The sequence below is a fragment of the Lithobates pipiens genome, unplaced genomic scaffold (genome assembly GCF_037356315.1).
Source record: "Lithobates pipiens isolate NorthernLeopardFrog02 unplaced genomic scaffold, aLitPip1_a1.2 Scaffold_11, whole genome shotgun sequence".
Lineage (NCBI taxonomy): Eukaryota > Metazoa > Chordata > Amphibia > Anura > Ranidae > Lithobates > Lithobates pipiens.
This window is the reverse complement of record NW_027507696.1, coordinates 17,305,936-17,378,024: the sequence shown is the minus strand read 5'-3', so window position 1 is coordinate 17,378,024 and position 72,089 is coordinate 17,305,936. Positions and strand designations below refer to the sequence as shown.

Genomic DNA, 72,089 nt, shown 5'->3' with positions numbered 1-72,089 from the left:
GGACCGAATCGGACCGCCGTAACCAGCGGGAGGGGGTCCGATGGGACCCCCCACCCGCTGGAAGGCAATCACGTAGATGTACGTGATTATGCCTGCCTGTGCCATTGTGCTGACGTACAATGGCAATACGGCGGTCCTCAAGTGGTTAAGGAATAGCAAAACACAGGCTGCTGCAACAATAACTTGAATAGCACTCAAAACTATATCCTGTACTACTTTACCATACTAGTCCTGGACTTTTGTGGACCTAATAGTAACAGCTAATGATTAAACTGACTGTCCCTGCTGCACACAGCGTCCTGTCCCTCTCTCTACACTGACAAAAGACAGGCTGCTGCAACAATGACTTGAATAGCAGTGCCTCAAACCTATATCCTGAGCTACACCTATACCATACCAGTCCCTAAAAGAACTTTTGTGGACCTAATAGCTAGTGATTTGGGTCACTGCAGTCTCTCCCTGCTCCACACAGCAACCTCTCCCTATAGTGACATACGAAAGAATGTAAAATGGCCACCGGATCGGGTCTATTTATAAGTTAGGGGGAATGTCCAAGTGTCCATGTGCCGTAATGTCTCAATTGGCTGTCCTGTACCACATGATGGATGTGTCATCATAGGTCAAAGTTCTTTTACACAGTAAACACGGAAGTCCGCCGGGCGAACAGCGGCAATAGGCCGCCGATCGGGCGGACCGCGAACAGCCGAAATTCGCTGCGAAACGACCGCCGGGCGAAACGTTCGGCCATCCCTAACCAGTATTACTTATATGCAATAAATTAGATTTTTTGTTTCTACACCAATCTGTCAACTGCCTCATTTAAATTCCCAATGCCCCTCTTTCTTTTTTTAATATAACAAAAAAGAAGAATATAACAAAGAAAGAAAACAACCGCAACCTACTCAGAGAGAAAATAAAAATGAAAATGAATGGAATTAAAGGAGGCGGGACACTATGCTCGATTGATAAAGGCATTGATGTCCCAATCGACATTCAATGCCATTCAATGCCAAAAGGCAAATAAGATTTCAGTTCATAGATCCAGAACGTTTCTAGACAAGATCCTCTAAGGCTAGAATCACCTCTCCAATGAGGAATACATTTATCAATGATCTGGAACTGGGTACCTGACAGGTCTTTATTGTGATAATGAAGCTAGTGTCTAGGGACAGCATCCTCTGGGACTGTGACATCATAATAGGCGGGGACATCATCCGGTGATGTCCCTATATAAGTCGCCACGCAACGCGTCGGAGCCATTGTGAGCGAAGCATGCGACGAGTCAACATCTGAAGAGAAGACTAGAAGAACAGAAGGCCTGTAAAAGAGCTAGAAGAAGGCTCGGTGGCCCGGCAGAAGAACCGAAGAGGGGGACAAGACCCCAGAAGAGGGGGACAAGACCCCCGAAGTCGGAAGAAGAGGCCGGCGGCGAGGAAGAAAGTCGGGCTCCTCCGCTAGCAAAAGAGCTAGCAGAAGATAGCGGAGGAGTCCGGCGAGAAGACCCCCGAAGACGGAAGACGGAGCTGTGCAATAAACTATTTTTACCCTGTGTTGTTTTTTTTTGTACTTTTTTTTCACAGGTGAATGGGTAGGGTTACATTGTACCCCGTACACTTTCACATAGGGTGGGGGGCCGGTATCCGGGGGCCCCCTTATTAAAGGGGGCTCCCAGATTCCGTTAAGCCCCCCGCCCACAGACCCTGACAACCAACGGCCAGGGTTGTCGGGAAGAGGCCCTTGTCCTCATCAACATGGGGACAAGGTGCTTTGGGGTGGGTGGGCACGCGGCCTGGTACGGCTCAAGAGGGGGGGCGCTCGCTCGTCACCCCCTTTCCTGGTCGGCCGGGTAGCGTGCTCGGACAAGGGTCTGATGTGGACCTGGGGGGAACCCCCACGCTGATTTTTTTCAGCATTGGGGTTCCCCTTTAAGTCTATACCAGGTGGCAGGGCCAGCGACGTCTCCTTCGCAGGCCCCGCCTACCTGGAGACCCGCTCGAAATGAGCGGACTTTCCTCCGCGTGTGTGGGTGAGTCCGTTCATTTCAAAAGTAGGGTGGATAGTACGGCGGACTTAGTACGCCGTATTAGTCCGCTGAAAAAGTGCCGTGTGTGGGCAAGTAGCCCGTTCGGAAAGTCGGAAGTCCGCCAGACTAAGTCCGTCGGATAATCGGCTACGTGTGTACGCGGCATAAGAAGTCAGGCTCAGCACAGGACAGTCAGCCAACAGCCTTCTGTAGGACGACTCACAGCGGCTGTGGCTTTTCTTGCAGCAGGCATGGGTACCTGTTCCGTGCTACCGGGTGTCTCTCCCTGCTCACCATCCCACCGCCATTATCGCCAATTTTGTTTTTTTATCTGTCTCTTCAAATGTTTAAACTTTTTTTTTTTTACATAACTTTATTGCTATCACATAGCCAATAGCTCCCTATGTTATAGCATAAAGGTGACAGGTTCTCTTTATGGAGACATCTGGGGTCCGGATGTCTCCCTTGTAATCCACTGCAACTAGATCATTCTCCATCAGCTGCTTTCCTGGGGAAATTATCCTGGGGAATGACAGCGTTGGAACAGGAAGTGATGTAAAAAAATGTTGCTTCCTGATCCATTTACAGGAAGGAGGATCTACAAATGACTGTTCATAGAGCTCCTGCCACCCCTTCCAGTGACATCTGCCATGACCACACTGGGCCCGAAGGTGGGATAGCGGAGCCCAGTATATATGGTGGGGGGGGAATGCAGCATGTTACCAGAGTTGTGGAAGTGATCGGGTGGCTTCATAGCTGCCCATATCACTTCCACCTGAAAGCCAACAGTCAGCTTTACAAATGTACACACACACACTCAGCTGGTTTAGCAGCCTGGAATGTGTTTAAAGCGGAGCTTCACCCATTTTATATATAATAGCTCTTAGTGATCACATAGATGTTCTAATTCTAAAATGGAACATGCACTTTTTTTTTTCTTTGTAATCTCTCTTCTTCCTGAATGTGTGTCTTGCAGATATGGGCGGGGTTTGTGCGGCTATTTAGTCATTTCCGCAACTCGCACTGTCTCCTGGGATCTTTTCTCATTGGTCCCAGGAGTCTGTGCGCTCCGAATTTAAGTCACTGCGCATGCGCAAGATCGGAGCTACAGCGCACAGTGCATGCTGGGACATCAGTGACACTATATCCTGGAAGAGGATGCCTGTGGGCTTCACATGCCCACAGGCAAAATGAGAACCACTGAAAAGACGCAATATAACTTAATTTCTATTGATAAAATAGATATCTTAACCACTTGCTTACTGGGCACTTAACCACTTTCAGACCGGACCATTTTGCTGGTCAAAGACCAGACCACTTTTTGCGATTCGGCACTGTGTCTCTTTAACTGACAATTGTGCGGCCGTGCGACGTGGCTCACAAACAAAATTGACGTCCTTTTTTTCCCACAAATAGAGCTTTCTTTTGGTGGTATTTGATCACCCCTGCGGTTTTTATTTTTTGCGCTATAAACAAAAATAGAGCGAAAATTTTGAAAAAAAACGAATAATTTTTTACTTTTTTTTATAATAAATATCCCACAAAAATATATAAAAAAACACTTTTTTCCCTCAGTTTAGGCCGATACGTATTCTTCTACATATTTTTGGTAAAAAAAATTGCAATAAGCGATTATTGATTGGTTTGCGCAAAAGTTATAGCGTTTACAAAATAGGGATAGTTTTATAGCATTTTTATTAAGAATTTTTTATTATTATTTTTTTACTAGTAATGGCGGCGATCAGCGATTTTTATTGTGACTGCGACATTGTGGGGGACACATCGGACATTTTTGACACATTTTTGGGGCCATTGTCATTTATACAGTAATCACTGCTATATAAATGCAGTGATTCCTGTGTAAATGACACTGGCAGTGAAAGGGTTAACCAGTGGGTGGCAGTGTAGGGGTTAGGTGTTCCTAGGGGTGTGTTACTAACTGTGGGGGGGTTGGGCTTTCATTTAGTGAACACTGATCTCTGCTCCAATCACATGGAGCAGAGATCAGTGTCACTAGTTGCTAGGCAGAATGGAGAAATTCTGTTTACACGGCATTTCCTCCATTCAGCCGTCCCGTGAGACGATCGCGGGTATGCCCGCGGCGATCGAGTCCGCGGGTCCCGCGACCGCACTCAGGGGGTCCCGACCGGCGCGGGAGCGCGCCGCCAGTGGCGCACTCCCGATGGCAGGGCGGCATTGAAGATTGGACGTACATGTACGCCAATATGCCTGCCCGTGCCATTCTGTCAACGTACATCCTGGTGCGCTGGTCGGGAAGTGGTTAAACACCCTTCCTGCCCAGACCAATTTTCAGCTTTCGGTACTCTCACACTTTGAATGACAATTACTCAGTCATGCAAAACTGTACCCAAATGAATTTTTTGTCCTTTTTTTCCCACAAATAGAGCTTTCTTTTGGTGGTATTTGATCACCTCTGGGGTTTTTATTTTTTGCGCTATAAATGAAAAAAAGACCGAAAAATTTGAAAAAAAAACGCATATTTCTTTGTTTCTGTGACAGAATTATGCAAATTATAAATTTTTCTTCATAAATTTTGGCCACAATTTATACTGCTACATATCTTTGGTAAAAATAACCCAAATTAGTGGATATTATTTGGTCTTTGTGAAAGTTAGAGAGTCTACAAGCTGTGGTGCGAATCATACAAAATTGATCACATCTGATGTACTGGTGGCCTCTCTCGCTTCTTGTGACCCGAACAAGTCAGGAAAGTACAAATACCCCCCAAATGACCCCTTTTTGGAAAGTAGACATTCCAAGGTATTTAGTAAGAGGCATGGTGAGCTTTTTGATGTTGTCATTTTTTTCCCACAATTCTTTGCAAAATTAAGATTTTTCATTTTTTTCCACAAAATTGTCATTGTAATAGGTTATTTCTCTCACATGGCATGTGTATACCACAAATGACACCCCCAAAAAAATTCTGCTACTCCTTCTGAGTATTACAATACCACATGTGTGGGACTTTTTCACAGCCTGGCCACTTAGAGAGACCCAACATGCAGGGAGCGCCATCAGGTGTTCTAAGAGCATAAATCACACATCTAACTTGTTGACAACCTATTACACTTTTGAAGGCCCTGGAGCACCAGGACAATGACACGTGACACTGATGACAGATGGCACTGATACGTGGCAATGGTGACACTTATACGTGGCACTGATGACAGATGGCACTAATATGTGGCACTGATGACACTTATACGTGGCACTGATGACACGTGGCACTAATATGTGGCACTGAAGACAGATGGCACTAATACGTGCCACCGATGACAGATGGCACTAATACATGGCACCGATGACGCATGACACTGATGACAGATGACACTGATAAGTGGCATTGATGACACGTGACACTGACAGGTGGCACTGATGACAAATGGCACTTATACGTGGCACTGATGACAAATGGCACTGACAACAGATGGCACTAAAAGGTGGCACTGGGGTGGATGGCACTGGGGCAGGATGGCATTTTTTTTTTTTTTTTTTACACTCACGGCCGCTGCAGCCGTTCATCTCTCCCTCCTCACACGCTGTCTGTGTGAGGAGGGAGAGCGGCGCTGAGAGATGATTTCATATGTTTACATATGAGATCATCTCCCATTGGACACGCCGATCGCGCTGTAAACGGCCGCTGTGATTGACCGTTTACATCGCTCTGTGTTTGCCTGTCTCCGGGAGACACGGCAAACACAGAACTTCCCCGATGCGCGCCCGGGGCAGTGTGCATTGCGGAAGTAAATAACAGGACGTCCAGGGACAACCTCCCGGACGAAAGCGCCTGCTCTACGGCCGTCATTCGGCTATAGGGCGGGCGCGAGGAGGTTAAAGACTTCACAAATGGAACAAGTGAGTACTAATTCTAAATAAGATAATCAATGTCATTGTATTTAAAAAACAAAACAAAAAAAAAGATTTAGGCAGTGGAACCCCGCTTTAACCACTTGGCGCCCAAGCTACGTCATATGACGTTGTGGGCTTTGTGGTGCAATATCTGAATGATGCCTGAGGTTACAGACATCATTCAGATATCGGCATTTTCAGCCGGCGATTCCCTGCACCATAAGAATGATCATAGCGGCTGTTCCACCGCTTTATCATTCTTACGGGCACCGGGGGGGGACGCTCCCGCCGCCCTCCGGTGCTTGTACCGACTCACCGCTTCCATCGGTGAGTCGGTCACAGGATCCGCCAGCCCCCGGATGATACCATAGAGATTTCCGGCGGACCAGACGGTCCCCGGAGTCTCTATGATCGTTCGGAGGCCGGGCGCAATGTTATGACGTCACGCCCAGCCTCTGCATTCAAATTAACAGCATCGCTTTGGCTGGGAAGCCAGGATCGTTTTTTATTTTTTTTATTTTAGGGTTCCCACCCTAGAGGTGAGATATGGGGTCTTATTGACCCCATATCTCACTGTAAATGGGTCCGATCATGCCATATTCCTATTACAAGGGATGTTTACATTCCTTATAATAGGAATAAAAGTAATCACTTTTTTTTTTTTTAAAGTGTTAAACGAAAAAAATAAATATAAAATTAGCAATAAAAAAAATTTTAAATAAATTTAAAGCGCCCCTGTCCCCGTGAGCTCGTACGCAGAAGCGAATGCATACGTAAGTCCTGCCCACATATGAAAACGGTGTTCAAATCACACGTGAGGTATCGTCGCGAACGTTAGAGCGAGAGCAATAATTCTAGCCCTAGAGCTCCTCTGTAACCCAAAACATGTGACCAGTAAAAAAAAAAAATTGAAAGCGTCGCCTATGGGGATTTTTTAAATACCAATGTTTGGCGCCATTCCACGAGCGTGTGCAATTTTGAAGCATGACATGTTGTGTATCTATTTACTTGGCGTATCTTCCTCTTTCACATTATTCAAAAAAGATTGGGCTAACTTTACTGTTCTTTTTTTTTAAGCATGAAACTGTTTTTTTTTCAGAAAAAAAAAGTGTTAGAAAAATTGCTGCGCAAATACCGTGCGAGATAAAAAGTCATTGTATTCTCTAGGGTCTTTGCTAAAAACACATATATAATGTTTGGGGGTTCTGTGTAATTTTCTAGCAAAAAAAATATGAATTTTACATGTAGGAGAGAAATGTCAGAATTGGCCTGGATGCAAAGTGGTTAAAAAGCACCTGATCCCAGTGTTGTTTCAAAAAGGTACTGGGACTCGAGGTCCATCACCTTAGGACAGTGGTTCTCAACATGGGGGTCAGGACCCCCTCGAAGGATCAAATGACGATTTGCCAGGGGTCCCTGAATCCTGGGCTGTCCCTGAAGCACACACCGCTCTCCAAGCCTTCTTGCGGCCGCCCAGCTGGGCTGTCCCTGGAGCCATTCATTCAGTTCATGGCATGGCTGGGGGGAGGAGACTAGAGGTCAGCAGACTGGTGAGCAATGTGAAATGGGAGGGGCTGGAGGACACACCCATCTCCTGATTTTGGCATAATGTCATTGCTGTGAGATACCACAAAGCTGGAGCCACAGTGAAGCCATTAAAAGCCCCCACTACAGTTCTCAGATCAGCAGATGACCTTGATAAAGACCACCTAAGTTGACTGTTCAGAACTTCCCCCAGCACTGACACTCATGCTATCCGGGAAGCCCACTCCTTAAAAGCGTGGGATCTGGTATGGATTCAAAAATAAAATTAAAAAAATAAAGTAAAAACAAAAAGAATGGCGTGGGCACCCCTCCCCCCCAAAAAAAAATCCATACCGGACCCTTATCTGAGCATGCAGCCCTGGCACCTTAACCACTTAAGGACCGCCGTATTGCCATTGTACGTCATCACAATGGCACCGGCAGGCACAAGCACGTACATGTACGTGCTTGCCTTCCAGCGGGTGGGGGGTCCGATCGGACCCCCTCCCGCTGGATACGGAGGTCCGTTTCGCTTCAGGAGCGATCCGAGATGAGGGGATGGCCGTTGGTTTCTGGCCATCCCCTCTCGATCGCTCCTGGCGAATGAGAAGCTTCCTCCCTCTGTGTATAGTAAACACAGGCAGGGAGGAAGTGATGTCATTCTCCTCGGGGCGGTCTTTTTGACCGGACTACGAGGAGAAGACAGAAAGTAAGTGCACCAATCACTACACTGACATGTAGGCACACACAGGCACACAAACCCCCCCCCCCCCGATCCCCCTCCCCCCCAGTCACCCCCTTTTGCCAGTATCACTAAGCGATCGTTTTTCTGATCGCTGCATTAGTGTCACTGATGTCACTAGGTAGTTAGTTATTTTTTTAGGTTCACCGCCAGGTTTTTATAGCGCTAGGTACCCCGATATACTACCCAATAATGGTTTTAACCCCCTGATTGCCCCTAGTTAACCCTTTCACCCCCTTTTGCCAGTATCACTAAGCGATCATTTTTCTGATCGCTGCATTAGTGTCGCTAGGTAGCTAGTTATTTTTTTAGGTTCACCGTCAGGTTTTTATAGCGCTAGGTACCCCGATATACTACCCAATAATGGTTTTAACCTCCCGATTGCCCCTAGTTAACCCTTTCACCCCCTGTTGCCAGTATCACTAAGCGATCGTTTTTCTGATCTCTGCATTAGTGTCACTGTCACTAGGTAGTTAGTTATTTTTTTAGGTTCACCGCCAGGTTTTTATAGCGCTAGGTACCCCCATATACTACCCAATAATGGTTTTAACCCCGATTGCCCCTAGTTATACTGTGATCGCTGGTGAAAGGGTTAAGTGTCACTGGTGACGCTGGTTAGCCAGTTAGTTATTTAGGTTCCCCGTCAGGTTTTTATATAGCGCCAGGGACCCCCATACACTACCTAATAAAAATTTTAACCCCCTGATTGCCCCTAGTTAACCCTTTCACCAGTGATCACCGTATAAGTGTTACGGGTGACTCTGGTTAGTTTGCTTTTTATAGCATCAGGGCACCCACCATTTATTACCCAATAAATGTTTAACCCCCTGATCACCCGGCGGGTGATATCAATTAGGTTTTAGGGTCAGGGTCTGCGTCGCCCCAGGCAGCGCTAGGTTAGTGCCAGTACCGCTAACACCCACACGCAAAGCATAAACCTCCCGTAATGGTATAGAATCTGAACAGATCAATATCTGATCTGATCAGATCTATACTAGCATCCCCAGCAGTTTAGGGTTCCAAAAAAACGCATTGTTAGCGGGATCAGCCCAGATACCTGCTGGCACCTGCATTTTGCCCCTCTGCCCAGCCCACCCACACAGTGCAGTATCGATCGATCACTGTCACTTACAAAACACTAAACACATAACTGCAGCGATCGCAGAGTCAGGCCTGATCCCTGCGATCGCTAAAAGTTTTTTTTGGTAGCATTTTATATTTAAATCCGGAAGGCAGTGCTTGGTTTTCGGGGTCCCGTACGTGGTTAGGCTCCCAAAAAGTCCCCCACATGTGGTATCCCCATACTCGGGAGAAGCAGCAGAATTTATTTTGGGGTGTATTTTGACTTATGCCCATAGCATGTGTGAGCAATATATCATTTAGTGACAACTTTGTGCAAAAAAAAAAAAAAATAAATTGTAAAATTCCTGCAACTTGTTGCAAAATATAAAATATTTCATGGACTCAACATGCCTCTCACTAAATAGCTTGAGGTGTCTACTTTCCAAAATGGGGTCATTTGGGGGGGGTTTTGTGCTATTTTGGCATTTTATGGCCTTCGAAACTGTGATAGGTAGTGAGGAGTGAAATCAAAAATTTGCACCCTTAGAAACCCTGAAGGCAGTGATTGGTTTTCGGGGTGCCGTACGCAGCTAGACTCCCAAAAAGTCCCACATATGTGGTATTCTCGTACTCAGGATAAGCAGCAGAATATATTTTGGGGTGCAATTCCACATATAACTATGGCATGTGTGAGCAATATATCATTTAGTGCCAACTTTTTGTAAACTTTTTTTTTTGTCATTATTCAATCACTTGGGACAAAAAAAAAAATGTTCAATGGGCTCAACATGCCTCTCCACAACTTTCTTGGGGTGTCCACTTTCCAAAATGGGGTCATTTGGGGGGGGTTTGTACTGCCCTGCCATTTTACCACCTCAAGAAATTAGATAGGCAGTCGTAAATTAAAAGCTGTGTAAATTCCAGAAAATGTACTCTAGTTTGTAGACGCTATAACTTTTGCGCAAACCAATAAATATACGCTTATTGACATTTTTTTTTACTAAAGACATGTGGCTGAATAAATTTTGCCCTAAATGTATGACTAAAATTGAGTTTATTCGATTTTTCTTATAACAAAAAGTAGAAAATATTTTTTCTCAAAATTTTCGGTCTTTTTCCATTTATATCGCAAAAAATAAAAAAAATCGCAGAGGCAATCAAATACCATCAAAAGAAAGCTCTATTTGTGGGAAGAAAAGGACGCAAATTTCGTTTGGGTACAACATTGCATGGCCGCGCAATTACCAGTTAAAGCAGTGCAGTGCGAAATTGTAAAAAGACCTCTGGTCCTTAGGCTGTTAATTGGTCCGGGGCTGAAGTGGTTAAAGCACCACGCCTTCCCATTCACCAATAAAGCAAAGAGTATTTCATCTTCAATCATTCACGCTGCACCTGAAGAAAAAAATAAAAACCTTCGGCCTCGTCGAAGGCTCATCATAACCGAATGTCTGCTCCTCCGTCTGACATTTCTTAAATAGGTAAGGGGCGGAGTTACCCAATGACATCACAGACTGGGGCATGCTGAGTCGATGATGTCATCAGGTAACCCCACTCCTTACCGATTTGAGAAACGTCAGACAAGCAGGCAGTATGAGGGGAGGCTTCAACGAGGCAGTTTTTTTTTTCCCAGGGTCTGGCAGTGGCGTAATTGAAGATGGATCTACATCAGGGGGCATTTTTTTTTTAACAGCTTGCCTACTGGCCACTTAGCCTTTTGCTGCCCAGGCCAATTTTCAGCTTTCAGTGCTGTCACACTTTGAACGACAATTGCGCGGTCATGTAACACTACAAATATGAAATTTTTATTTATTTCCACACAAATAGCGCTTTCTTTCGGTGGTATTTGATCACCACTGCATTTATTTTTTCTAAACAAATAAAAAAAAGTTTGAAAAATATATATTTATTTTTTTCAGTTTGTTATAAAATTTTGCAAAAAAATTTCTCCATCACCTGTGTGCGCTGATAAGGAGGCACTGGTAGGCGACCCCGATAATCAGTACCGATGTCCCTTTAACACAAGCTGGTTATTGTGATCTGTCAGCCCAAGGAAATAAAAGCCGATAAAAGGCTTGTGTTTACTTCCTCAAACAGCTGTCATTGGACACAGCTGATCACGTGGTAAAGGGTCGCTACGATTTGTACTTTACCCTGATCTGTAACCAGCTGAGTCCAAAAGGACTTAGAGGGCACTGCTAGCACGAGCAGTGCGATCGCAAGATGACGTCCATCGGCGCCCTCCCGGCAAACTAGGCCAGCTCTGTAGCCATCTTTTCGGTTATAGCGATGGCAGGAAGTGGTTAAAGCGGGAGTCCACCGGGACTCCGCGTTTTTTTTTTTTTTTTTAAAAGCCAGCAGCTACAAATACTGCAGCTGCTGACTTTTAAATAGTGACACTTACCTGTCCAGCGCCCCCGCGATGTCGGCACCCGAAGCCGATCGCTCGCTCGTCTATCGGGTCCTGCCGCCGCCATCTTGGGTATGGGAATCAGGAAATGGAGCCTTTCGGCTTCATTTCCCGGTTCCCTACCGCCCGGCGCAATCCGGACGGTCCCCGCTGCCTCTGGGAGCTGTGTGTTTCCCAGCAGGCAGTGGGGCACTTGCTGAAGGGGGCGGGCGCTTGCGGAAAGGGGCGTAACGTACGCCCCTTTCCGCAGAGAGCTAGCCCGGAAGTGGGTGCAGTTACCTGGATTATCCAGGTAACTGCACCCCCCTCCCCCCTGAAAGGTGCCGATTGTGGCGCCGGAGGGGGGGGGATTCCGATGAGCGGAGGTCCATTTTAGGGTGGACCACCGCTTTAATAAAGGAATTGTCAAACTCTTGTGTACTGTTTTTATTCACTTTTGGTCAATGGAGGGGTTGGATCTGGTGGCTTGTTAAAAGGGGGCTTCCAGATTCCAATAAGCCCTCCTCCCCCCACAACCACCACCCAGGGTTGTGGGAAAGAGGCCCATGCCCCCAAATCACCCCCCCATGTAGAGGGCATGTGGCCTGGTATGGTTCAGGAGAGGGGGGTGCTTGCTCGCCCCCCCCCCCTTTTTCCTGACCTGCCAGGCTGCATGCTCAGTTAAGGGTCTGGACGATTTTGGGGGGGACCCCACCTGTTTTTTTTCTGACCAATTGCCAGCATTATTTTATTTATATTTCAGCTCCCAGCAGGGAAGCCCGCTGACAGCTGATGAGTCATCAATTGTTAAGGAGCAAGCCGGCGGCTAAGTCTTTAACCAGCTACTCTTCTCACAGAATTTGAAATCGGTTGAGTTTTTCAACCGATCTGAATTCGTATCATTCTGAAAATTTGCCATTCACTAGAACAAAACAAAATTTAAAAAAAAAACAAATTCCAGAATTAGTAACATAACGAATCTATCCGAAACAACTTTTTTGCATGTCTAGCTGCAACTATAGCCCACATCCGCCAGAAGTAGTGCCGATGTTCGTTGGCTGCAGTCCTGCCTCTCAGGCAGCTGAGAGAGACTCCAACTGAGCATCCCTACCAGCTGCAAAAAGCACTGAAGATCGCACTAGAAAGTAAAAGGAATCCAAATCAAATTAATATTTGGTGTGACCACTCTACCTTCAAAACAGCATCAATTCTTCTAGGTACACTTGCGCACAGTTTTTGAAGGAACTCAGCATATTGGTTGTTTCAAACATCTTGCGGAACAAACCACACCTCTTTTGTGGCTGTAGGCCGTCTTAAATCCTTCTGTCTCTTCATATAATCATATATTGAGATCAGGGTTCTATGAGGGCTAAACCATCACTTCCAAGACTCCTTGTTCTTCCTTACGCTGAAGATAGTGGAGTGTGGTGGAGGAAGTTTGGAGCTGCATTTCTTCAAATGATGTTGGAGATTTGGTCAGGATCATGGTGTCCTCAATACTAACAAATACAGGAAGACACTTATCCATCATGGATACATACGATTGGCCCCAAATTTATTCCGCAGCAGGACAACGACCCCAGAAATATAGCTATGTCATTAAGAACAATATTCAGTGTAACAAAGAGTCCTGGAAGGGATGGCTTGGCCCCCACGGAGCCCCGATCTCATCATAGTGGAGTTGATTTCTTAGGCCCCTTTTACATGGGCGTTCTGTTTTATAAAAAAAAAAACAACCTGACATCAATGCATCTCTATGGAAAAACAAATGTAAATTGATGATAATTTTTTTTTTTTCATAAGATGGATGAAAAATGGACAAACGGAACACACGGGTTAAAGGGGCCTTAATGACATTGACTTCATGTTTGAGGGCATTATCCTGCTGAAAAATTAATTTGGGACCAATCACATGCCTCCCTAAATGTATGGCATGACACTTGTATTTCTCAGCATTGAGGACATCACTGATTCTGACCAATTCTCCAACTCTGTGCAGCCCCAAACGTGAACAAAACCTGCACCATGCTTCATCGTTGCCTGAAGACACTCGTTACTTATTGCGTCATTTCCAGTTGGGGGGGGATGGGGGAGGTTTTTGGCTGCAATTCTTCCATGAAGACGATTTTCAGTAAGACTTCTCTGGACAGTTCTGTAGATGGGTGTACCTGGGTCCCACCAGTTCTGTGCAGATGGCACAGTTGAACATTTTTCACTGTGAAAGGGATGAAAGCATGAGGTGTCTCATCTGCTGCATTAAGTTTCCTTGGCATGCTTGCTTCACAGCATTTCTGTACACTTGCCTACTAAAACTTTTGCACAGTACTGTATATTACAGGTACTTTTATATGGCGCTGCCAATTTACGCAGAATTATATATATATATATATATATATATATATATATATACATACACATACACATAAATACATATATGGTCCAGGGACACACTGGGCACCTTCGCTGCCCTTACGAGGCCTTGCAGCTTTCACATACGTTTGCAAATGTGTGCCAACTAAACACATGCTTTTAACAAACGGTTTGAGAGGTAAATTTGGTTGGTCAGCAGACTGGTTGGAGAGCTGAGCTATGGGATTTTTTTTTTTTTGTCTTATACACACACACACACCCTCTATAAACTACCATAATTAACAAAAACATTACTAAAGCTTCTTGTGAATCTATAATTATTAAAAACCTATATTACGTTATATTTCTCAACAAAATAAAGCATGGATGGCTAGGTGAGTTTGCTTTGCATATTAAAAATGAACTAAATTGTGTTTTTGGTTCTTAGATGCCGTGTAGTTTCACTTTTAGGCACCTTTGACACCAGCAGACCGATTGAATTCACCCGTCTGTTTTTTTTTTAGGTGGACCCAATCGGACCATCCATTTTTCTCTACAGGGTGGCAAATGATAAAAGAATAAATAAAAAAGAAAGACAGGTAGGGATACATTTGCCATCACTTTGGTGGATCGGATAACAATCAGATGGAAAAAACGAACATGTAGTCCATTTTCTTCTGACCGCCCCATAGAGGAGAGAGGGCTGTATCAATGTCCGCTCTGCATAGCAGAGCTCAAACAGACCTGCCTGCTGGGATATCCCCTGTTGAGTGTGCAGATCTGCTCTGTCTGAAAGGGGCATTCAAGGATAAATTCACCTTTCGTAACATTACACCCATATTCAGGGTGTAACAGTTTATAGATACACCGACCCCCACAACCCCAGTCTGACTGTTAGTAGGGGATCTTCTCTCTCACACTAGCTATCACAATCTGTAAAAAGCTCCTGATCACTCCATGCGATCAGGAGTTTTCGAATCACGTGATCACCGCAACAGCCATGTGATATTAAGCCAAGCTTCGGCATCATAAACCTCTTAAAGAGGTTAAGTCTTCCTGTCACAGTAACTGCCTGGCTGTATCAGAGATACGGCCAGACAGATACACAGTCTGCAGGAACGTGGTATTACATCCATTATCTGCTGATTGTGGGTGCAATGATTTACAGGTCCAATACAAAAAAAAAAAAAAAAAAAAAAAAAACAATAAATGCATATTTACCTGCAAAAGAAAAAAAAATGCATTGATTTTTTTTGTAAAAGGTTAACTTATCCTTTAAAAAGGGCTGGTTTTGCTGTCAGCTGATGCATTTACTACCACAGATATTCACAAACATGCTGCATAGATATAACCAAGATACAGCAAAAAAAAAAAAAAAAATTAAAAATTAAAAGAAGAAGAGCAAAACAGTTGCTATAATAACTGTTATTTTATTTTTTTGTTTTACTAAAGAATAAAAAAATTGGACATTAACAAATGTAATTGAAAAAAGCAAAAGACATTTTCAGTACTTTGCAAGAGAAAAAAAAAAAAAAAAAAAAAAAAAGAAGGACTACACATTTTGTAAGTTAGGGGCAAGTAGGATATAATAATACTAAATGCTTTACACAGAAAGGTGGCAAATACAACACACAGGAGGTCCTAGAGATACTTACAGATGACAGGGTTTAGCCTCACAAACTCCAAATACCTCCTGCATTTCAAGTCGCCCCTGCTACCCCACTCCTACCTAGAGTGGATTCTCATTTATCAGCCTAACATCTTCAATACCAGGGATATGCAATTCGTGGACCTCCAGCTGTTGCAAAACTACAAGTCCCATCATGCTCTGCCTCCAGGTGTCATGCTTGTGGCTGTCAGAGTCTTGCTACACCTCATGGGACTTGCAGTTCTGCAACAGCTGGAGGTCCAATAATTGCATATCCCCGTTCTATACTGTCATTTCCACTTACAACAATTTAGAAGCATATCAACAAATACAAAAACTAGAACTTATAAAGTGGTGCAGGAACAAAAAAAAAAAAAAAATGGCACCATTGTAAGAACAAAGACTTTTAGACAGCAGTTATATTCATGTGACAGTAGGAGAGTAAGGAAATACACAACATACTGTTTAGGTAAGAGCAAACGCTATGCTACAATGCACACTTTAACTGCTGGTATTGAGGTAGTATTTCTACCCTAAAGCTCACCACACAGCTTACATTCTGATTGTACACCCCTTAGATCTACCAAAAGCTACATAGTGCAAGAGCCTGCCTGACTGGACACAAATTTGTTAGATTTGGCAGGTGCTCATATTACACAGTACTGGTGATCTAAAGTTTACTGTACAAGATTGTATGGTCAGATTGTAAGGTGTGGCGACTTCATCAAAACGGAGTGTCTTCACTATTCCGATAGAAAATCCATACAAGCAATCGGGAAGCAATTTTATGTCACTGTATGCTCCATATGGTGCAGCACAGATGAGAATAAGTATGCCGTTGTTTTTTGTGTTTCAAGAAACCTCAAATTTTCAGGATCCCATGTTTAAATAAATCCAATTTCTGTATTACACTTGGAACAATTTTTATTACATATTGTATTTACAGAGATTGCACCAATCGCCTATTTACATAATCAACAGTCCTAGGCCCTTCCAGTACCACGCTGTTATGACGATAACCATAAAGACAACCTTGTTGCTACACAGCACATTGAAAAAATATTTACAAAACACTGGGGAAATGCTACAATAGTCGAAGAACAATAACTGTTTTATTAGGTACACCAAAAGAACATATTTACAAAAGGCTGCTTTCCCCAATGTACAGTGACTCAGGTCTTCAAGAAACTGCTCAACGTCCCCCAACAAGCACCTTACAAGATGTCTGCACAAGGATGGATTTATATTTCTGGGTGTACGTCTTCAATTAGGGTAGAAATTTGAAAGAGTCCATACACCACATCTGTGCAACTTAGCAAGTCAAAGATGCATCTCGATTGGTCAGTAGATCTGTATTTCCAAGTGTTACCTAAAAACAAAATGGGGAAACAAAAACATCAACCATTTAAAAAAAAAAAAAAAAAAAAAAAAAAAAGTCTTGATATCCAAGAATGGGGCAGGCACCAGCTACTGTTTAGAACCCTTTCACACTGGAGGTGGTGCAGGCGATTTGAAAGCGGCTCCCATTCACTTCAGGGGTGGTGGAGGAGCACTGTATACACCACTCCTGCACTGCCCCAAATATGCTGTTTGCAGCACTTAAGCTTTCACACTGGGGCTGCAAAAGAGCCAGTTCATAGGTGCTATTTTTCTTGTAAAGTGCCTCAGTGAGAAAGGGGTCTTAGAGAACTGTGAACATGCTAGAACAGAAGGGCAGCACAGAAATGCTATTCTATGTAGTGACAAAGGCAGGTTGGAATACATAGGAGGGGGCTGCAAGAATAATTCAAGCTTGAGGCCCCTGGAATCAACATCCTGTACAGGACTACTACCGATTTGGGTGTAGTGGTTGAATATTATACTCGGTGGGCATATGGAATAAGAAACAAACTAATAATGCTTGCGGTTTTAGCATTGATTGGCACAAAAGGATAAAAACACACTTACTGTAAAAGCACTGCTCCCAGTACATGCATCAAGGTGATAGGCATACAATACAAAAAGATCTTGAGATAGCCGTGGATGATATCATTCAAATGGTTCCAACTTCCGTACGCATTGTGTCCTGGGTGGGATGCCTTGTTACTTGCACTGGGGGCAGTGCTTTTACAGTAAGTGTGTTTTTATATTTTTGTGTCAAATTTTAAAACAGAGCGCACCATTAGTCTGGTTCTCTAATTTCTTATGCCCAGCGAGTCTGATACTGAAGCACTACACCAAAAGCGGAGTTCAGCAGTGGGCCCGTTTGGATTTTCCCCCAGAGTGGAATGCTTTGTTTGACTTTCCTGTTCGTTCAAGGGTCATATTTGTCTGGTTGTTTCATATTTGAGAGGCTGACTTGTCCCTTGGTGGTGGGGATTGTGCAAATCGTTTACATCTATGCTGAATTTATCATTCACACCAATTGGTGACATCTGATTCACACTGGATGTTTTTGGACTTTTCCCTGTATTTATGCTGTTTTTTAGTGATTATAGGCGCTTCACTCTGTTATACACAGAATAGGAGTTCTGATTTAACAGATGTACACAACTGATGTGTTTAATCAACCGGACGTGAATTACCAGCAGTGTGTCAGCTCTGCTTTGAAGGATGCAGTATTGATATAAGGTGTTTCAACAAATAGACTGAGTCCCCTACTGTTTCAGTGCTGCTAGTGTTTATTTTCCTTAAACACCTTATTTATACAATTGCTTTTATACGGTAATAGCAGCTTTTTGTGTAATAGGATTTTTTGTACTCACTGTAAAATCCTTTTCTCTGTAATTCACAGACTGACAGCTCCTCTCTTTAGACTATTGGGTTGTTATGCCACCTTCAGGAGAGGGCTAGGCATTACATGTTAACATGCGATAATAAAACTAGAACTTTCTAGTTCAGCCCAATGGGAAGTCCCTTAGGTAACAACCCCTCAGGATGCTACTGCGGCCTCAGTACGCCAACAAGCAGTATAACGAAGAAAAATAGGAGGGGAGAGTGCGGTGTCAGTCGGTGAATCACAGAGAAAAGGATTTTACGGCGAGTACAAAAAATCCTATTTTCTCTTATATTCACCGACTGACACAGCTCCTCTTTAGACCATTGGGATGTCCCTAAGCAGTGCCAAAACGAGGGGTGGGAAAAGAGCAAAAAAAACGTCATCCACCATGGTATGTGGGAGCCAGTACAAACTTTACCCACAAAAAACTAGTGTGTGGATAAACCACCATAAAAAATAAATAAATAAAACAAACACACAGGGTTCATCAACAGAGAAGCACTACCCTTAATGCACTGTTGTAATTTGTTTCCAGTTTTGGTGCAGTTTGAGGGTAGTGCTTCTCGGTACCTTTTTAAGTTAATGCACTGTTGCATTTGTTTCCACAGTTTTTTGTGCAGTTTAACTTAAAAATGTACTGCGTTTTACCCAAAAGGAAAAAAAATTGTATGTGCAATTGCAATTATACAGCTGCCTGCAATACTTTGAGGCCAAAACAGGCATCAGCCAATCCACTGACATTTACCTTGTAGAATTTTGTAAAAGTGTGAACAGACGACCAGGTCACTGCTTTACACACTTGAGTGACAGGCGATTGATGTCGGAAGGCCCAAGACATTCCGATTGTCCTTGTAGCGTGGGGCGTGACCGAAAAGGGGGCACCTGCCCCTTCAAGGCATTGGCCTGTACAACAATCTGTCTAATCCATCTGGAAAAGGTGGACGACGAGACCGCCATGCCCTTTTTCGGACCAGTCACCGAAACAAACAAGGGGTCTGACTTCCAGAAGGGAGCCGTGACAAACACCCCACAGAGCCCGAACCATGGGAATGGAGGGCCACCTCCTTAGGATGTGCCGGCTTAGGACAGAGATGGTAACAATGCTTCATTGATGTGGAACGCCGAAAACACACAACAGAAAAAAGATGGTTGCGGATGCAACACCACCCTATCCTGTGGATAACCAGATAGGGCAACTTGCAAGACAAGGCCGCCAGTTTCGAAACCCTCCTGGCCAAGTGATGGCCACTAGAAAGACCACTTTCTGGGAAAGAGTCAACAGGTGAATCTCTGATATATTCAACTGGCGGTTTCTGAAGCGCAGCTAACACCAGATTCAGACTGCACGGGGGTAACGGTGGACGCACCGGTGGAACTACACTTCAGACCCCTTGAACAAAAGTGCTCACATGAGAGCGAGACGCCAGGGGTCGCTGAAAAAAAAGACAGCCAAGGCTGATATTTGTCCCTTAATGGTGCTTAAAACCAATTTCTGGTCTACACCTTGCTGTAGAAACCGCAGGATCCTGGATACAGAAAAGGAGCACGGATGCCATCCTTTCTCCTCACACCTGGAGATGTAGACCTTCCAAGTACGATGATATATCTTCCGAGAAGATTTCCGTGCTCTCAGCATAGTTGGGATCACAGAGTCCGAAAGACCCCCGCTCAACAACACCTGGCTCTCAATACCCATGCAGATAAAGCGGGCGATAGTAAGGCAGGATGGAGAATCGGACCTTGAGACAGAAGGTCCTCTCGCAACGGCAGTCGCCAGGAAGCATCTACCACCAGGCGCACTAGGTCTGCGTACCAAGGACGCTGAGGCCAATCTGGGGCAATCAGTATTAATGGGATCCCCTCTGCTTCCACTCTTCGAAGCAGACATGGTAACAGTTTTAGTGGAGGAAAGGCGTAGATCAGCTGGTACTGATCCAACGGAGCCACCAGCGCATCTGATACTTCTGCCCACGGATCCCTTGTCCTGGACACGAATCTCGGCACCTTCTGAGACGGGAGGCCATAAGAATCACGTCTGGTGTGTCGCACCCCAGGCACAGTAACCTGAACACCTCCGGATGCAACGCCCATTCTCCTGGGTCCAGCATCTGGCGACTTAGATAGTCCGCCTGCCCGTTCTCCACTACCGGGATATAAATGGCCGACAGGGCCGGTACATGTCGGTCTGCCCACCGAAGTATGTGAGCGACCTCCCGTGCAGCGGCCGAGCTTCTTGTTCTTCCTTGGTGATTGACATATGCCACAGCCGTGGCGTTATCAGACTGGATCCTGATCGGATGCCCTCGCAGTCTCATCGACCATGTGGAGAGGCATAGCCTGATCAGCAACTTGGATTCCTCCGTCGACCAGAGACCCTGACTCCACTGAACTCCCATTACTGCACCCCAGACGGTTAAGCTGGCGTCCATTGTGATCACCGTCCATTTCAGAGGTAAGAACGACTTCCCGGTCTGAAGTATCAGGGACCTCAGCCACCAGATCAGGGAATCCCTGACTAACTGGCTCACCTGAATCTGTTGATCCAGGGACAATGGAGATTTGTCCCACTTCGTCAAAAACTCCTTCTGCAGAACTCTGGTGTGGAACTGGGCATATGGTACTGCGGTTCATCAGCAGTTTTACCGCAGCTCTGAAAGTCTGCAGCTTGTCTAAAGGGAGAAACACTCTCGCTTCTATGGAGTCCAGCAGCAAGCTTAGGTACTCCAAATGCTGAGTCGGTACAATCACCGACTTCTTTAGGTTCAACAGCCACTCAAATTCCTGCAGGGTCCGCATGGTGATCGCCACATTCTCCTCTAACTCTGAGGTGGAAGATGCTCCCAGGAGGAGATCTAGGTAACTCACGATCCCGCGCTGTCACAGCAATGCCAAAACAGGAGCCAATACCTTGGTAAAGACTTGGGGGGGGGGGGGGGGGGGGGGGGCTGATGCCAAACCACAGTGAAGAGCCACAAACTGGTAGTGGGCTTCCCCAACTGCGAATCGCAGAAACCTCTGATCCTGAAGGAATAAGGATACGTGCAGGTACGCATCCTAGATGTCCAAAGATGCCAGGGAGTCCCCTTGATGGAGTGCAGTGACTACTGAGGGAACTGATTACATTCTGAACCCCTGTACTTTTACAAAGTAATTGAGGGCTTTTAGGTCCAAGATTGGACGTACCCCTTCCTTCTTGGGGACTACAGTTTGAGTAGAACCCCTTATTCAACAGCTCTCTTACCGTCCCCAAGAGGGCCTCCTGGCGAACCGGGAGTACGGGTATGCTGGCGGGGAAAAGAATCTGTTTTGCAGGCAAGAGAGGAACTCCATCTTGTAGCCAGAGGAAATCAGATCGCAGACCCATTGGTCGGACAGCCACAAGGTCCACTGGGCTGCAAACTCCCAAAGGCGACCCCCCCCCACCGAGTTGCGAGTGGGGGCAAACCTTCATGCGGTAGCACTTTTGCTCGCAGGCTTGTTAGGCTTGCGGTTCCAGGGATGCTTTTGTTCTTCAGAAGTCGTCCTGTTGGGCTGGGGACGTTTGCCTGAAGCGTCGGGCGGACGAAAGCCATTTGTGAGCGGAAAATGAGGGCCCTTGCCTACGGCATGGCTCCTTAGCCTTCCTAGCCAGTACTCTGACCACCTGTGGCATTTTTAATAATGTCATCCAAAGAGGCTCCAAAGAGCCAGTCGCCAAGGAAGGGTAGATCCGTCAAGGCTTTCTTGGATGCCTGGTCAGCCGACCAGCATTTTAACCAGTGTCACGTCACAAACATACTTAAGGCCTGCATTAGTTGGTCTGCTAGTTCCACGCAGACAGGAGAAGCCTGTTCTCCCAATTCATGGTGCAATAGTTTTGTGCACTCAGTGTCTGCGACACAAATGTGGATGCCAGTACTGATCGTATGGTTGACCCCACAACCGTAAACAAGTAACAAGCCACTGCCTTCCTGTCCGTGGGATCCTTAAATGCAGGAGTCCCCTCTATCGGGATAGTGGTTACTTTGTTTAACCTGGATACTGGGGGGTCCACGAATGAAGGAGCCGACCACTTCTTGAGAAGGCTTTCCTCAAAAAGGGGTAACGTACCGCCATATAATTGGGGACCGAAAAGGTCCGTTGTGGTTGACCCCATTCCTTGTAAATGAACATGTCAAAATAAGTTAGATACGGGAACACCTTAGGTGAACGGGCTGGCTTACGGGACCCAAAAGGGACCGTTACATCAGCAGAGGGATCTGCTGGCTCCTGAATTTTCAGGGTATCACGCACAGCTGTGATAAGTGCTCCAACAAACGCTTTATCGTGCACGGACCCGGACGGGAACTCATTCTCACTGTCCGAATGGTCCTGGTCAGCGTCATCTGAAAACGACAGAGCAGGGGTGACCAGCCTCAGCAGGCCAAAGTCTGCATTAGAGCTCTCCACGGAGGGTGGGGGCCGCTTTATAGCACCCCGCACCGCCTCCATCTTGGCAACGAACGGATTGAGGACCGCCGTCAAAGCGTCCATGGGCACTGCGCATTCCGCAGGCGAACCGGTTGTAATTGCCTGGATTTGGGGGAAGAAACACCAGTTTCTGAAGGCATGCTGACCCTACCCTGTCTGCCACCTGTTGGGGAACTTAGGACAGTGAAAGTCCCACCCTCCTTACTGCTGCTGGCTGAGGGGCTCTTTCCCACAGGACTCACCACCCTGACAGGTTCTGCGCTGTCCAGAAAGTAGTGCCCGTGTTCTGACAGTGCCCAGGTGCAGAGGAATTCGCTCTGTCATTCAAAGCTGCCGCTTATGGTGCTGAAACAGCTCTGCAATGTGCTTGGGCTCAAAGAAAATGGCCGCCAAAACGTCCAGCATAAGGACATAAAACACTGGGGAAATGACCGCCAGACTACAAGGACACATGCTGTCTCTAGGGAAATCTGAAAAAACATGCTCAGGCTTTTAGAAAATGGCAGCCGGGCAACAGGAGAGCATGCCGTCCCTTGGCCATACCCAAGATGGCCACTGAAAAACCAGGTATAGTGACTGAAAATGGCAGTGACCAGCGCTGCAGAGATCAGACACAACCTCACAGGCACCTCCAGGGAAATAAAAAAATAAATAAAAAACCACACACACACACACATCACAGGACACTGCCAGCCAGCGCAGCCCCCCCCCCCCCCCCACTCAGGAATGAACAATAGACCATTCCTGAGTGCTGCGGAGGAAGTGGATTCTTGCTCGATTGTGATGCTATACTTTCTTTTTTAAAAGATGTACACAACTGCATGCTAGTTTTTTAGGTCAGAGTCTCAAAGACACGGCAACTTTTTCAGATGGAGGTCAGGAATGACAACTTGCAAATTCTCTCAGCACATGTTTCTATGCAGCAAAAAGAAAGCTATACTACTTTGATGTATACTTTTAACATCAAATTATGTTAGGGTATTGGGGGCCACCAGTTATCCAACACATACTAAACCTAACAATTCTTGAATTGTAGGCAGGGTAATCCTTTAGGTAATAGAAGCGCTCTCTCCCCACTGCTTCTAAATTCCCATTTAATAAAATTATTGAAAATCTTGAGAAATGTCCTTCAAAATAAATCTCCACCCCCCCCCCCCACACACACACACAGTAAAATTCTATATGGAGAATTAAAACACTGACTATGAAGGCATCTAGAAATGGAAATGCGTCTAAGCACAAACAGGCATTTTACATTTCTTAAAACTCCAAAGAACGCTGCATTATACAAATGTTACATGAGTCCAACGTACATGGTCTGTGGATTGAAGAGTTGCGATAGTGGGAAACACTGTGAAGAAAATGACTGGGTTCCCAAATTCAAAGCCGGGTTAAGAGCTGAAATAAATAAATACATCATTACAGTACAGGTCATTTTTTTATGATCAGAAATCCATCAAAAAAATTTTTTTTTTTTTAATGCTTATACCTGAAAGGGCAGGATTCAGGGCAGTCAGTGAAATGCCTCCATTTAGCTGCAGAGCAGCAATTGGAATATGCAGACCAGTACCTGATACAAGGAAATACAATGATCATTTACTCATAAAATAGCCAGGAAATGGATTTAACAACAATTTCAGTACTTTAACTGCAGCCAAACATCAAACTAAACAAACAAACACACTTTAACTACTTCCCACCCAGCCAATGTACACAAACGGCCGGGTGGGCGCTCTCTCCTGAGTGGACGTTCAAAAACGTCCCTCAGAAGGAGGGGGATCGCACACGCAGCAGCAAGATACCGATGCACTCATCTCACGGGCACACGGCACATCTCTAATCTGTGATTGGCCCTCCTAATCACATGACGGTCGTGTCCAATCCTAGCCATCGTGTATTGCAAACAAAGCGGGTTGTTAGGCAATTGGCTCAGCACTCCTCACATTTGAAAGAGCGGCTTGGCGCAGTGATAAAGTTTCTCGCCTTTGGTGGTACTACCGTTTGGCTTCATACCAGCATTGAAGGCAAAGGATGGTCACACCTTATATTGGACTCGATTTCGATTCCTCTTTGGTTAGTTTTCTTTTTTTTGCAATTCACAAAATGTAACCTATTAAAAGTGGTTGTAAACTCTGTTACACCACTTGTACCCACAGGCAAGCCTATAATAAGGCTTACTTGTAGGTACAGTGAATATCATCTCCTAAACATGCACAGTTTAGGAGATATTCACAGCGCATGCAGCCGATGACATCGTCGCATGTGCTCTGAAGGTCCAGCTCACAGTGCCACTTATGTAGCCAGAGGCCACAAACCCAGGAAGGAAGACAGAGTGAAGATGTCAGCTGTCGTGGCGCTGGAGGGCCTTATTCTGAGGCAAGTCTATCATTGTGTGCTCGTATGTGATGCATATTAGCACATTATGACATTGCTTTGCGTCACCCGCCCCCCCCCCCCCCCCCCACGGTTTACAACTGCTTCAACACTTCTATTTCTTGAAAGCCTTCTTGAAGTGGTAGTAAGGGCTTTATTTTAGGCTTACCTGTAGGAGCAGCAAATATTCCCTAAACGTGTACTGTTTAGGAGATACCTACTTTAGCAGAGAGAGCCATGCTGCGACTGACATCGTGGCTCTGCCGAGCGGCAGCTGCCCGCAAAACTTGAAAAGCGGGTTGCTAAAAGCATATACATACACACATACATACACAATCATTCTTACTAAAAACATACCTGCAGCCACAAGAAAAAAAAAAATTTTTTTATTTAATTGCAGCCTGAATTGTGGATAACAAAATATCAATAACTGTAAACTTACCCTCTGCCAGTTTAGCCATGAGCTGCAATCTTCCAGTTGCCCCCAGATCAATCCCACTGCGTTCAAGATCATCATTATCAAGGAACGAAACATCTGTACTGCCATCACCACGATCTGTCACATGACCAACTTTCATAGGTCGACCTGCCAATTCAAATCCATTCAACTGATCCAGGGCTCGCCGAGCACACTCTGCATCTGAAAACTAGAGCAAAATCAAAATGAGCACTTAAAGCGCAACTCCAGGCATAAAAGTTACCAGCCAAGGGCAGTTTCCTCCTGGTAACCATAACTGCATACAGTATTTACTTACAAAATAGATTTTTTTACTTTTGCAAAATACTAAAAACACAGTTACTCGCTCACAGAGGGACACAGAAGTTAGGAAGTCTAAAAGCAGCCCAACAGAGGAGTGGGAAACACAGCAAACACTAAGGTCCAAGAAACAAAAATGGGGCCTGCCTGCAACTCAATCAGCTGCCTGAAGAACCTATGCATGAAAATTGAGGCCAAAACATCCATCTGATATTAGAGAATGTGGGAAAAGAAGAAGGCAAGGTAAACAAATACAATCAGGTAAACAATTCTTTTTGCAGTTTAAGTGGGGAAACAGTTGCTCGATGATGAAAAAGGTCTCACTCACAGCAGGTCTAGTAGAGTGGGCCTTGATAGGAAAGGGTAGAACAAGATCCTATAAAACATAGGCTAGGATGATGGTCTGCCTGAGCCACCTAGAGGTGAATTATGGTCTGCCTGAGACTCCTAGAGAGATAGTATAACAAGGCGGCAGAGCACATTTATGGGGTACATCCAAGAAGACAGAAAAGGAATAGGACTTTAGGAAGAAGAAGTAACAGATTCTCACAGTCTGAACATCCAGACAATAGGAACAAAATTTCCTTTAGCAAAAAAACGATGAAAAGGCAGAAACTACCTCTGGCAAAAAGAGTCCTGGGTCTCAACCATTCCAGCAAGAAAGGATTCCTTACACTCCATTTGCAGACATTTGGCTACAAGAAATATCAACTTATGGGCGAGAGTAGTAGAAAAAAAGGAATGTCCCTAATGGGTTCAAAGAGTTTCTGAAGTACAGAGAACTGGGGGGGGGGGGGGGGGGGGAAACGGATGGAGGGAGCTAAATTAAAGACTCCTGTACAAGGTCTTAGAAAGGAGTAGGGCACTCTGAATACAAGAAAGGGCAAAACCCTGGCCCAGGACAGCGCAGGGAGCAAAATGTTGGTCCAGACCCACTTGTAGGGAGGAGGTAATTTGTCCCACAGAGAAACTCTTAAGGTGGAAGCCCAGAGTATGCCTTCCATGACCATTGACAGGACTTGCCAAAAGTAGCCTACCTAGTTTTCAGCATCAGATGCACAGAATTAGATATGCCTCTCTCACTCAAAACCTGCACTTCCAACAGTCATGTTATTTAAGCCAGTGACTGAAGCAAGATAGTAAAATAGGTCCTTGGGACAGAAGATCCCAAAGATCCAGCACACGTACTTTCTGCCAGTAGTCTTACCACATGGCTTGAGCCATTCCAAAACAGTGAGGGTCACAAGAAAGCCGCACCCCCCCCCCCCCCCCCCATCTCAATCATGTGAAATAGCTGAGGGAGAAGATTCAGTAGAGGAAGAGAAAACAGGGTGTACTGATCCCATGGAGTAAACAGAGCATCCACCACGTCTGCTAGACCATGAGAATCCCTGTTCCTAGGAACAAACATGACCAGTACATTGTCCAGCATCCTCAAAGTGTGACAAAGGTACTAAAACATCTCTGGGCGTAGAGACTTTAGCTGATCTAGATGTTGAAGTCTCTGGACATATGCTTGGCAATCACCCATTGGATATACAGTATCTCACAAAAGTGAGTACACCCCTCACATTTTTGTAATATTTTATTCTAGCTTTTCATATTACAACACTGAAGAAATGAAACTTTGCTACAATGTAAAAGTAGTGTGTATACAGCTTTTATAACTGTAAATTTGCTGTCCCCTCAAACTAATACAGCCATTAATATCTAAACCGCTGGCAACAAAAGTGAGTACACCCCTAAGTGAAAATGTCCAAATTGGGCCCCAAGTGTTAATGTTAGAGGTCGACCGATATGGGTTTTTCCTCGGGCCGATATATGATGTTTTTTTTTTTTTTGGAAGGTGGCACAGATTGGCAGGTGGCGCTGGATGGCACTGGCAGATGGTACTGACAGATGGCACTAATTGGCAATGGCAGGATTCTCAGGCAATAGTGTAAATTAGGCCCAAATTGTTATTAGAGGTTGACGAATATGTTTTTTTTTGGCCAATGCCGATTTTTGCAGCCCATTTTTTTTTTGGGCAGGTGCCATCGATTGCAGATGGCAGGTTTCACAGCCAATAGTGTAGCTGAAACCCAATGCTCTCTGCAGCGCCGCGGTGTGTGAAGCTGGAGGGAAAGAGAGGGAGAGAGAGAAGCTGACAAATTCAGTGCGATGTCGGAGGTGGGTGGGACCTATCAGCTATCCAGCCAATGATTAGTCTGCTAAGAAAGGGGCAGGGTCAGATACACGTAGCAACCCGCCCAGATCCCATTGGCTGGTGTTGGATAGCTAGGTCCCGCCATCCCCCCGACATCCAACCTATATTTTGACAGCTCCTCCCTCTCTCTCCCCATACAGCGGCACCGCTCTGCCAACAGAGTGTTCCTTCTCCGCACTCTGCTGGCAGAGGTACAGCCAGTGTTCAATATCGATCTAATTTGGATAATAATCTGCAGATTTCTCCAAAATGGCCAAATATCAGCCGACCTCTAATATTGTGTGTAGTCACTATTATTTTCCAGCACTGCTTTATCCCTCTCGAGCATGGAGTTCGCCAGAGCTTCACAGGTTGCCACTAGAGCCCTCTCTTCTACTCCTCCAGGACATTACGGAGCTGGTGGATATTAGAGACCTTGCGCTCCTCCACCTTCCATTTGAGGATGCCCCACAGATGCTCAATAGGGTTTAGGTCGGGAGACATGCTTGGCCAGTCCATCACCTTTACCCTCAGCTTCTTTAGCAAGGCAAGTGTGCGTCGGGGTCGTTTTGTTGGAATACTGCCCTGCGGCCCAACCTCCAAAAAAGGGAGAGGATCATGCTCTTCATTGAGGTAACCATGAATGCCAATATGAACTGTAACATACCGAACTATAGCTCCCCAGTGCCGGCAGCACTCACGCAGCCCTAGACCATGACAAGACACACTTGTCTTTTCTATTCCTCACCTGGTTGCCGCCACACACACTTGACACCATCTGAACCAAATACATTTATCTTGGTCTCATCAGACCACGAGACACGGTTCCAGTAATCCATGTCCTTAATCTGCTTGTCTTCAGCAAACTGTTTGCAGGCTTTCTTGTGCATCATCTTTAGAAGAGGCTTCCTTCTGGGATGACAGCCATGAAGACCAATTTGATGCAGTGTGCGGCATATGGTCTGAGCACTGACATGCTTACCCCCCACCCCTCTGCAGCAATGCTGGCAGCACTCATATGTCAATTTCCTAAAGACAACCTCTGGATATGACGCTGAGCACGTGCACTCAACTTTTGGTCGACCATGGCGAGGCCTGTTCTGAGAGGAACCTGTTCTGTTAATCTTTTATATTTCATCAAAATATTGGGTCATTTATTGCCTTTGTGCGCTTTAAAATTAACTTTAGTGAAATGTTGCATTTCCCAGACCTTTGCAGTAAAGTATTTAAACATACATTAAAAAAATTGGAACTACCAGTAGTTTATACTCTAGGGCGGGGGTCAGCAACCCATTGATCGCGGGATACCCGTCGATGACCGGCAGGTGACAGGTAGACCACGTTCCTGTCTTCCCAACCCCCGGTCTGCACTGCTTTCTCTGCCTCCTGTGAAATTCTTCACCCTCTGCGCATGCCCAACCTCTTCTCGGTCTTCTCGGGAGCCGGCACATGCGCAGAGGGTGAAGCATTTCACAGCAGGCGAAGGAGCAGAAGTATTGCGCACAAAGTGAAAGCAACTATGCCGAGCAAGATCAGAGGCCCGAGGGTACACAATTTCATGCGCAAGATTGAGAACTGCGTCCAGTGAAAGAGCCGAGCAGAGACAATCTCACGGGTATACACAGAACACACGATTCCAAGGGCAGTCTGTATGAGGAGAGGTGAGCTGAGTTGAGTAACCACACACAGATTTAACCCTGCAGAGAGCCAAGTGGGTGACTCACAATTAACCCTTGTATTGCCAGACAACTCGGCCCTATTGACACCGTCCACTGCCCAAATGACTGACAGTCTTCTGCTCTACTGACCCCTGTACACTGCAATACAGAAAACTGACCTCGGTCACTGAAGCTACCTTTAAAGGTAGGCCAAGTTTATATTTTTTTAGTTCATTTCTTTAAGAGCCCGTTCACACTGATTGCACACAAAACCAAAACGGTTTAGTGTGCAGGCATCTGTCCGTTTCAGCTGCAGTGAACCGCTGGTAGGTGGGACGTGTAATGCACATTTAAGCATATCAGTTTCCCTTATTTGTCACCACACAGCAGCATGGTGCATTGCGTTTGCTGTGTGCCGACATGCAGGGACATCCAGTGAAAAGCGATATTATGCAAGTAACTGCACACAGTGTAAAAAAGCAAAAAACAGGGAAGAAGGGGGCCAAATCCTGATGATCTCTGATCTCCTCAAATGTTGTTCAGGTAGATCTCCACCTTATAAAGGTTGCTTCTCCCTTCTCTAGCGTATCTGTTTTCAGAAAATATTTTGGGCATTGGTGTGCAAAAACTGCCCTGGCAGCAAAAAGGTTTAAATATTAGACTCTACCTTGGCTTTACATATTCTAATTAGCACTAGATAATTCTATCTGCATAAAGCAAATGTAGGAAGCTACCAGCATGTCGAAGCAAAAAAAATAAAAATAAAAAAAATATTAAAAAAAAACGTAACTTTGCAAGCCAATAATATTTACAGAAAAACAAAGATTTTACCGTGATAAATCCATAACCCTTGGATCTCCCAGTATCAGGTTCTCTAAGAAGCTGAATGTTCTCAATCTGAAAAATAAAATTATTCTTCCTTCAGCATTGACAGCCACAACTAAAAACAAAAGTCAATTATAGATTGTACATTCAAATGAAAAGCGCAAATAACCTTTCCAAAAGGTTCAAAAATTCCTTTTAGCATGTCCTCTGTGATATTGAAGTGCAGAGAGCCTACATAGAGGCGCATGGGTCCAGCATTTCCTCTCTGCAGATTATTTGCCATAGCAGCCAAACGGTTCTTCTCAGCCTTTAAAAAAAAAAAAAAAAAAAAAAAGTTCAAAACAAATACAGCACAGTCACACCTGTACAAATCTGCTCTCTTTTTTCACAATGCTTTCACATATTTATTCTGAGGCTTTACCCAATAATGAAAATTACCTTGTGCTAACACTCTTTGCAACTGACAAAACTACTGTAAATATGAACGGTTATGCAGAACAGTATGGATCTTGATAAAAGACGGTACAGTGACCAGCACAAACATTCCTAGGCTAAAAAAAAGAGACCTTGCACATGTACTTGGGGGGGGGGGGGGGAACACAAACACAGGTAATATGATTCATGTTAATTGCTATGAACACTTAAATGATGCAAAGCCTTAAAGAGGAAGTAAACCCTAATGGGTTTACTTCCTCTTTGATTCCCTGCAAAGGTAAAGCATAATGGACTACTATGCATCGCATAGTAGTCCATTATGTGTCACTTACCTGACACAGGAGCCAGCGAAGTCACCGCTGTCCCCTGTAGTTCGGAGCATCCATCTTCTGGGTGGGTCTCGCTGCTCCGCCGCTGTCATTCGGCGACGCCGCAATGATGTTACTCCCACGCATGCGCACGGGAGTCGCCACTCGCGGGATATTGCCGGTGACAGCGGCGCATGCGCCGTAGACAGCGGTGCCTGTCTTGCGGCAAATATCTCCTAAACCATGTAGGTTTAGGAGATATTTCTTGGATATACAGGGTTAGCCTTAATCTAGGCTTACCTGTAGGTCAAACATCAGAAATAAAAGTTTTTCCTCTGCCCTGTAAAGCACAGAGATCCAATGTAAAAAAAATGGGCAAAAAAACAAAACACAAATCTGTAGGAAATGAACAATGCCTACCTGTGAAGCCTGTACCATGATTGGTACACCTAGCAGTCTCTGGCCAGTTAGGCCAATGGCCAAAGGTACAGACTGGATAGCTACAAATTCAACATATGCAATGCCCTTTGATCTGCGAGAGTTTCTGTCTGCAATAATTCTCACATCTCGTACCTAAAAAAAAAAAAAAAAAAAACAACAACAAGCTAAAGGATTTTTGAATAAACACATGAATAAACAGACAAGCTTTTATTATTATCATCTTACTTTTCCTACAGCAGAGAAAAAGTCCTCCAAGTCACGTGGACGAATGCGAGCAGCCAGCTGCATACAAAATACTGTTCTTGCATCACGTTCTTCTGGAGTTAGGATGGGTTCCGGTTGCCTGGTAGGGATTTAAACAAGTGTTAAACAAATTCATATGTAGTTAGACATGAATAGAGTGTCATACACACATTAAATTTAACCTCTTCCCGCCGCCTGTACACATAAGTGGCCTCAACTAAGTGGGACTTCTTCTGTGAGGCCACATATATGCATACCAGTGTTTTTGCTGGGAGCACACTGCATAGTGAGCTACAAGCATGGAGACCAGGCTCTCACCAAGAGCCCAGGGTCCGGTACTAACAAATCAGGAACCGGGACTCCAAGTGCCCGATTGCTGTGATAGTCTCAGATTGGCCATCAGTCACTGTGCAGCCCAGCCATGTGTTTTTTTTTTCCTCCTCTTGAAAGACACATTGTATGTTTCTCCCCTTGCTAGGGGAGAAAAATGTAAACCATTGTTTCTGGGCCCTACTGGTACAAACAAAAAAAAAACAATGTACACATGTGGTATTGCTGGAATCAGGAGTAGAATAATTTTTTGGGGTTCTTTGGTGGTAAGGAGATATGTTACCATTTACAACCAAATGAAAGCCCAATTTGTCCAAAAAAAGATTAAGATATAATCCGCCTGGACACACAAGTAGCTGCAATAATATGTACAGTGTTCCTAACATGTGTCAAAGTTGGAGAATTTTGTCCAGGCATTAAGATCATGAAGGGGTTAAAACAAATAAAATGTATAGTTGTATGTCATCACAACATCTTAGGTCTAAGGACAGTACCTTGTGCCAAAGCATAACCCTGAAGCTATGAGCCAACCACTGAAACAATCGGCACCAAAAGCTACCATAAATCTTCTGGAGTACTCCAGAAGCACTATAAAAAAAATAATTAAAAAACCCACAACACTCAACATACAAAGTATTCCAGACTGGCAAAGCAGGTGGCATTTTGAATGCACCCCTCTTGGTGAATAGGCAGCCCCATTAAAAGCAATCGCATACATGTAATCGCTCATGCAGTGAGCACATGCGAGTGATCAGCCCTGGACGCTGACTGCCTGCGCCCAGGGCTGATCACTAGCACGTGCTTGCTGCATGAGCGATTACATACGAGTGGGCATGATTAGCTGCCTGCCCCCTCCACGAGCTGGGATTCTCATAGCTAACCGAGCAGGTACATTTGCCAGGTGTTACTATACAGCGCATCAAGCAGTCACATCGCTTCACTTTTTCCACATTTTGTTACAGCCTTATTTCAAAATGGATTAAATTAATGTTTCTGAAAATTCTACAAAAAACAATACCCTATAATGACAACGTGAAAAGAAGATTGTTTGAAATCTTTGCAAATTTATATAAAAAAAAATATTTAGGGTACTTTTATACTGAGGCACTTCTCAACTGGCAGTGAAACACTGAGCGCTTTTCATTCATTTCAATGTAGGAGGGACATTTGAGGCATTCTATTTTTAGCTCTCCAAACATGGTCCAAAGATGCTGCTTGCAGGAGTTTTCACCGCCCCAGTGTGAAAGCATTAATTTATTTGAATGGAAATAGGATTTCGGGAGCTTTTCAGGTGCTTTTTTTGGCGTGAAAGCGCTGAAGGGGGTCTAGGTATTCTTGGCCTTCGCCATGACACTCAAAATTGACCTCATGCGCGTCCCGTTTCCACTGATCATCCTTGGGATGTTTCTACAACTTGGAGTCCACCTATGGTAAATTCAGTTGATTGGACATGATTTGGAAAGGCACGCACGTGTCTATATAAAAGGTCCCACAGTTAACAGTGCATGTCAGATCACAAGCCAAGCCATGAAGTCCAAGGGATGGTCTGTAGACCTCCTAGACAGGATTGTATTGAGGCACAAGAACATTTCTGCAGCATTGAAGGTCCCAATGAGCCCAGTGGCCTCAATCACCCAATAAAGGACCAGGACTCTTCCTATGGTGGGCTGCCTGGCCAAACTGAGTGTTAGTCAGGGAGATGACCAAGAACTACATGGTTACTCTGACAGAGCTCCAGTAAAGGTGAACCTTCAAGAAGAACCACCATCTCCACAGCACTCAACCATTCAGAAAGACGAAAAAAAGAACATTCCATAGCTCAACTCACCAACAAGTCTGCTGAGCAACCAAATTAACCTGTCCAACAGTCTGTGTTAAAAACAGGGATTTAGTTAGCATACATTTGCAAATGCATGCATAAGTTGCAAGGCCTCTTTACGGCACCCTGTGTATGCTTGCAGTCCTAACGCTACTGAATTTATGAGCGTCTCCACAGTGGGAGCACATGCATTCTAAAGGATAGATGAGGGGCAGGTGGGCCTGGAGGCAAGCCAAACCCCCATTAAAAAGGAACAGGAGCACACTGGACACCAAGCACAATGGCAGCAAAGGTGCCCAGTGTGTCCTGGACCATATTCAGTAGTGTTAGGACTGCAAGCACACACAGAGTGCCAACTAAAACCCTTGTTTTTAGCACAGACTATTGGACAGGTTAATTTGGTTGGTCAGCAGAATGGTCTGTGAGTTGAGCTATGGAATGTTTTTCCATGTTTTTGCCCTTCCATGTGCTCTTTGCTGTCAAGGTCAGTTATAGGTTGGGGCAGGGGTCATTTGTTTGTTACTCCACCATTCAGGCCTGTATGGTAGAGTGACCAGACAAAAGCCACTTTTGAACAGAGATTGATCTCTTTTGCCTGACCGGCAAGCATCATGTCTGGAGGAAACCAGGCACTTGTCATCAACTGGCCAATACCATCCCCTACAGTGAAGCATGGTAGTGGCAGCAGCATCATGTTGGGATGTTTTTAACCATCAGGAACTGTGAGACTAGTCAGGATCAAGGGAAAGGTGAATGCAGCAATGTACAGAGAAAACCTTGATGAAAACCTGCTCCAGAGTGCTTTTGACCTCAGACTGGAGCGAAGGTTCATCTTCCAACAGGATAACAACCATAAGCACACAGCCAAGATAACAAAAAGGAGTGGCTACAGGAAAACTCTGAACGTCTTTAAGTGGCCCAGCCAGAGCCCAGACTTGAACCTGATTGAATATCTCTGGAGAGATCTAAAAAATGGCTGTAGAATCAACGCTCCCCCATCCAACGTGATAGAGCTTGAGAGGTCCTCCAAAAGAAAGAAAAATGGGAGAAACTGCCCAAAATGTGTGCCAAGATTGTAGCATCACACTCAAAAAGACTTGAGGCTGTAATTAGTGCCAATGGTGCTTCAACAAAGTATTGAGCAAAGGCTGTGAATACTTATGTACATGGGATTTTTCTTCATTTTTTTTTTTATAAATTTGCAAAGATTTCAAACAAACTTTGTCATTACAGGGTATGGTTTGTAGAATTGAGGAAAATAATTAATTGAATCCATTTTGGAATAAGGCTGTAACATAACAAAATGTGGAAAAGGTGAAGCGCCGTGAATACTTTCCGGATGCACTGCACCCATAGAAACCACAGCAAAATAAGAATAATGCAAAACTAACATTTTTAAACAAAACACTTTTTGCAATATAAAACAAAAAATACCTGATAGGACTTTTTTCCTTATGTCTGGGGCTGCGACTTTTGCTACGTGTGTGGCGCCGCCTGTTAAATTAAGCATTTATTTTGATTAGCAGTTCATTTTTGTTCACACAAAAACATTAAAAATACTAAAGAGCTATTATTACACAAGTATTTTTTTCATAAGCGAATTTCATTGTAGGTGGGTTATAAAATAGTCCTACTGCACATCATGAAATATCAAGAGGAAAAAAAATTATATATTTTTTTAAATTTTCACTTAAAAATGTAAACCTCTACAATTGAGTGAAAAAAAGCTGTAGTTAAAATAATATTTCCATATTTATTTTAATCGCTTACAGCAATCTTCTTGCCAAAAAGTATTGTTCTGTTCACAAACAGTATATGCATTACATTTCATATTTAAAAAGGACAATGGAGGAGCAGAAGCCTCCTTGGATAATTAACAGCATATCCTAGGAAAATCTTCTCAATATTGACCGTGCCTGAAAACAAAGTCCCTCCATAGGCTTGAGAGGGGTGAATGGCTCCATTTAATCCCCTGGGGGGGTGCAGGAGGGTGGTTCGGTTGATGTAGTTCAGCAAAAGTAGTATACCTGTACTTAACCCCTTCACGCTGACCATGCGCAAATATGCGTTCATGGCTTGAAGGGGTTATAGCGTTACCGTCTTTTAGAGCCAGTGTTTGGCTTTTTATTGATAACAACCGACGCTGGGCTGTTATCCTAAAAGGAGTGGGAGGGGACATTCCTTGTGATAGCAATAAAAGTGAACAAGTGTTTTTTTAAAAAGGGACAATGTTAAATATAAAAAAATTAAAATTGAAAGTGCCCCGTGCAACAAAGAAAAAACGCATACGCAAGTCAAGCCCGCAAATGTAAACAGTGTTCAAATCACATGTCAGATATCGTTGTGATAGTCAGAGTGAGAGCAATAATTCTAGCAAAATACCTCCTCTAACTCTAATCTGGTAACTGTTAGTTAAGTAGCCTATGGAGATTATGGGTACCGTAGTTTGTCGCCATTCCACGAGTGTGCACAATTTCAAAGAACGACACCCTAGGCATCTATTTACTTTCACATTATACAAAATATAAAAAAATTGGGCTAACTTTATTGTTTATAGTTTAATCTTAATTCATGAAAGTGTCTTTTTCCACAAAAATGTTTATTTGAAAGACTGCTGGGCAAATATATGATAAAAAATAAAATTAAAAAATTGTAACAATCACCCTTTTATTCTCTAGGGTCTCTGCTAAATTATATTATATATATGTATACATGTTTGGGGGTTCTAAGTAATTTTGTAGCAAACAATACAGATTTTAACTTGTACGCAACAAATGTCAGAAATAGGCTTAGGCATGAAAAGGATAAATTACTTTTCATGTAATTAAAATACACACTTAGGGCCCCATTCACACCAGAACGCAGCATGGGAAACTCTGCAAGATTCCCGCACTGCGTATAAAACATACTGGGTGTGTGGTCTGCTGTGTCAACGTACTCCCAACACACAATAACAGAATGCAAATGCAGTGTGTTTGCTGCACTGGATCACATGGTACCGCAGTATCATGCAATTCAGTTGCAGTGTTTTAAAAAGTAGTTCATGCACTACTTTTGGTGCGATCCAATGCGATTTCAGCCCATAAACACTGCACTGAATCGCACAGAAAAAAAAAAAAAAAAAAAAACACCACAACTCCTCCTCATGGTCAGTTTCTCACCCAGGACTACGGTGTCTGGAACGTTCATCTCGTCGGCGATCACGACTCCTTGAGCTGTATCGTCTTCCTCGGCTGCGGCTTCTGTGCCTGCGCTCACGGCTTCGGTGTCTATCCCTGCTGCCCCGACGTCTGTGCCGGTCCCTACTCCGACTATGGCTGAGTAACAAGAAGGTAATAGATTTAAAATGTACATCCATTTGAAAAATCCCCAAAAGTTTTGCATCATGGAAGTTGTGGCGTGGTCCCTGATGAGGCCGCTGATCACATTGCATGTCCAATAGCTCTATGTGTGGGTCCAGAGCTTGAGCTTTTAAGTTCTAGCCATTGACATAACTGAGCCCTCTGAGTTTTAGTGCTCCTATAGCACAGTGGAAGAAACGTAAACCTATGTGCACCATAAAAGTAATTGACTATACCTCTGGATATCAGCCTCAAAAGTTTGACGCTTGTATCCCTCACAACCATGATAAAAATGCAAAGGCTGAAGTTCACATAAAATCCTGAAGTGTCCTTTATGCTTTAACCGGTTCCCGACCAGCTCACACAGCTATACTGCGGCAGAATGCCTCTCCTGGGGGAAATCCCGTATGGGTATGTCCTTCACCTTTTTTCGGCCACCAGAGGGTGCAAACCCACTGCACGGCGGGGGACCCAATGCGCGTGACCAACCACCGCTGGTCACAAGTGCAAGCATGGGGATCTTTGTGTGTAAACACAAATCCCTGTGCTGTCAGAGGAGACATGTCGTTTGTTCCTAGCAAGTAGGAACAGCAATGTCTCCTCTCTTACTCAGTCCTACCCCTCAGAACACACATTTAACCACTTGATTGCTGCCTAGTGTTAACCCCTTCCCTGCCAGTGACATTTACACAGTAATCAATGCATTTGTATAGCAGTGTTCTCTGTAGAATTGTCAATGATCCCAAAAATGTGTCATAAAAAAAAGTGTCCGATCTGTTCGTTGCCTCTCAATACCTCTAAAAATCGCAGATCACCGCCATTACTAGTAAAATAAAAATGCCACAAATCTTTCCCATAGTCTATAGGCGCTGTAACTTTTGCGCAAACCAATCAATAAAAGCTTATTGTGATTTTTTTTTTTTTTTACCAAAAATAAGAATATATATATCGGTCTAAACTGATGAAGAAATGTGTTTTTTTTTCTATTTGGGGGATATTATAGCAAAAAAATGTAAAAAAAAAAAAAAAAAAAAAAAAATTTTCCCAAGATTGTCGCTCCCTTTTTTTCTTTATAGCACAAAAATAAAAACAGCAGAGGTGATCAATTACAATCAAAAGAAAGCTCTATTGATGTGAAAAAAAAAAAAAATAAATAAAAAAAAAGGACACTTAAACCCCACTCCTGCCCAGACCAATTTTCAGCTTTCGGTGCTCTCACACGTTGAATGACAATTAGTACAATAACACTGTAAGAAAAATGAATTTTTTGTCCTTTTTTTCCCCCACAAATAGAGCTTGCTTTTGGTGGCATTTGATCACCTTTGGGGTTTTTTTTTTTTTGCGCTATAACTGAAAAAAAAAAAAAAAAGACCGAAAATTTTGAAAAAAACAACGCATTTTTCTTTGTTTCTGTGATAAATTAATAATTTGCAAAAAATTTTCTTCATAAATTTTGGCCACAATTTATACTGCTACATATCTTTGGTAAAAATAACCCAAATTAGTGGATATTATTTGGTCTTTGTGAAAGTTAGAGAGTCTACAAGCTATGGTGCGAATCATAGAAAATTGATCACACCTGATGTACTGGTGGCCTATCTCATTTCTTGCGACCCGAACAAGCCAGGAAAGTACAAATAACCCCCAAATTACCCCTTTTTTGAAAGTAGACATTCCAAGTTATTTAGTAAGAGGCATGGTGAGGTTTCTGATTTTTTTCCCGCAATTCTTTGCAAAATGATGATTTTATTACATTTTTTCCCCACAAAATTGTCATTGTAATAGGTTATTTCTCTCACATGGCATGTGCATACCACAAATAAATGCCCCAAAATACATTCTGCTACTCCTGAGTATTACGATACCACATGTGGGACTTTTTCACAGCCTAGCCACTTAGAGAGGCCCAACATGCAGGGAGCACCGTCACGTGTTCTAGGAGCATAAATCACACATCTAAATTGTTGACTACCTATTAAATTTTTGAAGGCCCTGGAGCACCAGGGCAATGACACATGACACCGACGTGGCACTGATGACACGTGGCACTAACACGTGGAAGTGGGGGCAGGTGGGCACTGACACGTGGCAGTGGGGCACTTTATTTTCGTTTTATTTTTTTATTTATTTTTTTCACTAACCACTGCATCTCTGCAGCGGTTCATCTCTTCCTCCTCACACGCTGTGTGAGGAGGGAGAGCCGGCGACGAGAGGTGATCTCATATGTTTACATATGAGATCATCTCCCATTGGGCACGCCGATTGTGCTGTAAACGGCCGCTGTGATTGGCCGTTTACAGTTATCTGTGACTGGCTGTGTCCAAGGGACACGGCCAGCACCGAACTTCCAAGATGCGCGCCCGCGGCAGTACGCAGAGGGGAAGTAAATAGGAGGACGTCCAGGGACGCCCTCCCGGCAGTTAGCATCCGCGCTGTAGCCGTCTTTTGGCTATAGCACGGGCGCAAAGTGGTTAAAGCAACGCAGTGCCAAATTGTAAAAAGTGCTCTAGTCAGGAATGAGGCAAAATCTTCTGGGGCTGAAGTGGTTACAAAACATTCCCGAGTAACTATCATAAAAAGGTAGCAAAGGCCGCTATATTTCATTTCTCAATACTGTGGCATGGAGCAGCATTGCAGAGTAAGGGGAGGGTTAACATCATAATTAGTAAAAGGGAAACATGGTATATATTCCTGGAAACTGTTGTTAAAATTCACTTTCAAAGGAAGTATACACCTACCGTATTTATCGGCGTATCTCACGCACTTTTTTCCCCTTAAAATAAGGGGAAAATCGTGGGTGCGTGTTATACGCCGATCACCCGCCCTTCTGCCTTTTGCCGCTCTCGGCTATTTTCGGCCGCCGAGAACAGCCGAAAAAAGCCGAGAGCTACCGAGCACCGCCGAGATACACAGGACATCCGCTCTGTATCTCGGCCGCGCCATTTTTAAAACGGAAAGCCTGCAAAAGAAACTGACATGCAAGGCTGCAAATGACTGACAAGGCTGCATTGATGGGCATATAAATGTAAGTTTTTTTTTCCCTTAAAGAGGAAGTAAACCCTGATGAGTTTACTTCCTCTTACATTCCCTGCAAAGGTAAAGCATAATAGACTACTATGCATCGCATAGTAGCCCATTATGTGTCACCTACCTGACACAGGAGCCAGCGAAGTCACCGCTGTCCCCTGTAGTCCGCCGCATCCATCTTGTTGGTGGGGTCTCGCAGCCCCGCCGCTGTCATTCGGCGAAGCCGCGATGACGTCACTCCCGCGCATGCGCACGGGAGCCGCCACTCGCAGCATATCACCGTTGACCGCGGCGCGCTCAGTGCGCCTGCACGCTGCTGTCTACGCCGCATGTGCCGTAGACAGCGGTGCCTGTCTTTCAGCAAATATCTCTTGGACCTACAGGTAAGCCTTAATCTAGGCTTACCTGTAGGTCAAAGTTGGTTGTAAGGGTTTACAACCACTTTAAACGTCCCTCCTAAAAGTTTTTTTCTTTAAAATCCCCTCCTAAGCTTAGGGTGCGTGTTATACCCTGATAAATACAGTACCTTCTACGTCGATCATGACTTCTGCTCCTGCTCCTTTTCCTGCTTCTACTTCTCCTACAAACAAAGAATACATGCAATTACATACTGTGCAGTACAGGGACCACAGATAAAATAAAATAACATAACAGAGGGAAAGAATCCCTGATGGTAAAGGTATACCCCACCTGCTGCTGCTACTGGCATTTCCAGACCGGCTGCTGCTTGTCTCTTTCACCTGTTCATTGTTGGTCTCTTTTGCCTCATTATTGTTTGTCTCTTTTGCCTGTTCATTGTTTGTCTCTTGATTGGGAGTTTCTTCCTGTTCAGCCCAACAAAAAATGCCACACCGACAGAAGATGGTCAGGGAGGTCCCAACATAGAATTACATGGAAGATAATGCGGCAGAGTAGGGAAACAGCAAAAAGACAGAACACAAAAAAACAAAAACAAAAAATTATTAGCTAGGAATTAAAAACAGTAGTTACTGCTATAAAAAGGAGTGGGACTTTTGAAAGCTCAGCCAGTGGATCAAATTTCCAAACTACGGTACCTACATAATTTCTTGACATTAATACATGACCTTACATGGAGGATGAACAGATCAGCAGAGTGCACCTCTAATTATATACCTTACCTGATACAAAAATTAGTAATTATGGGTTATTTCCCACTGTATCTTGTCTCTCAAATTCCTCGGCCTGGAGCAAACAGAGGGCATATTGCTTTATGATTTTTAGCAAGTACACACTGAGAGCAAAGTAATTAAGCATAGATGTGAGCTACAGACACACACAATGACTAGCATGTAATAGTGTAGAGGCATCCCCTTAGCACCATAATTTCCCCCTCAGTTCTAGGCTTTAGTAGCCAGCAAAAAAGGCACTTTTTTTAAATTAAATTAAAACAAGTACATACGTTAAAGCTGAATTTCAGCTGTGGCTATTTTTGCATATTATTCATCTAGCTTGGACCAACGTAACTAGGTTATGTGCCATACTCTGCAAAACCTGGAAATCACTGTACTAAGCACTGCTATTACAGAGTTTGCCACTGGCTTCCGGGTCCCATGTGGCGTGGTTGAACTGCTGCTTAGTAATCACTTGCTTGGCATTGGCACCAAATAACGCTTTGCATTTTTCAATACATGCAAAACCTTCTCCGATAGCACAAAGTGGAGAGGTGGGGCGGTGCTGTCACGGCTGCCACCATCTCAATGAGATTACTTTGTATTCGCTGAGAAAATGCAAAGTGTTCTCTGAATGGTACCCATGCCTAGCTAGCCAGCAACCTCTCATGTTCACTAAGCAGAAGGGCAGTCACTCGGCATGGGACCTGGAATCCAGCGGCAATCACTGTAGCATCGGTGCATGATTTCCAGCTTCCACAGAGATTGGGGCCAGGTATACAACATACATAGTTACATTGATTCAAGCTGGACCAATCTAACTATGCAAAAATCACCACACCTGGAATTCAGTTTAAGGGGGCAACACATTTAAACTTGTTATCTGCATTATGCCATGAACACATTAGCAGTGCTGCTTAAGCAGGTTATACAACTGGATCCTTGGGCTGAATGAAATAAAAATCTGATTCCTTTATCCACCCTATACAGGGTGGATGGAGGAATCCCCCTGCTTCTATTTTATTCTGACACCCCCAATATCGCCTGCATCTGATTGGATGCAGATATTGTTCAGCTAACAATTTTCTACCAGGCCCCTGTGAATCAATTATTCCATTAAAATAATAGGGCCCTGGGCACTACCTCAGAGGGATATTTAGGAGCTAAACCAGTATTTTATGAGGGTCCTCTGAAACCCCTCTGCTACACGAGGTCAATGACCCACCTGCACCAAGGGAAGACCACAAAATCTTCTCTAGTAGTGAGATTACACTAGTTTATCTTTTGTCGGACTAAATGTCCAGTGAGGCTACCAGAGTTGTGTACAATATTCCCCTATATTAGGTGCATATACAATTGACACTTAAAGAAAAGCACCCCATTCTCTGCATACAGCCCATTAGTATAAATCAATACTGGGTATTGGGATAAATTAGACCAGTGAGATTTAGTATATAATTCTAAGCACAGAAAAAAGTTACTATGTAGATCAAATTATAAAATGTGAAAATCCTCAATCACAGCGTTTCTGTAAAATTCACAATATATATCTCCATGTGTAAGGCCTAAAAAACATCACTAATACATCCAATGTGGCATTCAAGTCCAAATAACACACAAAACAATGTGCAAGAACACACACATACAGTACTCCAAGTTCCTTAAAGTGCAATGTGCACAGAAATGCAAAAAGACTTGTGTAAAAGAATATAACTCCAACTAATTTTATATCCCAACATGGCTACTAAAAAAAATTCTATAAAAAGAAAATATGTGAAAAATAATAGTAAAAATAATAAATCGAGGTAGATATAGAGTGCACAGTCAATGTGTAGCAAATCTCCAGCCGGATCAGAAAAGGTGACTTTAGTGCTCATTCAAAAAGGTCCAGTGACTTCCGTGCTCACCCCCTCGGGTCCCCACTCACCAGATCTTTGTCCCCCTGGGGGGTTGCGTGCATGTAGTTCCTCAGTCTCCAACCGCTTTACGCTCAATTTCTCCACCATCCTAGATATAAAACAGTGAAAGAAGGTGGAGAAATTGAGCATAAAGCGGTTGGAGACTGAGGAACTAAGCGCACGCAACCCCTCAGTGGGACAAAGATCTGGTGAGTGGGGACCCGAGGGGGTGAGCACGGAAGTTACTGGACCTTTTTGAATGAGCACTAAAGTCACCTTTTCTGATCCGGCTGGAGATTTGCTACACATTGACTGTGCACTCTATATCTACCTGGATTTATTATTTTTACTATTATTTTTCACATATTTTCTTTTTATAGATTTTTTAGTAGCCATGTTGGGATATAAAATTAGTTGGTGTTATAATATTCTTTTACACAAGTCTTTTTGCATTTCTGTGCACATTGCACTTTAAGGAACTTGGAGTACTGTATGCGTGCGTTCTTGCACATTGTTTTGCACATTATTTGGACTCTAATACCACATTGGATGTATTAGTGATGTTTTTTAGCCCTTACACATTGAGCTATATATTGTGGACTTAACGAATTTTACAGAAACACTGATTGTGGATCAAATTATAAATGTGAAAATCCTCATAGTAACTTTTTTCTATAATTGTTTTCTGTGTTTCAGAATTTTTTTCTGTGCTTATAATTATATACTACATCTCACTGGTCTAATTTATCCCAACACCCAGTATTGATTTATACTAAATAGGCTGTATGCAGAGAACGGGGTGCTTTTCTTTAAGTGTCAATTGTATATGAACCTAATATAGGGGAATATTGTACACAACTCTGGTAGCCTCACTGGACATTTAGTCAGACAAAAGATAAACTAGTGTAATCTCACTACTAGAGAAGATTTTGAGGACTTCCCTTAGTGCAGGTGGGTCATTGACCTCGTGTAGCAGAGAGGTTTCAGAGGACACCCATAAAATACCGGTTTAGCTCATAAAATATCCCTCTGAGGTAGCGCCTAGGGCCCTATTATTTTCTTATAAAACATCTGTATATCCACAGCCTTCAGGTGGGGGCTGAGGACTCGTAGGGCGGCAGCAACCAATCACATACCTTAGTGCGGCTTTCTTTAGCACTTTTTAATTGAATTATTCAATTAACTTTTGTTAAGCTGGCTGGTGTTGACAGGGACACCCATGGCTTGAATTTGGTCTGGTTAAAAGTGAATAGATTTAAATTCCAGCAGCGTATGGCAGTCTCTACTGTGTCACCTAACTATATAAAATGAATCCCCTGGAAGTAAATAGGTGGCAGTGATCAAGAATGTCTTTTTTCACTTCTTCCCAAACAAAAGATGTATATATGCGATATGTACATCACATTTCAGCTGTTTGGAACCCATTCTTAACAGTTATGCTACATTCACTGCAAAGGGCAAACACATAAAAGCACCATTCATGTGGGTGTCCCTTACACACCAATGAAACCAAGGGAGCTTTTATTCTGTCACAATGCTTTCAACAATTCTAACACTAATGACCACAATATGATAAAACACTGGGTACAGGTAAGCATTGGGAGAGCTGGATCACTTACTTTTCTCAGCAGTAGTTATATATTCACAAATTATTCAACACGGGACTCTAAACATCTATGGCTAATGCAGCAATGTCCGTAGCTCTGTGTAAATATCAGAAAAGTACAACTTGTACAATTTAAGCCATGCTCTTTTAAGTTATTAAAATTTGTTGCCCCTTGTATTGCAGAACCACCTCTGGCCGAAGGAGCTAAACCCCTATCCCACAAACAGATCTTTGCTTTGGTCCTGTGGTAGTCTTGACGTCAAACATTGTTCAAGGCCCTTCCCCGGAAGAGCAGGGCAGGGAGGACTAGGTTCTATGAAGAGAAAGGGAGCAGTGCGTTATTGATTGACTGACAGGCTCTCTTTATAACAGGTAAGTGGGCGAGGAGCACCAGCAGTGAAAACTTAGAAACCAACTACCAATAGTAAGAACAGTAATTCAACTTTATTTTTGAGGTTCCCAAGTTATCTGTGAAGATAATCAAAAAGAGCATTAAATGAATTACTGTTCTTGGTTTATCCCTCTATCAAAATTGTAAAGCTTCTTAAAGCAAAAGTTCAATTGTTCAAATGACCTTATTGGACAGGCATCTTGTAGTAAAGGTTATGCTACTACCATTTGCAGTTTCAGAATCATCAGTGTGAGGCTCCATTCACATTGGAGCATCTCCAAAGTCGCATGATTTCCAACGTGACCTTGATCTGACTTTACACTTAGTGGTTCTAAGTCACACCAAAGTATTGTACATAAAGTTGCTGCAACTTGAAATTATACAATTGAGAAAGAAATGGGCTGTGACTATGATGTCCAAAGTCGCATAACAAAATCGCACAAGTGTGAATGGAGCCTTTGGGTATGTGCACCTGCATGTTCTTACTTTAAATAGAAAAGGATTGAAATAGGAAATAAAGCAACTCCCTTTTATGCTACTTTTTTGCATTAAAAAATATATATTTTTGCTTTTCTAGAAATGGACTAGCATCTTAGAGTGATTATGAATATATAAATTCCAGCGCTTACACAGCATCTGATAAAGGAAAAAAAAAAAAAAAAAAAAGGGGGAAGTATCACCACTCACATTTTTTGTAAATATTTTATTATACCCTTTCATGTGAAAACACTGAAGAAATTACACTTTTCTACAATGAAGGCCATACGCCGCACACTGCATCTAAAGATGATGCACAAGAAAGCCCGCAAACAGTCTGCTGAAGACAAGCAGACTAAGAACATGGATTACTGGAACCATGTCCTGTGGTCTGAGGAGACCAAGATAAACTTATTTAGTTCAGATGGTGTCAAGCATTTGTGGTGGCAACCAGGTGAGGAGTACAAAGAAGTGTGTTTTGCCTACAGTCAAGCATGGTGGTGGGAGTGTTATGGTTTGGGGCTGCCGTCACTTGGGAGCTACAGTTCATTGAGGGAACCATGAATGCCAACATGTACGGTGACATACTAAAGCAGAGCATGATCCTCTCCCTTCAGAGACTGGGCCACAGGGCAGTATTCCAACATGATAACGACATAAACACACCTCCAAGATGACAACTGCCTTACTAAAGAAGGGTAAAAGGTGATGGACTGGCCAAGCAGGTCTCCAGACCTAAACCCTATTGAGCATCTGTGGGGCATCCTCAAAAATGGAAGGTGGAGGAGCGCAAGGTCTCTAACATCCACCAGCTCCGTGATGTTGTCATGGAGGAGTGAAAGAGGACTCCAGTGGCAACCTGTGAAGTTCTGGTGAACTCCATGCCCAAGTGGGTTAAGGCAGAGCTGGAAAAAAATGGTGGCCACCATTATGGAGTTATTTTGAGGGGACAGCAAATTTACACTCCTATGCAAACTCACTACTTTATATTGCAGCAAAGTGTAATTTCTTCAGCATTGTCACATGAAAAGATATAATAAAATATTTACAAAATGTATATAAAAAGGTCCCTAAAACGTCTTTTATAGTCAAAACAAAGTGCTACATTGTAACACTATCTTTCTCTGTCCCGTGGGAAAAATAAAACATATATCAAACTCTCACTAGATTTCTTTCACTCTTAACACATAAAAAAAACAGATTATAGACCTCAATGAACAACGCCAAAAGTCTTGAATCCCTCCTTGTGGTCTGTGCCTCTACACTTCCCAGCCTCCAGCAGGTGCAACCAAAAAAATAAAACTATAGTGTAGTATGGCACACAATGAACTATTAAATCATTTATAAAATTGCGCCTGCATAAAGCCATAACCAAAAGTGTAAACCTCATTGAGTGTACCATCTCCCTTATGCATCCTATCCACCCATGCAGATCTGAAAGTGGAGAAGCAGACAAGGAGAGAATAAATACATCTGGAGTAGTTATCGAGCTTTATATGAACTGTTTTTAAGCGTTAAGGGTGAAATAAATCTGGTGAGAGTATAAATGATTAATACACACACCCCTCCTGCAGCCCAGGTATCCAGGGTCTATAAAATCTACAGAACCTGCTGGATGCCCGACTGCCATGGAGCCTGTAAATACAGCAGAGATCAGCAGTGCAATTTACCCTTTTCTTTGCAAGGATGCCTTTGATTCTGATATTTTAGAAAGCACTAGACACAGAACAGCACTACTGATGTCCACATGGATAAATTGAAGTGGTATGAGGACAAGAACTGGATAAGTTATATACTGTATGTTTGAAACATGTATATACCCTAACAATTCTTAGTGAAAAGAGCTATAGTTATTTCAGATTTCATTAACTGGTATAACTAAGCATTCCCATTTAGAGCAGTTTCTCATTAACCAAGTCCTAACCTACTGCTACATAGGTTCTCTTTAGCCATGTTTTCTATCACATTCAAATACACCTGTTTCTAGGTAGATGGAGGCTGCAAAGTTTTAGTATCTTCTTTTAAAGCCTTCAGTGAAGTTGGCTTATAGTCTAATCTAATAAAGCATTGAGGTACGTGCATCTAAAATTCAAAAAAATACAACTATGCTGTGTTAAAGTTTTTACTAAACCGCAACACAGAAACATCTATGCGCAAGATATCAGAACGCACCCCAGAGTTAGAACATTATTTTGCTGAAGTTGCATAAAGGTAAAGTTTTTTTTTTTTTTTTTAGAAAAAGTGACTGGACTACTACCCAAGAGACTGTCGCAGTACAAATGCAATGACATTGGTGACACTCTGTTGATGTGGTGCTTTGTGGTTAGGGAAAGCCTTTGACTGGCTATCTTTCTCTGAATGTTTACCCCCCAAGCTCATCTGTCAGCAACCATCTTCCTTGCATTAGTCATGTGAGTTTCTTAGAATGGTTGCCCACTACTTTCACTCCTTTTAAAGATTCAGCTTTTTTTTATTTGAGTCAGACAGTTTTGACAGCCATTTCAAATGTATATGTCAAACATAGGTCTGCAAATTCCCACTTACTTTAATAGTGCCATGTGGTTGATCGTTCTGAGGCTATAGTTGACCAGCTTTTTGTTTCTATAGATGCAGCAAGTCCTACTGCCTATAGGGTCTCTGGTCAAATGCAGCTTCAAAACTCTAATTTTACAAGCACTATTAAAAGTAAATAGGAATCTGTTGACAAGTGTTTAAAATGCATGTCAAAAACAGGAAATGCTGCATGTATCTACAAGCCTAAAGTTATTCTAGCAGATGGGCCAACAGCAGAACTATGCGGTCTCTATAAAAATAAGAACAATCTAACCAGACGAGTTCTGTACATAAGCCAACCACCATCAGCTTCATGCAGAAAGACTAGTATAGAGTAAGAATGACCAAACTGAACTAATATTGTTAATAGAATCTGATTTGCAATGATTTTCCGCTGTGTTCAACACCATTTTTTTTTTACCGCTGCGGAAGTGATCACAAATCATCTCTTCATATACAGCAGGTTATGGACTTGGCTTTAAGAAACTGACAGAAAAGGAACTCAGAATAAAAAAAAAATAAAAAAAACCCTGTATTCAGCCAGCAGAATATACATTACTGCTTTCATACAGTGCATGCCAATAGAAGAAATGCACCTCTAGTATTTAACCTAGAAAAAAAAAAAAAAAAATGAAAAAGGTTTGATTTTTTTTTCTTTTTATGTCACTTCTTAGACTTACCTCCCTCTCTTGGTTTTTATAAGGTGCCTCCAGCATTGCTTCAATCACAATATCAAAGTCATCTGATGCCATGTCTGCTAACCAATGAGTTTATATTCTAAACAAAAGAATAAAGAAACAATATCACCATAGTGGAACATACAAACATTTGATCATCCAGTCATATGTAAACCCCAACCGTGAAATACTCTTATATCTTCCCTTTTGGTCTGTTTAATTGCTATGCTGTCAGCACACAATAGGACTTAAAGTGGTTGTAAACCCTTACAAACCACTTTGACCTACAGGTAAGCCTAGATTAAGGCTTACCTGTAGGTCCAAGCAATATCTCCTAAACCTATATGGTTTAGGAGATATTTGCCCGAAAACGGGCACCGCTGTCTACGACGCATGCCCCGTAGACAGCGGTGCGCAGGCGCACTGAGCGCGGCATTCTCGGCGACGGAGCTACCGCGCGCGTCGGCTCCCGTACGCATCCGCGGGAGTGACATCATCGCGGCTTCGCCGAATGACAGCGGCGGGGCTGCGAGACCCCACCAACAAGATGGATGCGGCGGACTACAGGGGACAGCGGTGACTTCGCTGGCTCCTGTGTCAGGTAGGTGACACATAATGGGCTACTATGCGATGCATAGTAGTCCATTATGCTTTGCCTTTGCAGGGAATGAAAGAGGAAGTAAACCCATCAGGGTTTACTTCCTCTTTAAGAGTAGGGTGCATTTCTGGCAGAGGTTCCCCAGCCCCCCCCCCCCCCCCCTCATTAAGCAACTGACCCTCGGAAGGTTTTACTCTTTAGAATCTGAGCATTTTTTTTTCTATTCAGCACTGAGCTACCGCATATACTGCGGCAGGTTGGCAGCGCAAATCCCCGTACGGCACATTGCGCAGTTGCCAGTGGCGTGCTCGATGTTCGCCGGCGACCTGCAATCACCTAGTACAGAGGGAGAACGGGGATCCGACAGTGTCAACAACCGGATCTCCGTTCTGACTGGTGACATATTAGATCTTCTGTTCCCAGCGAACATTGATCTCTGTCATGTCCCAGTGAGCTCACCCCCCCTACAGTTAAAACACAATTAAGGAACACACTTAACCCCTTGATCGACCCCTAGTGTTAACCCCTTTCCTGTCAGTGTCATTTTTACTTTGATCAGTACATTTTTATAGCACTGATCAATGTAATAATACACTTTTTGGGGACTAGTGACATTTGGGGTCAGATTAGTCCGCGGCAATCCCGAAATAAATAAATAAATCGCAGATCACCGACATTACCAGTAAGAATAACTAATAACAAAAGTCCCTAAATCTATCCCATAATTTGTAGACAATAACTTTTGCACAAATCAATCAATATATGCCTATAAAAAGATATATATAATCAGGCGGTCCATAATCATCCGATCCCCCACTGAGGAGAGTGGTCTCTCTGACAGGTCCGTCCCTGTGCAGTGTGCAGAGACAGACTTGTCATCCGCCGGCTCAGTGTGGATCAACGGAGCGATCCCCACTGAGTAAGCAGATGGCTAAATATGGATCCGCAGGTCTGAAAGGGGCCTTAGCGTCTACTATGGTAAGTATATTTGAAAACTGATCAATCCTGGTGTACTGACAGCCTATCTCAAAGAAATAATTTTTAATGTTTTTTTTTTTTTTTTCTTTTTTAAGAGAAAAAAAAAGTTAACATCCGGTCATCAGAATAGCTCAGTTTTACCATAGTGACATAGCAAGAAATCTTTCAGGATGCCCTAGCAGAGGATCAGTAAACACGTGTTTCACTATTCCTGATCCTTTGTGTGTCTGACCTAAATGAACACTACAGTGTTCAGTGCTGTTCACTTTAATTGGCAGATGAACAGAATACTGTGTTCAGTGTTAGCGAGGGCAGCTGCAAGGAAGGAGACTAAGTTCACATCTGAACATCCCTGATATTTCACTCAGACTCCCCCCACAAAAAGGTACACATGTGCACCTCACACACCATAGTAATGCACAATATGTGTTTCAGGGTGGTGCAGCATTCCAGCGGGTTCAAACTTTTTTGTAAATTACATTCAGTCAACGCTATAAGTAGCAGCACACTGTAATACATTGCTATGCATTGTAATCTGCATTGCTATGAAATATAAGGCTGGATCATGTCATCACAACACCTAAAGTACTGTAAATCATGTGACCACAAGGAGTAGGTGTGAAGCACATTGTGGTATTGCACACCAAGACCCCTTTCACACCACATCGCCCATAGCATGGGTGGTAAAACGCCGCTATTTTTAGTGTCGTTTTACCAGCGGATTTGTGGCGCATTTCGGCCGCTAGCGGTGCGCTTTTACCCCCGCTAGCGGCCAAGAAAGGGTTAAAGGGTATAGCAGCGTTTTGCCAGCAGTATTACAGCGCTGCCCCATTGATTTCAATGGGGAGTAGCGGTAAACACACAGCCCCTTCATCGCTCCTTAGAAGCTGCTGGCAGGACTTTTCCATAACGTCCTGCCAGAGCACCGCTGTAGTGTAAAAGCCCACAATGGTGCAGCTTCTTTAGGGCGGATTGCGGGCGCTATTTCTAACGCTATAACGCCTTCAAAACGCCCTGTGCGAAAGGGGTCTTCGGGGGGGGGGGGGGGGGGTGCTGCACTGACTAGAAACCAATCAGCTTCCAGGCTTTATTGTCAAAGATTAATTGAACAAGCTGAAGTTAGGAGCCAATTGACTACAAAAGGCCTGTTCACACCAGTGTCCATTACTTTCTAAAATTTACATTCATTCAATGCATTGCAACTTGCTGAATTACGATAACGTGCATGGATCATTTTTTTATTTTTTTTTAGCTTCATAAAGAGCAATCCAAAAAGTGTGAACATTCTTAGTTACAGTATGTTATGGTTAACATTATTTAACCACTTGCTTACTGGGCACTTAAACCCCCCTCTTGCCCAGACCAATTTTTAGCTTTCAGTGCTGATGCACTTTGAATGACAATTGCGCGGTCATACAACACTGTACCCAAATTAAATTTTTATCATTTTTTTCCCCTCAAATAGAGCTTTCTTTTGGTGGTATTTAATTACAGCTGGGAGTTTTATTTTTTGCTAAACAAACAAAAAAAGATTAAAAAAAAAAACATGTTTAATAGTTTGTTATAACATTTTGCAAACAGGTCATTTTTCTCCATTGAAATGCGCTGATGAGGCGGTACCGATAGGCACAGATAAGAAGTCACGGATGGGTGGCACGGATGGGTTGCTCTGATAGGCACTGGTAGGTGACACTGATGGGCACGGATATGTGGCATATGAGGTGCAGCACTGTTGAGGCAGATTGTGGGCACTGATGGATGGCACTTTTACTTTAATTAGGTTGCACTGGCAGGGGGCAGGTGGGCACCGACGACTTGGCCTGAAGTCCCTCTCACGGCCGCCAGTGATCGGCTTTTTTTTTCTCCTCGCGCTGTCAGCGTGAGGCAGAAAATACCCGATTACCGGCTCTGTTGTGATCACATGATCAGCTGTCATTGGCTGACAGCTGATCACGTGGTAAGGGGTCGGGATCGACCCCTTGCTTCGATCCGTGATCACTGGGCGCACAGGCCGTTCGTGCACGGGATGTCGTCGATAGACGTCCCGGCAAAGCAGGTCCGCTCTGTAGCCGTCATTCGGCTATAGCGCGGATCCCTAGTGGTTAACAACCATAAATTTATATGTTTTTTCTGAGCTAGAAGAAGCTCATATTGGGCTTGAATGTTTATTCTAGCGCTGCTACCAGAGTACAGTATGTGCTTTACTATTGTCTTAAAACATATTGGGTATCTATCCAGATTTATTCCTAGTAAGGCCATTTTTGGTGTCAAATCTATTAACATGCCTGTGAGGTCTGCTATAAAAGAGGAGAGAGCATTCCAAAAACTTGTTAAATGTGCAATGGAAATCTGTAAGTTCTGTATATAAAATTGTATTCTATTTTATATGCATTGCACAATGCCCTCACTGTGCACACGGCACTATTAATGTTTTCAGTACATGTTTTGCATTCTTTCGAGACCTGATTAGAATTAGCCTGCCTATGTAATGCCCCTTGTTACCATAAACGTACAACTGTAATATTAATCATGTGTATAAAAACCTTCAAATGCATTATAATAAAGTAAAACAGTTATTTGGAAAGATGCTGAGTGTATCTTTTTTGTCTGTTCCCTACTGCAGTAGTAGTTATTAATATGGAACCACTAATCAATATGAGGATAGGAGTTGCCTATCTATAAAATATCTATTCCAAAATGTTTGCAGGCCCATAGAGTATGGTATAGGTTACCTGAAGACTCATAACACCTCCAACATAATGGAGATATGGATGGGAATATTTTTACCAATCTATATATCACATCACCTATTAAGGATTTTTTCAGAATTGTCTCAATGTTCAATGCAAGCAGATGTTTTAGTTGTTGTTATAGCTTCTTTTTCCATGAGAATGTTTGTGAGAGGTATTCCTACCATTTCAACATGTTGGGATTTTTCCCATTTGTAGAGATGGATCAACATGTTGGGATTTTTCCCCATTGTAGAGATGGATGAAAGGGAGGTATAAAAGATTCTTCCCCTCCCCCCCCCCCCCCTTTTTTAATTTAAACGGTTATCTGTTAAGTACTCCCAGATTATCAGGGGAATAGTTATGTCTTCTAGTTTTAATTTTTTAAGTGGTTGTTTTTGTTCTTTATTTTCGACTATGTTTTTGTGATGATCTGGTAGATATCGGTAGGTTTGAAATCCTTGCTTTACCCAATCACTTGTTATGTTTTATTCTACTATTCTTGTCTGAGTTGGTACTTTAGTACAAGGAATTTCTTTATTAGATTTGGAAAAAATGTAGGTTTCCATGCAATTAAAGGTTGTTTTTATAGATAAGGGGTTGGGTAGGAGTATTTTTTTTTGTATTATATGCCTGGCCATAGACAGAGCGTATAAATCACATCCTTTTGTGAATTCTTATGCATAGATCACTTTATTGCCAGCTGGTGCCATGCAGGTCCAGACCTGTCTGTTTATGTGTGTGCCCAAACTTCTCCCCATACTTGTTTCTGCCGGATTGAATCGGAGGTAGCTGGGTTTAAAGAACACAAAAGTCTGTTTACATCCAACTACACACTGAGGAGACTAGAGGGTCCATTTGGGGTTGCCCTCGCCAATTTGCCACGGGATCACTTGTAGAAGTAGCGGGAGAGGTGTCCTCCCCCGTGGTTTCTGGACTTAGGTTAACGATCAGTGAACCCGGGAACCATCCGGTATCGGCAGTCTTTTCCCATAGAGAGACATAGGAATGGGCTCTGGGCATCATCAGGATCCCACCTGCCTGATCCTGCCAGGAAGCCAACACTGCACACAGCTAATCACAGGCAGAGAGTAATTTCCCGGGCCGCAGCTGCAGATTGGGAAACGTCTGACTGGCTGCAATTAGCCCTGTGCAGTGTCGGCTTCCTTGGGATTCCAAGCCCATCTCTAGAAAGAAGCGATGGCAAGATGGCCACCACTCATCTTTATGCCCTTGGAGGCCTGGAGCAATGTCATTTCCAGTCCTCGGGTCGTGAAAACATGTTTTTTTTTTCCTTAACCTCCCTGGCAGTATGATTCAGTCTGGATTTAGGTGCTGAAAGCGGTACAATTATTTTACATGGAAATTTGGCGTTTTATATTGTAGTCCTGTAATTCTTAGAAATAACCCTCTTAAATCTGTTCAAACCAGAGTCTAGCAGACATCCCAGGTATGATAAAGTTTATAATATAATAATAAAAATTATTCAATAATGTAATCAAATCCAAAAACACTGAAATTTGCTCATTTGCAGAAATGTCACTGTCATTAGATTTAGTGTTTGATGACGAATTTCCCCACAAATCGCTATCGCTCAATTCTGCAAGTGATTATAATTTATTATCTCTGTTTTCTAGTTGGTCTAAAATCACTTTTGACATAAAGGGACACTTTTTGTTTGCTATGGGCAATCTCCAAATTCCAGGCAGAAAAAACTGTATTTATAATATAAAAGTGCATGCAGGGCACTGCACAGACCACTAGGGACAAAGGGGGTGTGTAATTTTTTTTATACAGTACTGCAATCTGTAAGATTTTTTTGAATTTGGCGCCGATCTCCGCCATTCGGGCACTGTGTGAATCGAGCGGAGCACAGCTCGATCACACAGCGCGGAGGACATCGCTGGATCCAGGGGACAAGGTAAGTAACCTCTCCCTGTATCCAGCGATGCAATCCCGAGTCTGTCTCGGGGTTACCACTTATGATAGTAAAATCCCAACCCGAGCCAGACTCGGGATCACCGCCAGGGAGGTTAAAGCAAATTTTGTTTTTTGATCTTCTGCTTTTAAAGGGTAAAAGGAAAGATTTGGGGTCGTTTAGACCCAAGATCTCTCAATAAAGAGGACCTGTCATCGGAAGGGATGCTACCATTTCTTACGGTAGCAATAAAAGTGATCAAAGAACTTTTTTTTAAAGGGACAGTGTAAAAAAAAAAAAAGTTAAAGTGGAAGTAAACTCCCCTATAGTTTTCAGCCAAGGAAGCTGCCATCTTTGCCTTGGTTTAATGTTCAACTGCTATGGTGCTGCACATGTGATTCGTTATGACACCAGCCATTGGATGGTTTGCTAATTTGGCTGAGAGCACAGCCAATGTGCAATTAGCATTCCCGGCATGCCTTTTTTTTTTTTAAAGCGGGAGTCCGCCGTTTTTTTTTTTTTAAAGGCCAGCAGCTACAAATACTGCAGCTGCGGACTTTTAAAATAATGACACTTACCCGCCCGCGATGTCGGCACCCAAAGCCGATCTTTCGGGTGCTGCCGCCGCCATCTTGGGTATGGGAATCAGGAAGTGGAGCCTTTCGGCTTCATTTCTCGGTTCCCTACTGCGCATGCGCGAGTTGCGCTGCGCAATAAGTATGGTCCCCGCTGTCTCTGGGATCCGTGTGTTTCCCAGCAGGCAGCGGGGGACCTTCGGAAAGGGGCGTACCTTCTGCAGAATCTACGCCGGAAGTGGGTGCAGATACCTGTACTGTACAGGTACCTGCACCCCCTCCCCCCTGAAAGGTGCCAATTGTGGCGCCGGAGGGGGGGGAGGGTTCCAATGAGCGGAAGGTCCACTTTAGGGTGGAGCTCCGCTTTAACTGTTTAAATCCATGGGTTTACTTCCACTTTAAATAAATAATTTAAATTTTTAAAGCTCCCCTGGGCGCCGTGATAAACAGATATGCAGGTCATGCCGACATATGTAAACAGAGTTTGCACCACACGTGAAGTATCACAGCGAACACCTGAGCGAGACCAAGAATTCTAACACTATACCCTCCTCTGTAACTAAAACAGGTAACCTGTAGAATTTTTTTAAAGCACTGCCCATAGAGTAGCGCAGTCACGGGAGGGGGTTGCCATGCTCGTTACATCTCTTTATACAAGATCAGGCTGCATTATATGTTGGCACCCCTGACATCCCCCTTTTTTTCTGAGACCTTGTCTGTGGTCCATTAGCCCCAGCCTTGGTCCTTCTCTGGCCAACCTCTTGAGTGCAGCCCAGTGCCCGTCTCTCTATTCTATTTTTTGGCTCAACATCAGCGCGCAGCGACATCTATTTTTGTCTTTCAACAAATAGACCCTGAGGAAGCCCCAGCAGGCGAAACATGTCAGGACACAATTGCTGAAAGACTGATCTACTCATCTACTAAATCAAGGCGAATAGAAAATTCTGGACAGCTGCACAACAAATAAAATTTCTCACGCCTTTATTAGAACATCAGGATCACACTGTACATATCACAGTAAAGTAATACAGAACCAAAAACAGCTGATGCGTTTCACACTAAACGTAGTGCTTACTCATGCTACAGTGACAGGAAAATTTGTAAATAATAGAAAATGTATTGGTCAAAGGAATTTTCAGACAATGTATGTGGTTTTTGTTAAGAAATGAACTGAAAATTTCAAACAAAATTCTTTCATTCAGCAAATGTACAAAGATTTTTCATCTGAATATTCTCACCTGAAAATTGATCCGTGAGGCCAGCATAAGGCTTGGTACACACCTATGCAGTTTTTTCTTTTGATCTGTTTCTGCAGTGCTTTTTGCGCACGTGATTTTACTGCAATTTGCGTTTTTTGCATTTTTTTGGGCAGATTAAAAAACACAAATTGCTGCAAAAATGCATTACATGCTTTTCTGCAGCTTCTCCATTGAAGTACATTGAACCAAAAAAGCACCGTTTCGCATTAAAAGTCCCTGACCCTTTCAGATGTGAACGTGTCCCATAGGAAGCCATGTAAATGAACTAGTGCGTTTCTGTAAAAAGCACCAATAAACATAGATGTGAACCAGGTCTAAGACGTTTAGTAACATAATGGGGTTAAAAAGACTAGAATTAGCCCTTTATAGTACAACAAAAAGCAGATAATCACTACTGGAAGGGGTTCAATTTTTGCTGTAGAACAGTGAAAGTAATATTTACAGTAGTGATTATATTTTTGTACTATAAAGGGCTAATTTTAGTTTTTTTTTAACCCCATTATGTTACTGGCCGATTAATCGATTATGAAAATACTAATCTATTAATTTCATAACCGATTAGTTGTCGATTAATCGATTAGTTGTTTCAGCCCTACCCTTAAGTGCAAAATCATGTACCTGTGTGCGATTCCTCTCTTCGGATCCAGGGCTGTTGACACAGCGGGACCTACCGATCATTCACAGGAGAGGCAGAACGGCGGTCTGCCTAGGTAAACAAGGCAGACCACCGTTCTGTGCGGGAGGAATATGGCGATCTCGTGTTTCTCCGTCTTCCTCCAGTCAGTGTCATTTAAGCACTGATCACTGTATTGGGGTCACTGGTCCCCAAAAAGTGTAACTTAGTGTCAGATTTATCCGCCACAAAGTAGCAGTCCCACTAAAAATCGCTGATATCCACCATTACTAGTAAAAAAAAAAAAAAAAAAAAAAAAGTTGAAGTCCAGAAATCTATCCCATAGTATGCTATAACTTTTGCAAAAATCTATATACGCTTATTGGCATTTTGTTTTCTCAAAAAACATGTAGAATAGATATTGGCCTAAATTGATGAAATTAGATTTTTTTTACACAATGGTTTTTATAACAAAAAGTTGCAATTTTGAAGCCTGACATGGGTATCAATTTACTTGGCGTAACATTATCTTTCACAAAATAAAAAAAATTGTGCTAACTTTACTGTTGTCTTATTTTTTTAAATTTAAAAAAAAGTGTCTTTTTTTTTAAAGTGCGCTTTTAAGACCGCTGCGCGAATACGGTGTGACAGAAAGTATTGCAACAACCGCCATTTTATTCTCTAGGGTGTTAGAAAAAAAAAAGTATAACATTTGGGGGTTCTAAGTAATTTTCTAGCCAAAAAAAAAAAATATGTTTTTATCACAGTCTGAAAGAGAGGCCCAGTCCTTAAGCGGTTAAAGTAACCTCAGAACCTGTGTAATTCATATGTGTTCGGGTTTAAAGGGATGAGGTGGAAACCCTAGGCCAGCGATAGCGAACCTTGGCACCCCAGATGTTTTGGAACTACATTTCCCATGATGCTCAACTACACTGCAGAGTGGATGAGCATCATGGGAAATGTAGTTTCCAAAATATCTGGGATGCCAAGATTCGCCATCACTGGCCTAGGGCCATTGAAAGAGACAGCAAGTATTGCAGACCTTAGTTCCACTTTAAATACAATGCCTTGGAAATAGAAGAATGAACCCAAGCAGAAGACTACTGTTGTATAGGCCAAACAAGGCCTGCAGCCCGTGTGATATTTGTAGAAAGACACATGACTTTATATTGCCTTGTACACCTGGAGGTATGAAGTGTGCAGAGGAGGTGACCTCTATTGTGGAAGGAGGGGGGAGAAGGAAGTCACAGACAGGACTAAACACACAATGATCGCCTCTCCCTGCAAACACGGCTCTCATAACGACTGCCGCCATCTCCTTCCACCCCCTCAGCGCGCACATTTCTCCTTCCGCCCCATACAACAAGCTCTGTACACAATGAACAACCGTCCTCAGGCCCGCCACCGCTCAAACCCATCCGCCTACAGCACTCACCCGCTCCAGTAACCCCCTCCGTACGCAACGCAACAAAATGGCGACCGTTCTTTACGTTCCAGAATCTTCCCCTCACGGAACAAGGGGAACCAACCAATAGAGTTTCGCTACCGTCGGGAAATGAGGCGGGGCAAGACGACAAAACCAATAAAGGCACGGGAGTCAGCAAATCGGCGACCAATAAGAAAAAAAAAGGGATGTGTGAGGAAGGCGGGGTTTGATTTTATTTCCTGTTACACATAGAAAAGCCTGAGGAATGGTGATTGGACAACGTAGGACTGAAAGCGGTTTGGCCAGTAGCTGTTTGTTATTTTTGTGGCGCTTGACCTCTGGAAGGTTGTAACTCCCCCCCCCCCCCCCCCCCTTCATGACCAGGGTATATTTTTTTTGCTATTCAGCACTGCGCTACTTTAACTGGTAATTGCTGTCATGCAGAACTGTACCCAAATGACATTTGTATCATTTGTTTCCACACAGGTAGAGCTTTCTTTTGGTGGTATTTGGTCACCACTGTTTTATTATTTTTTGCAACATGAATGATATATGATAGAAAATTAAAAAAGACAGATTTTTTTTTTCAAAGTTTTAGGCCAAGATGTATTCTGCTACATGTCTTTGGTTAAAAAAAAAAAAAAAATCCCAATAAGTGTACATAAATTGGATTGTGTGCAAGTTCCAGTGTCTACAAACGATGGTAAATAGGGATGCACCAATAGCATTTTTTTTTAAGTACCAATACTTTATTCAAGTACTCACCGATACCGGTTACAGATACCTATCGCCTAGGAAGAGTAGGCAGAGGGGTGGGGTGAGGGGGTAGTAGAGGGGTAAGCTGGGCGGTAGTTGAGGGTGGGGTGAAATAGAGATTGTGGGGTGGTAGAGTTGGGATGGAAAAGGTCGTGATTGCTGGAGGGGGGTGGAGAGGATGGGAGGGTCTTCGGGAGATATGGGGACATAGGTGACAGCTGGTGGAGGGGAAGAATGAGGACACAGGCAGCGACTGCAGACATGATACAGGAGACGGTCAGTAAGGATGAGCTCAGGCGTGTTTGCCTGGTCCATGTGCAGAGCCCGCCAGGAAGCTGGCACAGCGCTGCGCTAATCACAGGCAGTGAGACATTGCCCCGAGGCGCAGCGCTGCTCCGACTTCCTGGCAGGCTCTGCACGTGGAGCATGTGAACATGCCGGAGCTCATCCCTAACGGTCAGAGACTGCAGGCATGATACAGGAGACGGTCAGAGACTGCAGGCATGATACAGGAGACGGTCAGAGACTGCAGGCATGATACAGGAGACGGTCAGAGACTGCAGGCATGATACAGGAGACAGTCAGAGACTGCAGGCATGATACAGGGATGGTCAGAGACTGCAGGCATGATACAGGAGACGGTCAGAAATTGCAGACATGGTACAGGGGAAGGTCAGAGACTGCAGACGTGGTACAGGGGACGGTCAGCGACTGCAGACATGATACAGGGGAAGGTCAGAGACTGCAGACGTGGTACAGGGGACGGTCAGAGACTGCAGACATGATACAGGGGAAGGTCAGAGACTGCAGACATGATACAGGGGAAGGTCAGAGACTACAGACATGATACAGGGGACGGTCAGAGACTGCAGACGTGGTACAGGGCACAGCCAGAGACTGCAGACGTGGTACAGGGGACAGCCAGAGACTGCAGACGTGGTACAGGGGACAGCCAGAGACTGCAGACGTGGTACAGGGGACAGTCAGAGACTGCAGACGTGGTACAGGGGACAGTCATAGACTGCAGACGTGGTACAGGGGACAGTCAGAGACTGCAGACGTGGTACAGGGGACAGTCATAGACTGCAGACGTGGTACAGGGGACAGCCAGAGACTGCAGACGTGGTACAGGGGACAGTCATAGACTGCAGACGTGGTACAGGGGACAGTCAGAGACTGCAGATGTGGTACAGGGGACAGCCAGAGACTGCAGACGTGGTACAGGGGACAGTCAGAGACTGCAGATGTGGTACAGGGGACAGCCAGAGACTGCAGACGTGGTACAGGGGACAGCCAGAGACTGCAGACGTGGTACAGGGGACAGTCAGAGACTGCAGGCATGGTACAGGAGTTAGTCAGAGACTGCAGGCATTGTACAGGAGTCAGTCACAGACTGCAAACATAATACAAGTACTGTGGCTGGTGTGGTGAAGTTGCAGTCAGTGTACACAGCTCTGGGAAAGCCTGTCCTCCCTCCCTCTACAATACACCTGTGATCTTTGCCCCCTCCCCAGTGTGTCACTGGATCTCTGCTCACTCACATTGTGAAAAAGTAAACAATACCATGCTGTCACCTAAACACAAGACAGCAGCCAGCACAGCAAATGACAATTGCAAGTGAAAAAATGATATGTAAATGTGCAGTGCTAAATAAGAACAGTCATAATAAATAGGACTGTATACAAATAATTAATGTTAAACACTCTAAACATCAATAAGCATATCAATTAAAGCCTACACTGTGATAGTGATTAATTGAAAATAATCCACAAATAAGAGACTAAACTGTTGATCCAGTTAGATGAATATCAACTTCCAGATGTCAATAGGAAAACTAATGTGAAGAGAAGTTAATGGGAGAAGCCACCACCAACATAAGAGAGGCTTTTCAGAGCTAATGAACTCAGCAAGACATACACCCAATAAGTCGTCAAGACTTGTGGTGACAACGCACCAATACACAGGACATCCACGTTTGGGAATGTTGTCACAGGAAGGTGATGTTCACACTGTCCTTCAGGGAACTCGCAACCAGGAGGAACACACAGAGGCAGGCAGATTAAATCCTTTTCATGGGCTAACATGTTGTAACCATAAATGAAATAAAAATTCCACATAGTGTGAATCCCCATAACAAGGAAATTTATAAAACATTTGAGAAACACTCACATTTAAGTAGATAAAAAAAAGCACTTGTAAGAATACTGAAAGTTTAACGCAATGGCCTTAGTAGGCTCGTCCAAATGCGTTTAGTCTAAGGAGACATCATCTGGGGTGTAGACGTGCTGTGGCCATTGTGTTTATATAGGCATAGAACCTCAATAACAAGATACAAACCTGTGTGTAATTGGTCATGCAAAAATGCAATCACGTCCTGGTTCTCAAAATGGCGGCGGTGCATTCCACGCTATGAATAGCGAATCAGTGTAAATACAGACAAGGTCATCTGACCTCAATATCAAACCCGTAGGTGATTGGTCATGAGAAAATGCAATCACTTCCTGGTTTGGAACATAGCAGCAGCACGTGCGATTCAGCGATCCTGAAAACATGGATGTCTGCAGGCCACGCCTTGCTATGAAACAGATAGAAGAGCCTGTAACTACATATCATTGGCTGAACGTCATTCTAATTTGTATAGTAAAAATATCATAGGACAATACCTAAAAGCTACATTATAATAGCGTTACTATTGTATCAAATGAGTATGGAAGGTGAAAAAGAAACAATTTAGATGGTATATTGCTAATATATGTTAAGTGCCACACAGAGTTGAATCTTAACTGGGGTAATAATCCACTGCAATTATAAACTTAAAAATATACATTCACATGAATCTAAAATGTCTAAGGTAGAGTTACATGGAAGTACAAAAAAAACATGAAAAAAAGAATACAATAAAATCAGAACACGGCTAATACCAATGGAATAACAATGAATAAATATAAAAAATAAATATACTGAAAAATAAAGGGGTTACAATTATGTCTTATTGAGAAAGGCATTAATGTCCCACTCTACATTCATTCCAAATGGAGAGTGGGACTGTAACTCATAAATCTAGTAGGTTTCGAGTTGTGAAATGCCCCTGGTCATAGCTCTATCCCTCCAGGGGGGAATATACTTATTTATGATCAAAAATTCAGTACCCTTTGGATTTCTATTATGATATTGTCGATGGTATCTAGGTACAGTATGTTTGATACTGCCCTTCTTAATTTTAGCTATGTGTTCATTAATCCTTATCGTGAAGGACCTGATGGTAAAATTGTTTGCCACAGGGGCAAGTAAGTAGGTATACGACATTCTTAGTGGCGCAAGTGCAAAAATGTTTAATAGGATACATTTGATTAGTGGTTGTTGACCTAAACTCTTTGGTCTTACATCTGCCACGGTTGTTGTATTGACTGATGCCACATTTTTTACATGGATAGTTACATAGTAGGTGAGGTTGAAAAAAGACACAAGTCCATAAAGTCCAGTAACCTACCATGTTACCAAAAAAGGAGGGTCGGACCGGTGGGTTGATGATATTGGAGGCAATATATCAATCTGTAAAGAGGGAGCTCCCCTATATACAACTTTAGCTTGATCTGGCACCAAGGAGCCCAAAACCCGATCGCTTTTCAGTGCACTCCAGTGTTTGTTAAATATAGACTTTACCTGCTTATGTTGCACAGAGTATGTTGTCACATTGACCATTTGAAAGATTTGTTAGAATCCTGATGGGGTTTCACTACCAACAAGGAACGTCTATCCACTTTTAGAGTATTTTGCTGCATATTTATATATAATTTTGTCACTTGCGATTGTCATTTGCTGTGCTGGTTGCTGTCTTGTGTTTAGGTGTTTAGGTATTGTTTACTTTTTCACATTGTTTACCTTTTTTTGACTTTATACTGCTGCAGTCTCTCACTGATTTGTATCATTCACTTACCATGGATGTTTTTGAGTACAGAGCATCCTGTACAGTTAACACCAAGGGTGTCTTTATTGTGACAGGGAGTGAAACTGAAATTGGCGGTTTATTTTTAAGAATAAAGAACATCATGGTATCTGAATTGCATCTTCAGTGGGATTTATTATTCCTTGAACAGTATGTACTTATGGTACCTAGGAGCCTCAGATGGGATGTCCATCCCCAACAAGGAGACACGGATCTCGAGTCTTGGTTCAAATATTTTAATGAGGCCGGTACTAAGTTCCTCAACTTCCTCATTACAAGGAAGAATAATAGACTCTCTGTCATTGATAGAGAGATTAAGGAACTGAAAACAAAACTTCTGTCTTTTAAAAGCTCTATAGAGTACCATTCACTGTCATCTAACCTTCAGGCCCATCTTAAAAAAGAAGATAAGGACCAACAAAATAAAAAACACAAAAAGTACTCCAAGGATGAGGAGGAGACTATAAATCTGGAGTGGTTTTTGCATGGCAGAAGCCATCAGATCCTGATCATACTATTGAAACGCCAACAGCTCGGTTAGGTCCTATGAATGGACCAGCCAATTCAGGGCAGGTAGCTAATCCTAATGCTAAACCAGTACATATGCCTGAGATTGGAGGGCCCAATCATAGGGAGAATTCGCCCTATCAGAGGGGACGACATCCCTGTATGCACACTCCAACCAGGCCATATAGAGGTAGATGCAATAATTCCAATAGGGGTGGAAGGGGCCATCCTAGGGGTAATCAACACAACTCCAGGACCCATCACCACCAAGAACAGGGAGGTCAATATCAGAGAGGTTCACCTGTAAGGCATAATGACCACCCTTCTCAATATCTAGTATTTTTTTCATGTTTTTTTTTCAAGTTTTTGTACTTCCATGTAGCTCTGCATGTTAGACATTTTAGATTCATGTGAATGTATATTTTTATGTTTAAAATTGCAGCGGATTATACCCCAGTTAAGATTCAACCCTGTTTGGCATTTTACATATATTTGCAATATATCATCTAAATCGTTTCTTTTTCACCTTCCATACTCATTTGGTACAATAGTAATGCTATTATAATGTAGCTTTTTGGTATTGTCCTATGATATTTTTATTATACAAATTAGAGCGACATTCAGCCAATGATGCGTGGGTCTTTTAGCTGTTTCATAGAGAGGCATCGCTAGCAGACGTCCGTTTCTTCAGGATTGCTGATTCGGTGGTGTTCGGTCCTACACCCATGACTGAGTGTGGGTGGACCAATTACCATTACCGCTGAGGGATCAGGAGGACATTGGGCATCCTTAAGTGAGGCTTGGTGAGCACACTACACACCTAGGCAAAAGCCTGATGACCTCTTTAGTCCGTATGCCGACTCGCTATCCATAGCGAGGCATGAATCGCATGTGTTGCCGCTATGTTCCAGACCAGGAAGTGATTGTATTTTCTCATGACCATTCACTTACAGGTTAGATATTGAGGCTTGGTGCACACATCGTAAGTCTATAGGAAGATGGATGACTTTGTATTTATGCTGATTCGCTATTCATAGTTTGTCTAGAAAAAAAATGCGCTATAAAGAATTAGTAAAGGAGCTGCAACTTAAAGGGATTGTAAAGTAATTTTTTTTTCTTAAAATAACAAACATGTTATACTTACCTCCACTGTGCAGCTCGTTTTGCACAGAGTGGCCCCGAACCTGCTCTTCTGGGGTCCCTCGGCGGCTGTCTCTGCTTCTTCCCGCAGGTACTTCTCACGTTCATGCAAGCTCCCTCGCATGGTGAGAAGCACCAGCGGGCGCGCTCCCGTGATACAGCCAGCGGCTATAGCCGCTCACTGTATCACACGGCCCCGCCCCCCGCGCGCCACGTCATTGGATGTGATTGACAGCAGCGTGAGCCAATGGCTGCGCTGCCTTCAATCCATCCACTCCAGCCAATCAGCGGCCAGGCTGAGTGGTGAAGAGGAAGTCGGGGGCGAGTGCGGGACTTTCGAGGGGTGAGGTAAGCAAAACGGGGGGGCTGGGGGCGCCGGCACTGTGAGATGGTTTTTTCACCTTAATGCATAGAATGCATTAAGGTGAAAAAACATTTACCTTAACAACCCCTTTAAAGTGGTATACAGCACTATCAACGCATAGAAAAAATGAAGCTGCGCTAAAAATAGTGATGGAATAAATGAAGACCACTCACAATCTATATAAAATATATATAGTATAAATCCCCAGTATCCACGTTGATGACGCACAAAATTTTTTATATAAAGATGACACAAAGTGTACGGAAGAGAGTCCAAAATAAAGTTCATAAATGAATATATAAAATAAATAGAAAGTCAAATCCGTGAAGTACAGAAGGAAGACACCCGGTGCCGAATCCTCAATGTTTCACCATGCTGTGTATCCACCACCTATATGAATTAGGCTTACCGGATTCCCAATCAGAAACGGCTTGTCTCCTCACCACATAGGAAGTGGGGTAGGATGTATTTCCCCTGGTCTGTAATCCTTAGACGTCCATCCACTCTTATAGTAGGGTTTGCACTGACCAGATCCCCCTCTGCGCAGCCCTTGATGGCGTTCAGCGGCAGGAATAAACCGGATGTATAAAACAATCAGCACTTCGTGGCTGCTTCACTTGTCAGGCACTCAGCTTCACCACTGACACTAGTTTCATAGTTAGGTTGAATAAAGACACCAGTCCATCCAGTTCAACCTGAGTGAGTGTCTACAATTGTCCCTATCCCTGTACATTGCACACCCACATTGGTCCCTACCCTCAAGGAGCCCACAATCCAAGGTCCTCATTCATATACTAGGGCCAATTTTGGACAGAAGCCAATTAACCTACCTGCATGTCTTTGGATTGTGGGAGGAAACCGGAGTACCCGAAGGAAACCCACGCAGGCACAGGGAGAACATGCAAACTCCAGGCAGGTAGTGTCGTGGTTGGGATTTGAACCAGCGACCTTGTTACTGCTAGGTGAGAGTGCTAACCACTACACCACTGTGCTGCCCTAAGCATAGCGAGACATGAGTGGCAAGCACCGCTGCCATTTTGAGAACCAGGAGGGGTGATTGCATTTTTGCATGACCGATTACCCGCAGCTTTGTATCTTATTATTGGGGTTCTATGCCTATATAAACGCGTTGGCCACAGCATGTCTACACCCCAGATGATGTCTCCCTAGACGAAACGCGTCAGTACGAGCCTGCTGATGCTATTGCATTAAACTTTGTCTTCTTACAAGCGCTTTTTTTATCTACTCAAATGTGAGTGTTCCTCAAATTTTAAATACATTTATTTGTTATGTTGATTCACACTATGTGGAATTTTTATTTCATTTATGGTTATAACATGTCAGCCCATGAAAAGGATTTAATCTGCCTGCCTCTGAGTGTTTCTGCTGGTTGTGAGTTCCCTGAAGGACAGTGTGAACATCACCTTCCGCATTTCTGCAGTGGCTCCTGCACACCTGCAAGCGCCTCCCAATCTCCTGGGAATGATCAGTGCGGCGGGGATCAGCTGTGGTCACAATCTCCTTTGTATAGATTTTTAGCTGACAGTCGCTTCTCGTTCTCTCCCTCCCGTTGCTAACTGTTAAAAAGCTATATAGGGAGATCAGTGATCACAGCTGTCCCTCCAGCCTCACCGATCATCCCCAGCTGCTCCCTGTGTGCTCCTCCTCCGGGCCCCTCCATGTCCTTCTCCATCCCCATGTTCTCCTCCATCCCCCCCCCCTCTCCCGCCATAATAACCAATAATAGGACACAGTGAGCGAGATCGCTCCTGTGTCCTGTGATTACTGAGCAGAGTAAACTGTGTTTACTCTCCTCAGTTTATGAATGGAAAGGAGCTTCTGCCTCCTGTTCATTCATCTTTAGTGCTGAGAAAGGGACTGGGGAATGTGTCCTCAGTCCCTTTGTCGGTCTCAAAGGGGAGATGTCAGAGGTCTGTTTAGAAAATAAAAAAATAAAATAAACTACTGACACCACCCTCCCCTGCCCTACCAACACTGTCCACTGCCCTAACCCCCTCCCCCTAAAAAGCATTGTGAAAAAAATAAAAATAAAAACAAATTCAATTGTAAAAAAATCAATTATTAAAAATAAAAAAACTACTGACACCATCCATTGCCATCTACCCCCACCTCCTTCCCCAGAAGCACTGTGAAAAAATATTGAGAAAGTGATTTAAAAAATATTTTTGTGTGGGGGGCGGGGGGGGGGGGGGGACTGGGCAACCCACCTCCCTGAAATGAGTGAAATGAGTTTTTGCAGGTTGGGATGTCTGGACTCGGACACCAGGGCCGAGTCCTGCATTCTGTGTGATTGGACACAGAAGCAGGACTCGGGTGTGTGCCTGCACAGGTGTCCACCTTAGGAGAGCCTTCTCCAGCGTGGGCACTTGATGTGGGGAGGAGTGGAAGAGGAAGACCGGGGCCACTCTGTGCAAAACGAACTGCACAGTGGAGGTAAGTATAACATGTTTGTTATTTAAAAAAAAAAAAATGAGGGTTTACAACCCCTTTAACTTTATTTGAACAGAAACGGTACACTTCGCAGAGGGCAGGAAAGATTTGTAGATACTAGCAGCGCATAAGGATTAGGATTAAGCAAAAAAAAAAGAAATCCCATACTTCTCTTTTAATGCAGGAGATACATTTGTAAAGCCACCCATTATAGAACCCCTTCTAATTTTTCACATACAGAAAGAATAATGTATGAATGTGTCAGCACTATAGTTAACAGCATTACACAGATTTTCACTTGTAAGGAGCTCTATTTCATTTGTCTGCAGTGTGTTACATACAACTTATAGAACTGTGGCCTAACTACACGCAGGAAGGATATTTATTACAGAAGAGGCATACTAGATCTCTCCTTTTGATAAAGTCTTTTTACCTTTCTCCGCACACTCTTATTTACACTGTATTTACAGGATCTGAGGATACTGTAATAAATTAACATCATCCCATCCGGGAAACTGGGGGGGGGCATATGCCCTGAGCGCCAACTTCAGAGGGGCGCCGTCCACCCTGGGAGCCAAATTGGGAGATGCCTGTCGGCACTCGGCAGTTGCCAGCTTACACTAGCAGGGAGAAGGCTGTGGCGGCTGCCGGCTGGTTGGATAGGGATAGACTGCTGCAGTCAGACTCACTGGCCGGAGCTGATCTGCCGCCTAAACCTGAAGAGAACTGCCGAACCTGGGTGGCTGCTCGATGTGACAGTGAGGCAAAGCTTCCACTGCCACTGATCGCAAGGCGGGGGAGCTGGGATCGAGACCTGCTGGCTGCTGCTGTGTTCCTGAAGATATCCGGCTGGGGGGGGGGTCGAGTGAGAATCAGCCCTGCTGATGAACTTGGGATCCAGGCAGGTGGCAACAGCAGTACCCGGGGCCAAGGGTCTACATAGTCATGGCTAAAAGGGGGGTGCTGAGGGACATTGGAGCCATTTTCTTCCTTTACAAACATGCTGTGCAGAGCGGACTATCAGCAATGTCCCCAGCCTGTTAGTCTCACTTCTCATAAGTCCCACCACTTCTAGAACCCCGGGTGGCACTGCCATTGGTCGCCAGGGAGTCATGTGTAGTGATGTTCAGTTCATGAACGTTTGAATCGATTCTTTTCAGTGAACTGGATGAATTGATTCATCTGAGTGAACTGATTCGTTTGAAACAGTTCACTATGGACTCAATACATAGCAGAGCAGGCCTGGTAATATGATCCTAGAGTGAGAGAGCTCCGCCCCTCCCTGCAACCAATCAGCTGACTCAAAGCACAGTGACACTCAAGAACTGGATACAAACTTAAAACAAGAGTCAGGAGTACACAGTACACCGAGTTAAAGAATCATACAAGTTACCGAGTTAAAGAATCATACAAGTTACTGAGTTAAAGAATCATATCAGTTTTAATACACTAAACCAAGGGTCTCCAAACTTTCTAAACAAAGGGCCGCTTTACTGTCCTTCAGACTTCAGGAGGGCCAGATCGTGGCCAGCGGGAGTGTTTGTCATCAGTAGGAGCAAACACACATTTGGGTTAGAGGAATAGTACCCCATCATTGGTGTCATAAGGAGGAATAGTGCCCTATTATTAGTGTCAGTGGTAGAATTGGTGCTCCATTGTTGGCATTAGATGGCAAAATAGTGTCTCGTATCAGTGGGAGGATTAGTGTCCCAAGGTCTGGATAAAGGCAAGTAAAGGGCCGCATCCGGCCCTCGGACCGCAGTTTGGAGACTCCTGCACTAAACCAATGAGGTAGCAGCAGTGATCAGGTGGTACGGACAGCCTAAGGCCCTTTCACACTCGTGCGACTTGTCCTGCGACTTGAGACTGCAAAGTCACATGACAAGTCACACCCCATGATTTCCAACGAGTTCAGTTCATATCTGTGTGACTTCAAAGTAGTTTTTGTACTACTTTTGTCCGACTTTGATGTGACTTGTGGCAGAGACATCAAGATTACACAGACATTGCTTCAAGTCGTGGCAAAAATCATGGCAAAAGCACTTGACTTTCAAGTCGCACAAGTGTGAAAATAGCCTTAACGATTGAATTTTACTACCAGGGGTACTTCGCCCATGGTAGTGGTAGTAAAATCTGATCATCATTCCTGCGCATGCGCTGTAATGGCTACAGGCAAATCTGATGGCTAGCAATGTTAACTGTGAAGTTGGCCCATCAGAATGCAGTTCACATGCACAAAAACCCACTTTTCATTTAGGCTCCATTTCCACTTGTGCAACTTGTCCTGCGACTTTGTACTCTATGATTTCCAATGAGTATTATTCGTATCTGTGCGACTTCAAAGTAGTCCCTGCACTACTTTGGTCCCACTTGGATGCAACTTGAGATCCATCGACCTCCGGAATACACAGGCATTGCTTTAAAGTCGCATCAAAATTGCGACATAATTGTGCAACTTTCAGGCTGCGTTAGCCTGAAAAGCCATAAAATTGCACGATTCTGCCGTGACTTGAAGCAATGCCTGTGTATTCTGGAGGTTTATGGACCTCAAGTCACATTAAAATGGGACCAAAGTAGTGCAGGGACTACTTTGAAGTCGCTGTGACTTGAAGTCGCACAGATATGAATGGTACTCATTGGAAATCGGGTACTTCTTGTCATGGAACTTTGAAGTCCCAAGTCGCAGGACAATTTGCACAAGTGGAAACAGAGCCTAAATGAAAAGTGAGCAGTTCGAAATGAACCGATTCACTTTAAATATCCGGACTTCCCATCACTAGTCATGTGGATAAAGAAGCAGGAAGTTAGTCCAGTTTCCTTGACGGCGTGCTGTCAAGTGTCCTGGCTGCGTGAGGACGGGAGCCCCACATAGGAGGAGCACAGCACTAGAGGAAGTGGGTGGTGCCGAAGAGAAGAGAGGCCATGTTACTGGAGGCTGAACCAACAGAGGAGGCAGAAGGAAAGAGTGAGTGCTACACACTAAAATCTCACCATTTATTTATCTTGTCACACTTTCATGTTTCAGTCTATTGAGTGTTCACCAACCTGCACTGGATATCTCCTAAAGGACTTGGCTCCAATGTTATTAGCCCCTTGCTGACCGGCTCACGCCAATATACGGTGACAGAGTGGCACTGCTGTGTGAATCGCCATACCCATATGGCACTTGCCCCCAGCCGTGCCCGATCAGATTAGTTACAGAACCGATCAGTCTTACGGTTTAGGCCAATGATTTCTGGCCTGGACCTGCAGATCGGTTTTGACAAATGGAATGCCTTCTTTGCCTGTGTAATGTAAACACAGGCAGAGGAAGTGATGTAATCTCCCCTTGTGGAATCCTTTTCAGTTCCAGAGAGGAGGGAGAACATCTATAAGTGAGTTGCGCCAACACTACACTGACACAGTACATGTAGGCACCCATCGCACCCCCCCCCCCCAGTTAACCCCTTCACTCCCTGTCACAGTGTCGTCACCAAGTGTAGTTTTCAGATTTCACTGATCACTGTACTGGTGTCATTTGTGACACTAATCAGTTTTTAGGGCA

General features: G+C 43.7%; 1 protein-coding gene across 1 annotated transcript; it reads right to left on the bottom strand.

The window, feature by feature from the left end:
* Positions 1-15,370: 15,370 nt before the first annotated feature.
* RBM23 (RNA binding motif protein 23) lies at positions 15,371-59,552 on the bottom strand. The gene is made up of 14 exons (XM_077468998.1): positions 59,391-59,552; positions 49,289-49,385; positions 41,244-41,377; positions 41,080-41,133; positions 37,347-37,502; positions 35,620-35,679; positions 32,019-32,136; positions 31,773-31,925; positions 30,779-30,916; positions 30,616-30,681; positions 25,627-25,831; positions 24,301-24,381; positions 24,125-24,209; positions 15,371-16,973 (listed from the first exon to the last, which is right to left on the bottom strand). The coding sequence occupies exons 2-14, from the start codon at positions 49,358-49,360 to the stop codon at positions 16,970-16,972; spliced, it is 1,326 nt and encodes a 441-aa protein (XP_077325124.1). The 5' UTR covers positions 49,361-49,385; positions 59,391-59,552; the 3' UTR covers positions 15,371-16,969.
* Between the last annotated feature and the right edge of the window lie 12,537 nt (positions 59,553-72,089).

Coding starts and splice junctions, on each gene's coding strand:
- RBM23 (XM_077468998.1), bottom strand. CDS start 49,360: ATGGCATCAGATGACTTTGATATTGTGATTGAAGCAATGCTGGAGGCA. Junction 41,134..41,243: donor AATGCCAGTAGCAGCAGCAG/GTGGGGTATACC, acceptor CTTTGTTTGTAG/GAGAAGTAGAAGCAGGAAAA. Junction 25,832..30,615: donor AGGGTTATGGATTTATCACG/GTAAAATCTTTG, acceptor ATTTTGCTCTAG/TTTTCAGATGCAGAGTGTGC.